This window comes from Pituophis catenifer, unplaced genomic scaffold, assembly GCF_029215685.1.
Source record: "Pituophis catenifer annectens isolate HBS135680 unplaced genomic scaffold, rPitCat1.0.hap2 SCAF_1, whole genome shotgun sequence".
Classification (NCBI taxonomy): domain Eukaryota; kingdom Metazoa; phylum Chordata; class Lepidosauria; order Squamata; family Colubridae; genus Pituophis; species Pituophis catenifer.
In genome coordinates, this window is record NW_027256881.1 from 294,511,984 (window position 1) to 294,579,443 (window position 67,460).

Here is a 67,460-nt window from a genome sequence, read left to right on the forward strand (position 1 = left end):
GCTGTTAAGTCAGTTTTGCCCCATTTTATGACCTTTCTTGCCACAGTTGCTAAGTGAATCACTTCAGTTGTTAAGCTAGTAACATGGTTATTAAGTGAATCTGGCTTCCTCATTGACTTTGCTGGTCAGAAGGTCGCATGACACAGGATACTGTGCAGCCATCACAAATACATGTTGCCAAGCATCTAAATTTTGATCACATAACTATGGGAATGCTGCAATCGTCATAAGGTTAAAAAACAATCGTAAGTCTCTTTTTTCAGTGCTGTTGTAACTTTGAATGGTCACTAAATCAACTGTTGGAAGTCGAAGGCTACCTGTACAAATGTTCCTTAGAGCTGGAACTCTTTTGTCCCCAAAGTAGGCATCCCACAGGACACATGCATCTTCCGTCACATGAAATTCAGTAATGCAATAAGATTCCAAAAGTCCAGGAGTATGGTTAAAATCATGGTAGTACTATCAATTTTCTCTATCCTTTTTTTTTTAAAGAAAGACTTTTTAATATAATTTACTCCCTGGCACTCCTTTGCCTGTGGACTCCAATGAACTGAACAGTGGCAGACTATCCTAAAAGAAGTTGTCCATCTCTGGGCAATCTCTTTGGAGTACATAGAAGTTACATTCTTACAGCCCTAATCCCATATCTATTTATATATATGTCACTCACATTTCCTACTTCATACTCTCCCTAGTACATGTATGCGTGTACACACATTCACATAAAATCACACATATAAAATACCAAGATCCCTGCCTAACAGACCCAACTGATCTTCTGGGAGTTTCATAGTTCAATGAGAAGAGAGGGGAAAAACAGATATACAGTATCTCTCCCAGCCAAAGCTAACATGGCCATGGCAGCACATTGAGCAGTGATGCAAGGAGGGGGCGTTTGCCCTGCAAACTTCTCAGGCAATTGGAAGTGGGCAGACCCCGGTTCCTGACTGCAGCATCTTTAGACTTAAAGGACCTTAGACAGTCTGCATGATAATGCATGAGTAAGTTTGTATTGGGAGAAGAGGAAAGCACCAATTCCAAACTACTAAACCCAGCTTTAGGTTGATTGAGAGACTGGTTGGGGATAAAATGGAGATTACATTAGGAGGATATGTTTCTTAGAGATGATTAGAAGTATGTCTTATTAAGCAAGACTAAGCAAGAAGTGAGAATATGCCCAAAGCTGGGCACATTCTTTTTTTGAAACAAGAGTAATGATTGTTTATAAATTCACATTTCTTACACTTACCTTGGTTAACTGTAATAGAATCATTATTACAGGTTTGTGATGCATTGCAATTATCTGCCAAACTTGTTTACCTTGATAATGGTCAGAATACTGTGCATTTCATAAATCATGCGTGGATAAATTAAAAATGCATAAAGGTACAATATATTCTTTTGAGAATATATTGAGAAACTTATTTCATCCTTTTATAAGTAAAGATTATAGATATAGATTCTGTTTCTTTTTCTTTTTTTAATTGATATCCCCTTTTTCTTCAGTAGTATAAGGCAATGATACTCTCCAGCTGTGTGGACTTCAACTCCCGGAATCCTTCTTATCAGCAGAACTACTGCTAAGCATTCCAGGAGTTAAAAGTCCAAAAATCTATGTTGTTCTAATCAGTATCATGTGAAAAAACAATCTGTGTGACACTATAGATATTTTTTTTATATACTGAAATTACAATTTCCTTCCAGAATCATTAACCATTACTCACCTGGGAGTGCTAAGAGTCTTTGAAGTGCCAAACGGTAGCTTATCCATCCATGTCAATTCTCTTTCTAGGTCAGTACTATCTTTACTGAGTGGCAATAGTACTGTTCCAGGATTTCAAGCAGAAATCTTCCTCACCATTGCATAGAAATATTAATTGCTGAGCCTGGAGCTCTTTACATGTGAACATACACACACACACACCAGGCAAAGCTCCCCTTTTTAAATCTCTTGGCAGGTTTCCTTTTCAGAGTAAGAAATTGTTTGAAATGACTCTCTTCAGGGGCCTTTAAAGGTTCCTCTGGATAACTCTCCACTCGTTTCTAGCACAAACTACCCCTGCTGTTTTTAAGCAGACCCTGCCAATTTTATACAAAGCGCTACTGCTGCTGCTGCTGCTGCTGCTATTATGACCTTTCAAAGACATTGCAGCTGAAGTGAATTATAGAATAGTGCACTGGGGGTTCAGCATTCAATGGGAGTAAAGCTAGTTAAACAGATGTCTTCAGCTGTAGGAAAATGCTATGACTTGTCTGCCTTGCTGGATTCTAGCCTTCATTTCCTTTTTAGTCCAAGACCTTCCTCCCATATATGAAAACTTTTGTAATATAAGCTTTAGCATATTTAATTTGTAAAAACTCCATTGATTCTAGTAAAACCTACTAAGAATTTGCTTACAGAAAATAAAGACAATATAAAAATGTCAAGCCAACAGGGCTATGTTTCCATAGATTGTTAAGAGTTATTGCTTATTTCTGGACTGGGAGGCCCTGCTCGTAATTACTCATAACTTTGTCAATTTCCACTTAGATTACTGCCACATATTCTACAAGCGCTGCCCTTGAAGAGTATTTGGAAGCTTCCACTGGTGCAAAATGCCACAGCAGTTGTAGTATTATAGCCAAATATAATTTTAGCCTTCCTGTGGAGATGATTTTCTGATTTGGTCTACCTAGTGGGGCTTACATTAGCCTTTCTAGTCTGATTGTGCTGTCCCTCTTTCTCCTCTTTATACTGTGAATTAAGGAGGCATCTGCTTAAGCCAGTGGTGGGTTTCAAAATTTTTTACTAATGGTTCTGTGGGTGTGGCTTGGCGGACGTGGCATGGCTTGGTGGCAGGGGAAGGCTACTATAAAATCTCCATTCCCACCCCACTCCAGGGGAAGGATACTGCAAAATCCCCATTTCCTCCCAATCAACTGAGACTCGGGAGGCAGAGAATAGATGGTGGAGCCAGTCAGAGATGGTATTTACTGGTTCTCCGAACTACTCAAAATTTCTGCTACCAGTTCTTCAGAACTGGTCAGAACCTGCTGAAACCCACCTCTGGCTTAAGCTGCTCCCAAATGTTATCTCATTGCTCTACATCAGGGGTGTCAAATTTGCATTGTCACAGTGGCGTCACGTGATGTATCAGGACTTTTTTCCTCTTTGCTAAACCGGGCGTTAGCATGGCCAGTGTGTGACGCATCCAGCCCGCGGGCTGCGAGTTTGACAGCCCTGCTCTAGAGTTAAGAAATGTTTCAGGCCATTTTACATTGGTAATGGTTCTTGCATATGTCCGAAAGATGCTTTTTCAAGATGCAACAGGACATTCTTTGTTTTTCCTTGAAGACATTTTGCTTCTCATTCAAGAAGCCATCCAGGTTATGGGACAACCATAACCTGAATAGTTGAGAAACTCCATAGACATTTAGCTATGTTCTTGTATATTTACATCAAGGTCATCTTCCTTGCTCTTTATAAAAAGATACTTAATGGAGTGTGCAAATGATCACATAATTAATTTCATTTGCAAGAGAAGTAATGTAGATTAGAGCTCTACAAGGAAAGGAATATGTCATGTCATGGTATATGACATGATTTTAGAGAAGACCAAGGAACAAGAGAAATTATAGCTAATGACTGTTGTACAGTCAAGAAAGGGAAGAAATATCAACAAAAGACTAGTACAAACAGAAGAGAATATACATAGCTAGGTTGAACTGTGGAGCCCTTCATTGTTTGTTGGAGACATTTCTGACTAGGTAACATCATCACTACAATAAATGTGGGGTTTGTTTTCTGTTTATATACAGTAGCTTACCTTACCATTGCTGGTGGGGCTGTGATTTTCTCCTTGGTAGTTCCTTGATTAGAATAGTTTTCTGCTTGATTGTTTGTCTGGTGTTAATCCCTGCTTATCTATATGTTGGTTGCTGGACAGGATTTGTTTTGTTTTGTTTTGTTTTGTTTCCTTCTTGACTTTTTATTGTTTCTTCTGAATGGTAGGTATATGTGGTTTATCTCTATGTTTTTATAGATGTCTGTGTGCCAAGTTTCCAGAAATTCCTAGCATTTTAAAATTTAGCTTGCCCATAGTTTCCTAGTTAACTGTCTCCAGGTCAGCAAAGGGTGAAATGAGGCTACTCTCTCTACCTATTCAACCAGTATGCTGAACATATATTGTAAGAAACTGGATTGGAGCAAAATCTTCATTTAGTTTTCTAAACAAAGAACTGATCTTCGCTCCTCCACATCCAGAAATAAGCAAAAAAAATCTCACTGCAATTGCATTTGGCATTGGGTAGGGATTAGGGCATCTTATAACAATAGCACTTAGACTTATATACCACTTCATAGTGCTTTACACTCTCTAAGCAGTTTACAGAGTCAGTATATTGCCCTTTCCCAAGTAAAACAGACAAGAAAACAAAGTGAACTAATTCTACTTTTTTTGTAAGGCTACATTAACAGAATCTTGCACATGTGAGAGGCGAGATATGCACACTTCTCACCTTCACTTTAAACTACTTGATCAATTAGGGTGGGCCCTTACTAAATTTGTTTCACCATTAAGTAACTGTGGGCTCCTGTCAGACCCTTCTTATCTGATTGATTCCTAGGCAATATCTCTTCCCATTTTTCCCTAAGGTCATTCATAAATTCCATTATTATTTAGCTCCTAATTCTGAGCTAGAGGTACAGAACCAGATTGTAAAACTCTGGATGACTACAAAATAGCAAAGGAGAATGCAATTAGTGACCATCCACAATGCAGTCCAGTTTATAGCAATATTGTCAATATGATGGATAGAGCCGTGGTCTCATATCAGTTGTCAGTTTGGGCTTGTGAAATGTTTAGATAATGTTTAAAATTATTTTTCCTTTGGCATTTTGTATGATCTTGGATAGGAAAAGAAACTAGTAAAGCTAATAAATGATTTATTTTTTAATAAATCAAAAAAAATTATTTAAAAAATAAAATAAAAAAGCTACTGTTCTGACCTAGGCTTCCCCAAAAAGCACGAAGCAGAATCCTGGTCCCAACAAAACCCCTTTTATGAAAGGAATGTGAATTCCTCTTATTCCCATTCAGCAAAGGCCTGGCAACCAGTCTTTCAAAGGTGAATTTATGACCACAGACCTTATCTAGCTTGGAAAGCTGCCATGTAAATATTTTCCAAACGCAGTGCTGTGCAAGGAAAGACTTGGCACAGAGTCTCTGAGATTCATGGACAGATCTTCACACTCCTGCACCAAATGAATGAATGAATTGTTTCCTGCAAAAGCCCCTTTCGCTCCTCTTTTATTTCCTATGGGAGGAGCCATTCATCATCCACCTGTGACCTTACTCCCAAGTCGACCCTTGTTCTTTAGCTGTTCCCTTCATCTGGCAACTCTGCACATGTGCACACTGGGAACAGGCTCCAGCTATTCGTCTGCCTATGTCTGACTCCGAAGGCAACTGATAACTGGCATACGGCCCTGGTCCCCTCTCTGTCTCCAATGTAGAGCCCTCATCAGAGCCGTCCCCAGACTCCAGGACTGCCCATGTTCCTCCCTAACCTCCTCACTGTCTGAATCTGCTACCAGCTCCGCTGGCCGCTGATGAGCCGCAACAGGTACGGACTTGTGAAGATGACAACAAAAAAGCTAGATGGTATCATGATAGATATTAAAAATGGACCCTACTTGTAGCCTGTCATTATTCAAAGCTTTAACTGTAAGCATACAGTACTGCCCAAAGGTCACCCACACAAATGCTAGGTCAGTTTCTGTGATGTGAAGAGTAAGACAAGCGTCCACCTTACTACTAATTTTTACCCTTCCCAATTAATCTTCCTGGCATTATACTAATAGAATCTTATATGATAGCGTTTCATTAAAGAGGGATATCCAATTCTTCATCGTCATCAGGAAAAATGTGGCTTTGTCCATGTGGCTCACGTGAACACCTACACTCTGACTTGTTTGCCTTTCGATTGTTAGTAATTTCCACTTTTCAGCAGTTTGTAGAACAGAATGTTTTAGACTCATGTACTTAAAGAGTTGAGGAAGTCCAGCACAAAGATTTCAAATATGTTAAATTTGTAAGGGGTTAAGTTGAATAGGATTTATTTCCAGAACATGTGTCACATGCCATTGCAGAAGGCAGTAATGGTGAAACTTTTCAGCACCGAGTGCCGAAAAGGGAATCAGCGCTCCATCTGGCCCACAACCCGGAAGAGGAGCTGCCCAGAGCACATGCGCATGCCCGAAAATGAACTTTTGGTTCATTTTGCACACCACCCAGCTAGTCTTCTGGGTTTTTGGCACGCATGCATGTGTGACGATCAGTTGGCTGGCACGTATGCTCACATAGGAAAACGGAAGACCAGCTCTTTCAGTTTCCAGCACTGCCACACGCATGAAAGCCAGCTGATCATTGTGCTTGCATGTATGCCAGAAACACGGAAGAGGAACAGGCGACTCTGCGCGTGCCAGGCAACATGGCTCCACGTGCCACTTCGGGCACACATGCCATAGGTTTGCCATCACGGGCATAAGGAATTCTGGACTTTATATATACAGTTATTGAAGTGGACAAAATTTTTGAATTTTATATTTCATATAGATTACCTCCTTTTCCATTCTGAGTCTAGGAACAGGATTTGGCTGTTTGATGTCTCAATTTAATCAAGACATTTAAAACATTACTGTACAGCAGGGAGAAGTTGGGTTATAAAACCAGTTTTGATTAGAATAGCTAACATTCAGAGGAAACTTTGAAGCTTTTAGATGGGAAATTAGAGATGGTGTTAGAAAGCGATAGGAGTTTGTAAAATGTAAAACTCTTTGAAGTTATCCTTTCTGTGAAATTTGTTCTCTGCTCAGTGCGTTATGTAGTACAGTATATAGATACTAAAGGATTTTATAAACTTTTCTAAGTTTAGAATTTTCTAAGCTCTCATTCTTTAGACTATCGAAAGTTCTTTTTTAGATTGTTCTTGTCATTTGTTTCAGTTATATTCTATTGGTGATAAATTATTTATAAAGTCTCTCAAGTCAAGTTTCTAAAAGAGTACATGGGTATGTCAATGGTATTCCTTTGGTGACAATGTGAAAGTGATTTACCACAGATGCTTCTAGATTGTTTCTTCTCAACTTTCCAGATTATTTCAGTTTTGTGATATGCTGGTCCATTTCGATGCTTTCTTCTCCAAAGCAGCTCAAAATTTTTAAGTATATGGAAATAAAAGTCTAGTATCGAAAAAGAAAAAGAACCTATGCCACTTTTTCAAACAGTAATGTGCAGAAAATACAATACAAATACTATAATCCTATGCATATTCTTACCAAATTACTGCTCATAATATAAATGAATAATTAAAATACTTTTTAAGAACTAGTTGTTTCTCCTGTATTGGATAGTGAATTGAGCTATAGCTAAGACAAATCAATCTTCATCTCTGACAATATGTTGTTTTCTTTACAATAAAAACCCAATTTGCTATATTAAGGTTATTTTGCCACTTTTTAAAAGAATCTCCTGTTCATTCAAAATCTGTTTCCTACAGAGTTCATTTCTAGCAAAGTTCATGCTTCTGGGATTTTTTTCCAGGTCCGTTTTTGTCTAACTTCATATTTCTTCTCTCTCACTTTCACACTTTTATCTTTTTCATCCAACCTTTCCTCAAGTCCTTATTGTGTTTGAATCTCTTTCTGCCCCTTTTCAAATAATCTCTGGGCTCTCTCTCTCTCTCTCTATGATTTATGGGATTCATGGACACAACTAGGACACAACTTTTGGGGAGTACAAACCTATTGGCATGGTTTCTCCCAGAACTCAAACAACCCCCACCCTACTGGTATTTCAAAGGGCCTAAAGACCTGGCTCTTCTCCCATGTCTTTGTTAAAGACAACTGATGTCCCGTTCTTTCTTTTTTGATTCCCTCTCAGTTTTATTTTCCATTGCTGTTTTTTTGTCTTGTGCTATTTTTATTTTCTAACATTTTCTTCTTCCGTAATTTTTTTAAACAATTGTAACTACAGATAGGCCTTGACTTACAACAGTTCATTTAGTGACCGTTCAAAGTTACAATGGAACTGAAAAAAAGTGACTTATGACTGGGTTTTTTTACCTATGGCTGCGTGATCAAAATTCAGGCACTTGGCAACTGATTCATATTTATGATGGTCGCAGTGTCCTGGAGTCATTTGATCGCCTTTTGCAACCTTCTGATAAGCAAAGTCAATGGTGAAGCCAATTGACTTAACAACCGTGTTACTACCTTAACAATTATAGTGATTCATTTAACAACTGTGGCAAGGAAGGTTGAAAAATGGGGCAAAGTTCACCTAACAAATGTCTCACATAGCAACATAAATGCTGGGCTCAATGGTGGTTGTAAGTTGAGGACTACCTATATATTATAGTTGATTGTTACAGACTGGAACTGCATTTTGCACTTTCAAGAGGAAAGCAACTATTTTGTCACTTTCAGAGGAAGAAATGGCAGACTGAAGAAAGCTCCAAAAAAAATCCAAACCAAAGACTATAGCAGAATGAAGAGCCAGAAAGTAAACCAGCTCTTTAAAACTTCTACAGACAAGAAGAGGACTTGAGATCACCCACAAGTGCTTCAGACAGCTACTCCTCACAGGGAGGTTTACAGTTCTGGGAGGCAAAGGAATAACCATCTTGCTCATACTGCAGTCAGTATTTTTGAAAGTATACATACCTCCTTTTCTAATATCTTTCAGAAATTGCTTGTTAACTGTTTCAGCTATTAAAAACCTTTGGATTAGTAAGTTTGACAGTACTAGGTGAGTTTGCTTCAAACCTTACTGAAAGTTTAAAAACTTTTTAAAATATTTTTTTTTAATAAACAGCAGAAAGGTGATTAAAACTCTGATTTTTAAAAAGTTAGAAATGGCTAAGTATCAAGATAAATTTGAAATAAGATTTTGAAATTAATTATAAAAAATCCTCCCCATGGGAAAATGTTTTTGATTTTTTAAAAATATTTAAAAATATTTTTTAATAATTGGACACTAGAAGCAGAAAAAGATTACATATAAAGGAGAGGAATAACCTTGCTTCACAATTGCAGAATGAAGCAGAACATTCCAACATTGAGCATATTAAAAGATATTTTTGAAAAATTGTCAATTAATTTTAATAGTCTGAACAGAGACATCTGTATCTATGGAGACATTGTTTTTAAAATGTGTTATGGACGAGAAACAGATTTTACTTGACAAGATTGAAGATTCTGAATTAAAAGTGGATTTACAAATGATAGTCCACAAGAACAACATGGAAAGATACCAATATTATACTGGACACACAAAAGAAACCAGCTGAGTTTTTAATAATTAAAAAGGATATTCAAACAATAAAACCAAGAGAATGGTCTGGATAATATTGTTATATTGGATTTACAAAAAAGCCTTTTAAAAATTTTGAAGAATCTCATGAGAAGAGACAAAGAAACATGAAATCAAATTCTATGACATTATTTGAATGGAATAAAGATTTTAAATTGTTAGAAGTAAATGACTATAATTTGATTAAGATTAAAATTGTTATTTCTGGTCATCCTTAATAGATTTTTGCTGACACTGGGACTGAAATAACAATACTTTATGGATGATAGGATTTGGGGAGATTATTGTATTTTAAGAAGGTGTGATAATTTACTAAGATTATACTTGTGAAGGTGGGGAATCACTTTTCTTTCAATAAATTTTATCCTTTGTGTGAATAGAGTTCACTTTTTGAGTAAAGAAAGAATTATGTCACGGGGGGGGGGGGGCATCAGGATTTTAGAGATGCTTAGCAGGGGTGGGTTCTACTTACCTCTGTTACCAGTTTGCAACGGGAGCACGCGCAAAAGCTTCTGCACATGCGCAGATGTCATGATGACGTCTGGGCGAGTGGATGGAGCCTCCTGCCGCCGTTACTACCAGTTCACAAGAACTGGACCAAACTGGGAACAACCCACCAGATGCTTAGGTGGGGCATGGACAAAAAAAGGTTGGTAACCACTGCTCTAAAAGGATGCAGATTACCAGCTGTCTGCAAGGAATATAAATCCTTCCATTCCCCAAGAGCTGAAGAAGCTTCTTGAAGCAAAACGTCTTCAAAAGAAAAAGCAAGAAAGTCCTGAAAAAGTACCTTTGGAACTTTGTGTGATTTTTAAATTTTTAATTAATCATTCAATTATATTTGTAAATCCATTATTTCCATCTCTTTCTTATAGGTTATACACTTTAAGTCCACCTTAAAGTCTATTTCAATTATCCTTAAAGGGACTTGTTCCTCTTCCATTATGACTTTTGGGTCCAATACTGTTAAAAGTAGAAGGCTCACATGAAGTATTCGTTCCGTTATATACTGCTTTAGTAAGACCACACTTGGAATACTGCATGCAATTTTGATCAAGATACAAATGAAAGCAACAAGGTTCAAAGGAAAGCAACAAAGGTCTGGAGACCAGACAGTATGGTGGACTACTAAAGGAACTAGGTATGTCTAGCCTAATAAAGAGAAGGACTAAGGGTTACATGATAGCAGTCTCCAATATTTAAGGGGCTGTCAGAGAAATGAGGGGGTTGACCTATTTTCTAAAGGACCTGAGGATAGGACAAGAAGAAACCAGCAGAAGCTTATTTACATGAAATAAGAATTTTCCTGATAATAAGCAAAATTAACCAATGGAACAGCTTGCTTTCCGAAATTAAGAGTCTCCATCGCTGGATATTTTCAAGAAAAGATTAGACAATCATTTGGGATGGTATAAGGATTCCTGTCTTGTGAAGGGAGTTGGACTAGAAGATCGCCAAGATTCCTTCCAGCCCTATTAATTCTATGGTTTCCTTTAAAGAGTTATAATCTGGTACCAATACCACTTGTCAAACTCAGTACACCACCACATGGGACTTATTTAAAACCTCTAATTGTAGGACTTTAAAACTATGTTGAACATATTCCCATTTTTATAAGTGAGCCTGATGATTTTAGCAAGAGACTAATACAGATGATAGTAATTTTGTCAAGAAAACACAATTCCACACTACCATGTCACAGAAACAAATGACTAGAAGTAGGTCTTTGTGTCCCTCACTTTTCCTTAGAACTGCGTCAAATATTTGGTAATCACCATTAAAGCCAACTCTGGATTTGCTATCTTCACAACAGGTTGGGGTTCACTGGGCACCTTTATTGAGACTCTGCAAGGCAAGATTTTTAAACCATGGTATTAACTGGTAATTCTATAGAGAATACTGTAAATGACAAAGAGTAATTTAAAGGGACGATTTTAATGAGATTATATAATTTGCATAGCGCTAGGGTTTCCAGTGTGGTGCTTAGCCTGTCAGTGTGCCCAGACATTTTCCGTTGTGTCTGTCAGACTCCTTTCTCAGACTTAGAAATTTATTCCAATAATGTCTTTTAGCACTGCAAGATTTCTTAGGAAATGAAATCCTAGCTGTCCACAATTAAATGCTATTTTTGGAAATGTGCACATTTAGTCAAAGATAGAAAATTAAACATGTTTAAAAATGGAGCATCATATAGAAGGCAGGAGTGGGTCAAGTGGATAGCAAGTTTTTGAATTGATAAATTGATTGGCAATTGATTATGCTAACCCATGACAGTCATTCTATAAAACAGTAATACTCCCAAGCAATGACTTTGTGAAAATACCATTCAATGCACCCTCAAAACCTTGGGAACTCTCTGATGTTGAGTATTCAATATACTTAAACCATCTAAATAGTTATTCTGATAATCCTGCCAAATCAATATAACCAATACCAATATAAGAAACTGGGGAGAGAAATGTAAAGGCAAGAACTTGTCTAAAGTTCAAAATTGAGATCTGAACATCCCAATTCAAAATTGGTTCTTTCAGCTGCCATGTTATGGTATCTGGTCTACCCAGTTTTTCTTTAAATTTCTATAGCATTGTCCATTTCTAAAAGAAGTTTACCTATGTGTTCTTCTAAAATTAAGGACACACATTAGGTATTAATGCTGTTTTCATATTTTTTTATCTCTGGAAAATAACAAAAATCACCTTAAAAATTTTAATCTTATAGTCCAAAATACAAATCTGAAAAATGCTATAAAAACTATGAGAACTCCTTACTGCTGCATATTTTAAATCAGGTCCATTCCAAACTTCATATTTTGGTGATGCAATTTAAATATTCACAAAAGTTTGAAAACTGTCAACATTGGGTTCAGAATACAGACATGATTACACTCATACTCATAGTCTTTTAAACTGAAGTCAGTAATAAAATATGTTCCTTAGGAAATAAACATATATATATTTTAGTTAGAAGTTATAGTAGCAGCATTAAAGTGCTGTCATAAAATTCCAAATGACATGCATGAAATAAATATTTTATATGCAGATAAGGAATGAATCCAGTACTTTCTTATATTTCATACTGTTATATATATATACAATCGTAAGTTTTGATGTTTTTCTCCAAGTACAAAGAAAAAGCTTTCCATTTATTGTTAAAGCAAAACAGAGAGCTACACCACAGTTTTAAACAATTCAGATAGCAACTCAAGCACCTGAGTAAGTTTTATAAGAACGTTTTATGAGTATATCCACATTTATACATGAATCTAAACACATTCTTACAAAATGTTCTACTAGAAATATACCCAGATGGACGTAAGTATACAATAGCAAAAGCTTCAAGCTCCAGTTAATAAGGTAATTTTTGATTAAAAAATAGAAGGCAAAATGTACCTACATTAGGAAAAGCTTTTACAGTATAATACTAAGACAGTCACAAAGTTAAGAAAATACTGATATCAAAGGTACAAACAATCACAGTATTAATAGATAAAATATACAAGGGAATCTTATACATAAATAAAATGGATTTGCATCTCCATGTGTTCCCAGTTGCTGCCACAATCATCAATTGGCGCTCATTTTGCCATCTGTAGGATTCCTTAAATTGTAAATAATCAGTTTTCTTAGCAGTTTGATCTTCATTTCTAACTGGCTTCTTTCTGAGATTCTTCACTGCATAATTTCAAAATAATGCAAGATGGCCATTATATGTTGAGGCATGAAAACATAGCCAGTGTAAAGGGCCATTCCAATAATAGACACCAACATGGAATCTGAATGAAAGTAAAGGAAAGCATAAAAGGCTACAAAAATGGATTACCAACATCTCAAATGATATAGTAAAAATGTTTAACATTCTTATTCATTTACCAAAATCCTATGAAGTTAAATTATTTTTAAATGGTACAACTATCAAAAATAGTCTTTGATTAGTCTGACTCAACAAATAACTGCTCAACTTCTCACTGCAGATCTTCAAGGTAAGAGCTTTTGCAACTTTGACAGAAAGGAAAAGTGATTAATAATCAGACATTTGTAAGAGTAAAAACCAGTTCTCAGAAGCAAACTTAGCACATTTATTACCTCAGATCACTGCTTAAATTCAGGCTCAGCGTAATTTCTTCACTAACAGCAACCTAGCAATAGACTGATAGGAATATATGGATGCAGAGACCGCATAAACTGATGTGGATTATAGAGTGTGTTTAAACAACAGTAGTAATCAGGACATACTATATCAAATTTCAGAAGAGAGGCAATTCAACCACTCCTCCTCTTTTTCTCTTTCAGGAAGATTTCTGTAAGAAGGGGAGAAAAGCAAGTCTTTTCTTGTATGAAATCCTTGAAACATTTTGACCGAGTCTCTGAAGAGGGAGTGGATATTGCTTCTCAACAGGACAAATCAAGCTGAACAATTGTCAGTTCTGACCAACAAAAGTAATTCTGAAGACTAGGAGGTGGGATCCAATTCCAATTTTCTATCAATAGTACAGTTTTCCTTAACGTAATTGCAAAAGATCCACATCTCCTCTCCCTCAAAATCTGTTCTGAAAGCTTAGGGAAGAAATACTGCAGCTGTAAAATATTTTTCTGTTTACGCAGTGCTCAGCACATTTGTAACAAAAGACACAATGTCAGTATCACTTACAGAACAGTACAAACAGTATGCTATGAGAAACTGAGCTAGCAGTATTACATAAAAAATACAATTAGCAAATAAAAGGAATTACACCACTGATTTGAGGGAATTATGATAGCAAGATATACATGTCACAAGATACGTTTCAAACAAGACTATCTTGCAGTATCAACAGTAACTTAGATGGAAACAAAAGAGCATTGTTGAAGCCCAATCCACTCAACTAAATTTGGATTTAGTTTCTCTGCAATATTTGCTCACTTTCTCCATGGGAGATCATAGAAAATAAGAGAAAGGATCATTTGCAAGAACTAAGAATTCTATACAGGGGTCCTGAATGAACAAATTACTTATTTAGCAACACAGATATTAAATATTAGCAGGTGGCAAGCACGACTTTAAAGAGGCATTATTGTTCTGAAAGGAGGAATTGTTTCTATGTTAATTCCAAGGCTAAGAACAGAGTAATACATGGAGGAGATAAAATACAATCTTTTAAAATAAAAAATGATTATACTGGATTTTTTCAGCACATATAATCATATATATTAATGTAAATCATTATTACCATACTAATTTAGAAACAAAAATTTGATCTGCATTAAAAAATGTAAGTTTAATGGGTAGGGAACAAAGAACTTTTATGAATTACATCTACTGTGATTTACTAAAAAGCACAATTTATTATTGAATAACCCACTTTTCCTACAGCAGCTGAAGGTGGCATACATAGCGCTTCCTCTTACAACATTTCCAACACCCTGAAAAATATTCTGTGAAGTCTGCATCTTCGACTTATGACAATTGATCCCAAAATTTCTATTCTAAGACAATTGGTGAGTTGTGCCCCATTTTACGACCTTTCTTGCCACAGATGTTAAGTGAATCACTGCAGTTAAATTAGTAATACAGTTGTTAAGAATCTGTCTTCCCCACTGACGTGTCAGAAGGTTGCAAAAGGTGTTTGCTTAACCTGGCACATTACAACCATCATAAATATGAACCAGTTGGCAAGTGTCCAAATTTTGATCACATAATCATTGGGCTGCTGCAATGGTCACGAGAAAAATGGTCATGTCACTTTTTTCAATGCTGTTGTAACTTCGAACGATCACTTAATGAATGGTTGTAAGTTGTGCACTACCTGTAGACTGTGTGACTGACCAGACACAAAGTGGACTTCCACAGCTAAATAACTACATGAATTGAATTCTCCCGTCCTATTCAACTGTTAACCACTATACCAACTGGCTGTTACTGCAGAGTTTATAGAAAAGCTTTGGTTATTCCATCAATTGCAAAACATTGAAGTGTATATTATCTAACTTCTGCCTTTAAAGATTTTGGTCAAATAATTAAAATGTTATTAACACAATTGTTCTGGAGCATTTGCTAACCATTAGGCAGTAAAAGAAAACTAGTGGTAAATTAAGGAGTGTTCTGAGAGCTGGCAAGAAAATCAAGGAATTCTGAAAGATGTAACAGATGCCATAAACTGCTCCTTCATGACAAATACAAAGGACTGCATTGGTAACTGAAATATGTAGCATGTTTTTAGAACCTAAAAAAGGATGATAGGTTGAAATTGCCACAAAAGCATGTAATTAAGACCTAAGTTTGGAATAAGGTTTTTAAAAAATGAATCTTGATTGAATTAGTTTACTGATATCAGAACTGGATATATCTATCTCCCCAACAATCCTGTGGGTAGTATAGACAGAAAACTACCAACTGATTGTCAAGCAGTGAGAATATCTCCTTTAACACATAATATATCCTCCATAGTTAAGAAAAGTGGGAAAATTTGGCTTCAATTTCCACTCCCTTTTAACTGCCAACTGCTAAGTGCCTAAATGGAGGAAATTGAACAGTGCAAATCCGGACATTGTCTTTAGAAGTAAAATACTAGGCACTAATAACAGCAAATATCTTTTCAAGATGGGGTAGGAAAATAAAAACGATAGGTTAAAATATGTCTGAAAGCACATTAAGCTTAGCCACAACCTTCTTCCCAATAAGGCACAGGATTAAGATGACAGCCCTGAAATACAATCAGACATTATTTTCCATCTCTGAGCTTTTTTCGGCTTCCACCAAACCACAGCACAAACATTTCTATTTTCGCACGCAGCCTGAGCAAGGCGTTCTTAGTTGCGTTGTTGTTAAAAAGTAGCACGTTAACCAAAAGCCTTTGAGGTCAAACAAAGTACAAGGCAAGTATTCAGGTAGCAGCAACGCCTTAAAAACGAGCAAAGGCTGGAAATAGACCAATTAACGGAGGCAGTTGATTTATGTGCCACTGGTCTTCTGCTTTCTATGGAGAACTTCCACTCCATAGAAACCTCTCCAAAAGCCAGTGGCGCACATATAGAGCACCTTCCTCGCCTCCGGCCTAAGGGGTTACCCAGCTAAAGCAAGTTCTCAAGGCCCCCCACTGCCACCCATTCCCATCCGCCCGAGTCCAAACCGGCCACGGCAACCTGCGTTCGGTTTAACGGGAACTTTCCCGACGGAGCCAGGAATCTCTCGGCCTGGGACGACAATAAAAAGAGCGAGTAAAGGATACTGAACACCGTCCGCTCCCAGGGCTCCAGCATGTAAAGAGCCGTCACCAGCAGATACTGGTAATAAAGCCACGACATTCGCTTCCAGGCCGAGCTGAACGCCATTTCCCCGGCAGGGTCTCGGTACGTAAGAGCGCGCTAGCGAAACGCACCGCCGAGCTGAGGTCGAGAGGGAAAGGCGCTTGTGACGCCCAGCTTCTCCGCGGATTGGCTGAGCCGCTTCCCGACAGCCCATTTTTGTTCTTTGCCCGGCCGAGCCACGCCTAGAGGCGGGAATCCATGCGCCAAGTTTCGCAATAGGGGGAAACGACGCACTTTCTCAGCCGGCCCGGGGAAAACGCGATCCTGCTTGCTGTCTTTGAGGCGGCGCAGAGGGTTTTTTTTTCCCCCGGAGGCCTGTCTTTGAGGCAGCTTGAGAAGGAGGGAGTCCAGTTCATAGTCATGTTGGGTGCTTTTATCCTCAAAGAAAAGAAAAAAAGTTTCCCTACCACAAAACAGACCTCATTGTTATATTGAAACTACTTTTTATTTGCCTTTCAACATAAATGTGTTTTTTCCCCACCTTTTGTGCTCACCCACAACTCTGGGGCAGGTGAACCTAAGAACTCCCCAGGGCCAGCTTCCTGACTATTTTACTACCATATTCGCTTCCTGAACGGGGAACAGTTTATTTCAGTGTTTCTCAATCTTGGCAACTTGAACATATGTGGACTTCAATTCCCAGAATTCCCCAGCAAGCTAGGCTTAGGTGGGGAATTCTGGGTATTGAAGTCCACCTGTCTTTAAATTGTCAAGGTTGAAAAATGCTGGATAATTTAAAGTTAAATCGATTTAAGGGTCGCTTCCCGTTTAAGCATTCTTTCCTCCTGTCATTTGGAGCTTAAGTATGGAAGCCGGCTGGGTGGCTTTGGGCTAGTTTCTCTCCGCCCAACTCATTTCTCAGGGTTGTGAGGAAACTATTGAGAGAGTATTAGGTATGTTCCTGTCTTGAATTATTTTTTTTAGAAACAACAAAGGAATTAAGAAACACTAGTGGAAAATTAGGTGGGGCTAATATGAAAGGTGGGGCAGCAAGAGAGAGCTTTATTAATTCTGAATTCTTCATTATGCAACAAACATTTGTCTACGTTTTCAAAAACATGTTTTTAGCTGTTAGTATTTTTATTCAAAACATGTAAAAATGGGGGAGGGGCAAATAATTAACTGCTACAAGAAAAAATCTTCAATTTAAGGGTACACCCTTGAGATAACATCAAAAAAAAAGTTTTATTATAATTGCTGCAGTGCAAAGTATGAATGGGATAACTTCATTTTTCTCAAATCCTCACTATTTGATACCATCCTTCAATCTTTTTCACATTTTCTTTATTATATAAAAATACAAAAGAAAATAGGAAAATAAGGGAGGGAAAGGGAAAGGGGAAAGTGTAGGGCAAAGGGAAAAAAGAAAAAGCATTGATCCAACTCCCTTTGGTGCAGTAGAATAAGATACCGTCTTTCCCCAAAAATAAGACTGTGTCTTATATTTTTTTGAACCCTGAAATAAGCGCTTGGCCTTATTGCCATGCGCTCAAAAGCCCGATTGGGCTTATTATCAGGGGATGCCTTATTTTGGGGGAACAGGGTAATAGCATCAAACCTCAACTTTTTACTTTTATATAAATAATATTAACTAGCCATTTCTATAACAACAAGCCTATCTAATAGATAAAACCCAAAATCAAAGTTTCAATTTTTTTCACATCAAGCACAAAATCCAGAAGTGGGTTACAAGTAGAAACAAAAATAATTGCATTTTTTTCTTTGATCAAAGCAATCAATTTGGCCATCTCTGCTAACTCCATCTATTTTTGCAACCATTGTAGGAATCGAAGTGTCCTTCCATTTTTGTGCTTAAAGTAATCTTGCTGCTGTTAACATATATAACATCAAAGTTCTAAAAAATTTTCCAAGTCTTTCCACTAAACCCAGAAGAAAAGTTTCTGGTTTTATCTTTATGTTCACTTTGAGAATCTTCTGTATTAAGATGTGAATCCTACTCCAATATTTATTTTCTTTATCAGATGTCCACCATAAGTGATAAAAGGTTCCTTCTTAACATTTTCATTTCCTTTTTTTTTTTTTTTGAATTTGATTTTTATTATAACATATAGTGATACATTCAATACATTTTCGGTTCATTGGTGCAAATATACATATATACATCTACATACATTATTACTTGTCTTTTATTTGATATTGTTTCTTAAAGCTAAATTTAATTTCAAAACACTTAAAGATAATAGTGCTCAAATCTCTAAGACTAGATGTAATACTGTTCATTTCTCCATGGATTTTGTTTATTAATACTTAATCTCTGTACTCTATTTCCTTATTTCTTTTACCCATCCATTGATATCATATGTCCCACACGCTATAAAATTCCGAATCCTCTCTATCATTAATTTCTGAAGTCAGTTTATTCATTTCGGCGCACTCCAGTATTTTGCCAATAACATGTTCTTGAGGTGGTATTTGTTTTTCTTTCCAATACTGGGCAAAGGAAATTCTAGCAGCTGTCAGAATATGTATAATTAAATACTTTTTCTTTTTTGCATATTCAATTTTCAAAATTCCCAGGAGAAAGGCTTTTGGTTCAAAATCAAATTTTTCTTTTATTATTTCTCTAATCCACATCCATATCATCCTCCAGAATTTTTGTGCCTGATTACAAGTCCACCAGCAGTGATAGAAAGTACCCTGCTGATGGTCACATTTCCAACATTTAGGGCTCGAATTGGGGTAGATCTTCGCTATCCTAGCTGGGGCCATATGCCATCTGTAAAACAGCTTGTATTGGTTTTCCTTGTAAGCCGTCGCCTTTGTCATTTTAAGATATTGAATCCCATTCGTTCAGATTTATATTCTGTCCTATATTTTTGGCCCATGCTAACATTGGTTCTTTAACTACTTCCTCTGCCATATCGTACTCCAATAAGTAATTATATAATTTAGCTAGAATTTTGTCATCCGTACCCATCCATATCTTGTCAAATCCATTTATGCTCGTCTCAATGCCAAATTCCTCCTTATCTTTTTTATATCTGGATTTAACATTTTCATTTCCAACATTCATTTGAAAAATCTTTATTTCAAGAATTAATGATGAGAGTGAACAAAAAAGAAAAGGGCAGGAAATAAGGAAAGAACAAGCTAAAAGTGCAGAAAATAAAATACATATATAAAGAAATTACTTCCAATTTTCATTTACATCAGTTAAAATATAAGTAAAAATGTAAATCAAGCTTTTTCTCTGTGGTTGCAGTATTGCTTACATTTTTTCTATAATTTATTTTTTCTAATCATCAAAAACAATTTTTTTGTTTCACACAAGTCAATCAACATTAAACTTAGCAATGTCTTATTTGTAATTAAAGCTTCTAATTAAAAATTTGGCCTTCTCAGCACGTTCCATATTCACCATCCATTTTTTCATTGTGGGTAAAGCCTTAAAGCTTCTATTGTGGTTAAAGATATTGAGGCAGGAATCTCAAGATGAACAAAGTTTATCATTAGCATATGAAAAGAACACAGCTAGAGACGAAGAGCCTAACTAATTAAATGCAGCCCTAAAATGTAGGGTTTTAGTGAGCATGGATTATGTGGCTTGCTTACGTGTATCCATAAAAATTGCTTTTCTCTATTCCAAGTCTGTCTAAGAGTACACCAAGCTGTTGCTGTGGTCTGCCGGCGGCCTGCAGAGCTGGCAGCAGAGTCGGACAGTGAGGAGGTTGGGGAGGAATATGGGCCAGTCCTGGAGTCTGGGCAAGGCTCAGATGAGGGCTCTGCGTCGGAGGCAGAGAGGGGGCCATGGCCATTGGGTAGTTATGTGCTGCCTCTGGAGCCTCCGGTATCTGACATCAGCGAGGCAGAAGAACAGTGTGAGCTTGTTCCCAGTGCATGCATGCGTAGAGCTGCCAGAAGGCAAGAACAATTAAGAAAAAGACGGGTGACTCAGGAGTAAGGCTTGGAGATGATTGGCCCCTCCCATAAGACATAAAAGAGGGGCAAACGGGCATGAGCCTTTGCAGGAAGCAATTAGTTCATATATTTGGTTCAAGCTCTGATAAATCCTGTTTGACTCTGTGCTACATTTGGCCTTGCAAAACTAATTGGCAATTAGGTCTCTGGCAGCATTTCAAGGGAGATAAAGATGGGTGTTTATCAACATTACCCTGAATGACTGTGTCAACTCGAGTAGACCTCTGTCGGAATCTGCTGACTGTGAGTCATTAAGGACTATGAATGACCATAATTCACAGCCGTCTCAATCAAAGTTTTTTTTGGGACTAAAATTGTGATTTATGCTTTCTCAAGAATCGTAGGTCAGAACAGCTGTTTCTCAATAGCCTTGATTTGGATTTGGATCTCAAGTGCATCCCTTTACTTCTGCACAGAAATAAACTGTTTGGAATTCCATTTTTCTCCACCCTGCATGAAGTTGCTGGTATCCTTAAGATTTATATTGACTGTTTCCCTATGACTATCATTAAGTGTTGTACCTTATGATTCTTGATGAATGTATCTTTTCTTTTATGTACACCAAGAACGTATGCACCAAGACAAATTCCTTGTGTGTCCAATCACACTTGGCCAATAAAGAATGCTATGCTATGCTATGCTATGCTATGCTATGCTATGCTATTCTAATTCTATTCTTATTCCTATTCCTATTCCTATTCCTATTCCTATTCCTATTCCTATTCCTATTCCTATTCCTATTCTATTCATTGGCCTATTGCACCACCTAATACAAAACCAGTGTTGAATGGGCCAACACCTTTCTCCCTCTCTTTCCCTTCCCAGCAGGCAGGTTTGTGACTGCCAGGAAGCTTGCAAGGAACATTGAAAAGGGGGAACCACATGACTGCAGCAATGTAATGGCAGTGCTGAAGTAGTCACTCCTTTCCAAAATTTGATTCCCTCAATAGTAATGGGTCTTAGTATTCTGTAAATTAGCCCATTTGAGGTACCTTGGTTAAAATAATTTTGTGCTACGATGAACCATTTTGCCCAGTTAAAGGTTAGAGTTGAGAATGTTAGTAGTATATAGATTAAATAATTATGTAGGTCTATAATTTCTTGTCAATGTCAAGTCCTGTTCCTTTGGTATTAATGCCACATTTGTGTCTTTCAAAGTCACATGCATCATTCCTCCTTGTAAGATTAAATTCACTGTGTTTTGCAAAAGTTGTAAAAGTTCATCCTCAAAGCAGTTATAATAAGAACCTGGTAAGTCATCTGGTACAGGCAGTTTAATCTTGCTTATAGCATTGAAATACCTCTCCTATTGTTATAGCTGTATTCTTAATATATCTTTGTTTTTCTATAATCTTTGCTAAACTTTTACTTTTTTTTAAGTATTAATGTTTTCTCCAAAGGAATATCATCACGTCCTTTATATAGATTGGAATAATACTGATGAAACACTTTTTCTATTGTCATATTATCCTTTTGAAGTTTCACTTTCATTCTTTTTCTTTTCTTAATTTATATGCTAACCATTTCTCTGGTGTATTTACACCAGTTACAGTTTTTTCTTTAAGCCCCAAATCCATAAATTGTTACTCTTTTTTTTTTTTCTTTAAACAAAAGTACCATATAAGGTTTACAGTTTTTTTTTTTTAAAGTCTTTAGTACTTTTGAGGAAGAAATATTCCTGTTGATACATGCTGATTTGAGAAAGCCAAAGAAAATTAAAAAGAATGCAAAATGTCCTTTATTGACTATAGAAAGACATATGACTGGCTATTATAGCTGCTTTCCTCCTGTGTTGCATTCCTCTGTAAACCAGTTTAAGTCCAAAGCTATTTTTCTGTTTTTTTCCTCTCCACCCCCCATGCAAAGCACTATTGCCTGGCACTGCACTATTGCCAAAAATAAGTTGGCAAAGGCCAAATATAAGGAAAGTGGGACAGTTTTATCTGAAAACCAGTTAGTCCAGGAATATTATCGGGAATATCAGTGGTTTGCAGAAAAGGTTAAAAAAGTCCTATGTAGAAGGTGTCTAAGCAGCTGGACATGTTTAAAACTAACCTAGAATTTCCGTGTAAACACAAATCCATAAAAATCCTGAATCCACTTCCAGGATATGTGTGCAACAACTCGTGTTGATCTAGTAGCTTCTGGTAAAGAAATCTGGTCAGAAATGTTGGCTGTCAGAGACTTTCACTATGAGCTAGGCATCTGACAATCTGATTGGCTCTCAAGCACAGAAACAGAGGATTGATAATATTGGATGAACTCCATCAACAAGTGATCAAATGAAGAGGAAAATGACCTCAACATTCCATCTCCTTTAATAAAAGATTACAGACAGCACATAATTCAGGAATTATATGACGTAATAGGCAGGAAAACGTACACTGGATTATTCATAATTAAAGAGAATTAATCTTGGACTGTTAAATGTTGAAAGTATGTTTTTTATAAATCAGCCATTAAATAAAGTATGAACATTGACTGATATCTCTTTACCTCAGAACTGTTTTGATTCTACTTAACAGAACGAAACTGTTCAACTTCTGTACATAAATTAAAAGTTCCCTTGTTTTATCTTTACAGAGAAGAACACAGATAGCATAATCTCCATTTCAGATTAGTCAAGCAGTGTTTTTAAAAATATAAAAGGGGCCTTAGATTAAATCATCTTTCACTTTGAAATTTTAGTATAATCTTGAAGGATGTAAAATAGTGCACCTTAGCAATGGCTTGCCAAGACATTGAAAAAATGAAAGACTTCATCCTTATCTAATGCAGCCACTTCTGTTGAACATTCGGTACATTTTACTGGGTGATATATCTCTTCTTCCTGGCTTTCTGAGCCAGTTATTGATTCATTACTCTGCTTAATTTTCTTGTGTCCTCTCTTCGTCTTCTTTTTCAGTGGGTATTTGTATTTCAAAATTTCTTCTTTGACAACTGTACAGTTCATCACAAACATTGCTCTGTATTGAGTTCTGTATAATTCATGCCTAAAAAGAACAGCAGGGGAGAAGGAAAAACATAGTGACCTTGACTGATTAAATATTTCTAAATTGATAACCCTTTAAATATTGAATGCAACCTGAGGCACTCTGTGCTCGTTATTGACCCACACATGGGCACACTTAACAATCATCACAACCTCCAGCTGTAACCTGCAGGCTCTATTACAGCTATAACTCAAGGACTATCTGTATAGCTCATATTACCATTTTATTCTGAACTTCAAAAATAATGAATCTCCCTTCTCTACACTGTATGTGTTATTTGTTTTAAATTTGTAACTTTAAGGCAGGGAAGAGATTTGCTATATCGATGTGAGCCATCTTAGATAACAATTGCCTGCTATTACTCAATCTATTGTAAACAGCATCAGTGAACTGGCAGAAGTATATTCACCAATGAAACTGATTTTTCCTCTAGTGTGCTGTAAAAGGTGGGAGACTCCACCACAGCAGACTCGGGGCAGGCTGCATATGAAGAATGTAAACTTTCATCACACAACAGATATCGGTCTGAATAGGTTTATGCATCTAAATGTACTAGTAAAGAAATTATTCCTCTCCATATTTTCACTACTGACAAACTAACGATGAAAAACTATGTACAGGTTGACTTAGAACCATTCATTTAATGACTGTTCAAAGTTACGACAACACTGGAAAAAGTGACTTATTTTCCTACTTACGACCATTGCAGCATCCCCTTGGTCATGTGATAAAAATCTGTTTTAATGACAGTTGCACTGTCCCGAGATCAGGTGATCACCATTTGTAACCTTCCCAGTTGACTTTTGATAAGCAAAGTCAATGGGAGAAGCCAGATTTGCTTAACAACTGCAGTGATCATCTTAACTGTAACAAAAAAAGGTTGTAAAATGGGACACAACTTACTTAACTGTCTTGCTTAGCAACAGAAATTTGGGATTCAATTGTGGTTGTAAATCGAGAACTATCTATACTAAGTCCCTATTTATTTATTTTTTGAGGACATGCAAGGTAAATACCTCTGGAAACTGAATTGAAAATTAAACTATTAACTTAACCACAAAAACAAATAGTTTATATTATGCAGAGTTCAATAATTACCTTTGACAATCAAGGCATAATGTTGTCATACAAGCAGGACAGTTCAAAATAGCATCACTGTTGGGAATGGCAGGAAGCTTTTCTTGTTGTTGTGATCGAACATTTCTTATATTATGATAACTACAGCAAGAGAGCAAAAAAGTAAAGAAACATCACTATTAGTGTAGCAAGCTTTACTGAAACGATGCATACCAAAAACCCAGAAATGGTGGATGATATTTCAATGCTCAGCGTTTAGTCCTAACTACATAAATATCACATCCAAAATGAAATGGCTTCACCCTCCACCACCACCCTTTTGATACAGGTTTTACACAAATTCTTATTTCTCTCCAGATTACCCATATTATTCATATTTAATGCAAGCAGAAGCAAATTGACATGAGAAACCCAACAGGACAATCCCACATCACTCCAGAACACAAAAAGATGTCACCCTGAAGGTGTTTATTGTCATCAGACCCATACTGGCAGAACTAGAGATCTCTTATATAATTATTGGATAGGCAAGGAGAAAGTTGGTATTTACACAATCTCGGCCTCCAAAAAACTCCAGTTCTTATTTAACTGAATGTACTTAGATATATTTAGATCTGACTCTAAGTATAAAATTATTTGAGTCTTTACATGTTCTCTAGTGCATGTATTTCAGTGCAATTTTATCATATGTACATTTGTATATACTAGAAAATCCAGCAATGCAAATGAAATGTCTTCCTGCCTTAAACTAGCTCAAAATATGATTCCAACTGGCACATCTTTCCCCAACTGAATGTGCAGAAAGGAATTACCAGAATCTAAGATTCATTTGATGTACCAATAATTAAACACAAAATTACAACAATGGCAGGAAATCAGAAATATGTAAGACTCTTATCATAATTTATTCCAAAATAATAAATAAATAAATAAATCTGCCAACAGCAGGAGGGTGGATTTGGTGACAATGATGAGTGCACTACGGGGAGACTTGAAAGAATAGGTTAGAGATAGAATAAAATAAAGAATATCTATATGGTCACTAGGAGTTTAAAACGACTTGATGGCACACAAGCAAATCTAAACATCCTTAAGTAAAATTAAGACTTCACACTAAGAAAAAAAAAGGTAGGTAATGAAATTTGCAGTGACATAAAATATTGACAGGAATAAAAGATTCTATCATATAGTCTTAGAAGTCTCAATAATTAATCTTCATCTTAGGGATTCAGAAAGAAAGGTGGTGTTAAGGCAATAAGATGATCTGTGGACCGCATAAACTGTGGTGAAAATGCAATTTATTTAATTATTTATTTACTAACTATATCAATTTAAATTCCACCATATTCAGGAAAGTTTAGGTGATGTCTAAATTTAAAGGTTGAGTGCAGAACTTTAAAGCTCTTGAGTTCTTAATATAAACCACCTTTTAGTCACAGAGTAAAGTTTCAGAGTAAAGTTTCACCATTCTTCTTACCTCCTTCTTATCGCATCTACCCATTCCTGATCTCTATTGTCTTCTTCTGGATCATAAAATAACTCATCATTAGTTGGAATTCGTCGTTGATGATGTTTTCTTTTTTTTCTGGTTTCTGTAGAAGCTGTCATGTTTGAAACAGATTATATTTGTAGTCATGACACAAAATATGTAACTCAAAAACAGAAGCTCCTGTTGAATTAACATTCCCTGGGTGGGTATCTATGAAAAATATTCCAAACAGGTATTTCCTAAATGTGATAGTTTAAATTTGGTCTTACCCAGTCTGATATCTCCATATGTGATAGTCACATATGTATATGTTTGGTGGTTCGGGCGCATGCACATTCACGCACATGCGTGCACGCTTTGGGCACTCGGTCTGGAAAAGGTTAGCCATCACTGGACTAAAATCAATGCCATTTTCCAATGGCTTGTATGTGTGTATTGGAGGGGGAAGGAGGAAATACACATTCAATTTTTGTGCAGCTCAAATTCATAGACTAAAGATAATACTGTAATCCTTAAGTAAAAATAAACACATTAGTGACCCTACTCACAAACACAAAAAAATCACCTGCATTCACCGTTTCTTTTTGGATAGTGAAATGGGCAATGTATAAATTTAATTAATAACATCCATCCATGATGTCATCCAGAGAATTGTATACTAAATTTGCATGGAGATGTATATGCGTTGATTTCATTTCATTTCAATTTTTTAAAATTAGCAAACAAATTATAACTAGCACTTCAGATTTTGCGATTTAGTCTGTATTTGGAAGACAAAGGAATTTTACTGTTTATGTTTTTAGACAGGCTATAAAATTATTGGTTATTTACCTGCTGCATCTTCATCATCTGAATCGGAATCAAAATAAATGTCATCATAATACTTAGAAGTGGAGACAGTTCCAGACTGCCCAGCAATAGAAGCATCACCTAAGTCACAAAAAACATACAATTATGAGATCACTCTACATATGCAAATGTGACCTATCCTCCTAGTAATACACTGAAATTCCGTGCAACTGTAATTGCTTTTGTGTTTATATTCTTTATATGTAAGATCAACTGTACTCAACCCAATTAGCATTCTGCTTTCACAGTAATCAACTAAATACCTACAGGAGCCTACAAGCAGAACATGGGTCCAAACACCCTGTCTGTCTCAGCAACTGGTACCAATTTCTAATCCAGGAGGTAATATATGATCAGTGTAGCACTACAAATATAGATGGTCTTATTCTTCATAAGTTGTTCTAATTCTCCTTTAAACCCATGCCCTCAGATAGCCATTCCCAGATGTTCATTAATAATAGTTACTTTTTAAGCAATAGCTTAGCAAATGATGTATTAATTTTTATTCCGACATCTCTCAAAAAAACCCAGATATCACCAGCCTGACAACAATGCTGTGAGTGATTATACTGGAAGAATATGCTTGTTCAAACTACCTAGGATGCAATCCTATACAAAATGCACTCAGAAGTAAATCCCAGGGTAGGATTGCATTGTCAGTTAATTATACAAAAGAGAAACTATTTAATTCAATGTCAATATCCTGGCGTCTCATTACAATGATTCTGTGATTGCACAAATTAAACTGATTTCTCAGTGAATATGAGAAACCCTGTATCTTCTGGACTTAAAATCTTAAATAGGCACGAATTTGCCTCAAACGCTTGGAGTGCCTTGACACAAAAATATCACACACAGCAAATTATCTTTCAATCTCCAAAGTATAGCTGCCTGAATGGGATTTCTGTTGTTTAAAATTTTAAATGTAGCTGTATTATTAAAAATATATGTAAAATAGAAATTGATATTAGCAACTTTATTAACATTCTCTACATTTATTGATAGAAAATGTGAAGAGACTGGATATGAAAATATAACCTTGAGTGCTGTTGCCCTGTTCACATTTTGTAATTGCATAGAATTAAAAAAAACAAGCACTTTGATTTATTTTGGTTATTTTTGTAGACAATAGGACTCAGGATTACATTTCCATTATCCAGTCTCTTCATATTCCTCAATAATTAGAGCTGAGTATCCCCTCATGGTTACAGCAAATAGGTGAAATTAGTTGAACTGAGCTGATTTCTCAAAACTAATCAGGGTTGAACAGTCCTGGAAAGCCAATTCATATTTTTAAATTTTGGAAAAATGTTTACCTGGGAGTTGTGACTTCCACTGGCCTTCCATATTTTTCATGGTGCTGCTAAGTTCAGCTTCCATTTCCTTCTGGAATTCATCATCACTAGAAGATTCACTTTCTCCTGTGAGACACTCCCGTATCAGTTTACGCTTCTGGTCTGGGGTGCCATATAAAAGCACATCCACTTCATCTTCAGAACTACACAGTGGTGTAGATGACGAGATTAGAGATCGTTATTTCAAGATGAATATCACACACATGGTCCTTGTTTAACATTACTTAAAGAAGGTATTTCTAAGTAGCTTTTTTAATTAGCAGCTGGCTAGAAACATCAGCTAACAAGAAAAAAAAGTGAGTTTAAGGGTTAGGGTTAGGGTTGAGAGACAATTATTTGAAGAACATTTATGAAAAGTAACTAAGTAAATTTATGTCTGCCCTTTCACAACAGAATTATATTTCAATCTATATATCACTAAAACTCTCAATGGCATGAACTTTAATTGGGCAAAACTGGGTATAATACAGCAACAATTTTTAAACCAAGGTATCTCAAATGGGATAACTTTCAGAATGTGTCCAAAATCCAAGACTGATTATTTATGAGGTTATGAAAATTGGGAAAGATATCCCTGCTTCAATGCTACTGGATGCTCCTTTGGTGACATGATCTTCATTTTTAATGTTTCATGCCAGTTTTCCAGACACTCCCATTCCCACCCCCCCAGCATCAGCCATTTACCTGCCTGCTGGGAAGAGGTAAGAACGGAGGGAGGGACGAACTGAAAGAAGGAAGATTTCAAATGCTCCCTGCCAAGCAGCAGGAAGTCCAAAGTTGCTCCTGCTCCCACTGCTTTATTGCCCACCCTGGTCATTCTGTTTCTCTGTTCGGGTAAGGGAATATTTCTGAAACAATGACCCAAATGAGCACGGATTGTCTAGTATGGGATAATACTCAAATACACTACAAAGTAGCATACCACTGTGCAAAACAGCTTGTTGATTTCTTAGTTAAAAATAAGGAAGAGCGATTCTCAAAATCAAAATTTACAAAGCCGTTTAAGATATTAACTGCGGGAAGAAAAACGTGAAGATCTCAAGGATTTTTTGTTTGTTTGTTTTTGCAAAATATAGAAAGCGGCAGGTTGCAATACACAGCAGCTTCACCTGATCTCAGAAAAGTAACCAATGATCTCTCCACAGTAAATAATGAAAAGGGAAGAGAGGCCTTTCCTGGTTTCTCCTTCTCCGTAACATCCCAACCCCACAAAGACGTAAGGAAACGCAAAGATATTGCCGTCTGCCTTCCCAAACCCAAAAGACCTGCTCTGCGCTGGGTCCTCGTCGCTGGGCTCCTCGATCACGTAAGGATCATCTTCTTCCCGCAGAGAACTCATGCCGGCTTCTTCCTTGTAGTAAACAATCCTGGTCTATTCCTTCCCCCAACTAGGACAAAACGCCTTTCTCGTCACTTCCTGTTTCCGCTAAGCCGGGGGAGGGGGTTGGTGCCACCGATTTCTGATTCCGTATAGAAATCCGGAAAACATTTAGTTCCGGTTTCAAACTTCATGCGCCCGTATCTGCATCTCTGCGTCTCTGTCTGCTCAGTCATCCAGGTCGTGGTTATCCCAAAGGTAGTTTTTCAAGAGGCAATTGGATTTTCTGGGTTTTTTTTTTTTTGAAGACGTTTCGCTTCTCATCCAGGAAGTTTCTTCAGCTCTGACTGGATGGTGGGGAATGGAAGAATTTATATTCCTTGCACGGCTTCAAAGAAAAAACAAAGTCCAGTTGCCTCTTGAAAAAAACACTTTTGGGACAATTTGATCTTTGAAAAACACCAAGAAAAGGAAAAAGCAGCCAATTAAAGCGACGGAAGTTTTCCAAAAAGCCCAATCTGCTTTAGCTCGAAAGGCAAAAAAGAAAAAAAACTCTCCACGCTCGCAGAAGGGAAAGGCTCTCCCCTATTAAAATCTGGAGTGATCAGACTGACTGACTGATCACTGGGAATGGGGAAACTTCCCATTCCTATCACCCACCTCCTCCCACTTACGCCTGTATGCCTGTAACTTGTTGATGTATCCTTACAATTTAGTTTTCTAGAATGATTCGATTGCTTATTTGTACCCTATGACTATCATTAAGTGTTGTACCTTATGATTGACGAATTTATCTTTTCTTTATGTACACAGAGCACACGCACCAAAGACAAATCCCTTGTGTGTCCAATAAAGAATTCTATTCTATTCTATTCTATTCTGGAAAAAGTGTTCTGGATTCATAAGAACCCAGGGAGGAGTTTTTCCTAGTCGCCTGATATGAGTTTGCTTATTAAGACTTAGAATTCTGAATATGGATGTTGGTAGGTTTTTTTCTAACTCTTTAGGTACGGAGTAATCAATCATTTTAATTTTAAATTATATTGTATGCATTTTCCTTAATAAATGTCACTTTCAAAATATTCTAGCCTTTTACCAGTAAAATGCTGTAACATATAACAGCACATAAAGATGCAGTTCATATATCATCCCATAACAATGTTTCTCAAGTTCAGTATTTGAGATTTTGTGAACTCCCAGATTTCCCATCATTTTCTGATTATTTAATTGGATATAACAGGGTGCTGGATAGCAATAAAGACATATATATCGCTTCAGTGCTTTACAGCCCTCTCTAAACAGTTTATAGAGTCAGCATATTGCCCCGAACAATCTGGATTTTCATTTTACTGACCTCAGAAGGATGGAAGACTAAGTCGATCTTGAGTCAGTGAGACTAGAACTGCCAGCAGCCAACAGAAGTAGCCTGCAGTACTGCATTCTAACCACTGCGCCACCAGTGAGTTTTCTACATGCTGGATGTTAGGAGCCAAGAAAATCAAACTCCTGTTTTCAAGATAGGCTTGTTCTTGCAAACCTCCATTAACTGATAACCTCTGGTGCACAATGGGAAATGAGCAATTTTTCTTGGCTTTATTAAGCCTCAGTACTTTTAAAGATCATACAGCATGGGAAATTTTGTATCGCAACTACAAAGAGTTTAGCAACACAGAGTACTGTTAATTCTAAAATACATGCACAATAGACTTCAAAGTCTAGATTTAGAAATACTGTTTAAAATGATAATCTCATTCACATGTCCTCTTCTTTTCCCCTCCAGTCATTCCTATAAATAGTACTTCTGAAGTTTGATGGATTTTCCTTTTCTTCTTTTTGAAGAGAGAGGGAGGAAAAGCTCTTTTTCAGTCACCCTACTAGTTCCAATTCCTCAAAGATACATGAAAGATTTGACTAGACCATTAGTTCCTTCAGTATCCTATTCATACTGATTTAGAGCTTCCAAAGACTTTTTTTATCACATTTCTATTAATATTTAGCTCAATCATTCTCTTCAGTTTCTTACTGGCAAATAATGCTGTTGGAGAAGATTGAACCAAAATAGGAGTTGAGTAACTCTGCCTTTTCTGTTACTAGTTAACTTCTAAGCAAATTCCTCTTATAAAGGATTTCCTATGAGTCAGCAGTGTGATGAAATTCCAAAGAAGGCAATGCAATTTTACATGTGTCAACAGAAATTTCCAAATCTGGGAAATAATGATTCAAAGTGGTTCATAGAGTAGTAATGAACTATTCTATATTGTGATCAGATCTTACCTTAAATAGTGTCCAATTCTGGACACTACACTTTAAAAAAATTAAAAAATTGAAACAGGTTGAGGAAGACAACATGTTCAATGGACCAGAAATTATGCCATACGAAGAGAGTGAAAGAACTGGGAAATATTTAACCTTAAAAACAACTGAGGGAAGAAATGAAGGATATCAAGATCTGTGTTTTTTCATTCCAAGGTCTAAAATACAGAATAAGCGATTGTAGAAAGGCAAATTCTAATTGAACGTTAGAAAAAATTCTAACAAAACAGATTGACTGAGAAATTAATTACCCAGTAATTAGAGCCCAGTTGATGGGCTCTGTTTCGTTGAGTATATTCAAGTGGCAACTAAAAGCTGTTTGTGTGGAACACTTTAATTTGGATTCCTCCTCTGAGCAGGAGACTGGACTTGAGGCCCCAAATTGCCTTTTCCAACCCTGTATTCTATATGATCCACTAAACATGTGTCTCAATGTATATATAGTAGTATGGAATCAAGTATTTATTTAAAAACAAACATAATTAAAAAGTATAAAGTGGAGACAATTGTCAGATCACCAGGCTTAACAATTACAATGATACAATGACTTGTGATTTTAGAAAAATTCAATGATTGCGCTGTTTATTTTACAGTAATTGGGATTAGTCTACAAGTTAAGGCAAATATACTAATGCATTTGCTTTTTTTCTGAAGTTGTATTATAAAGATTACATAAAGTTTGCTCCAAAATTTCTAGGAAATGTTATTTGAAAAAGTTAAGATGCTTGATAACAATATGTGAAATAACCAATACAATGCTTTACAGTAACATTATCCAAACACCTAGTGGCAATATTTAATTGTTTTGAAACCATATGTTTCAAATCAGCTTCAGACATTACAAAGGTAGTAAAATAAGAGTGGCAGCAATATTTAACACTAGCTTTAAACAAAAACATAATTCTATTGGCTACTCTCACAAAAGAAAGACTCAGAACATTTGGTTTCTTAGACAATAAGAGTGTACAGTGATTAAATTAACGTGACTGTATGTAGCAAATATATTGTTGCTTCATATAATTTGGAATTATTCTGATACGCTTATGTGGGTTTTTTTGGAAAAAAGGAACATGTTTGTGTATCCTTTGTCACCAAATTCACCAAGTTGTAAATATTAACTCATTATCCTTTGCCACCAAATTCACCAAGTTGTAAATATTAACTCAAAGTCGTAAACTCCAGTGGAAGGCAGCCCTTATTAACAGGATGACAGATTCTAGTTTATGTATCACCATTAAGCACTGCCAGACAACTCTGCAACAGCTGTAAATTGCCCTGTAGTAATGAAAAAAAAACAGAGGTCACTGTTAATTTGTGATTTCCTCCTATCTCAAACTAGTAATATTATTAAAGATGTATATCATTATAAGTGAACTGACAAGACAGTATTTTATATAATCCAGTTTCAGTACAAATCATGCTGGGATTTAGTAGTTTCATAAACTGCTCTTACAGCTGTTACACATTGCTAACGCTGGCATGTTCAGCTAAAGTGCAAGTGGAAGCAATTTGATATTCATTTTTTAAATTGCAAATATTCTGTTAATGTCTCAAATTGGTACTGAAAGCAATGACAATATATAATAAAACATAAATTCAATACTTAAAACTCAATTTACCAATTAAAATGTAAAGATTAAGATATACAAAACTAAAAACAAATTTACTGCCGTCATTTTCTGAGTACTCCAATGATTTCAACACATTATTTGATTAGTGTCTGCCAGAATCCCAGAATTCTCAGCAATTGTCATATTGTTTTTCAGGAATTGTGATAATTAAAACCCACACAGCAGAAGAATACCCAGGCTGGGGAAGTCTGAGTGTAGTTATTTTTACTTATTAGGCTTATACGCTAGTAAGTTCAATCAAAGTTGACGCTCAGTTTTCAAAGATTGTTTTAAGAAAAGAAACATTAAGCTTAAGTAACTTTACAGATATAAAACAGACAAAAAGACTGAATTAGAATTTAAGAAAAGTTTTAAATGGATTAAGGGACCAAATAAACTGGGATATTAGGACTTTTGCTAAAGTCCTGTTGAAAAAATTAATAAACAAAACATTTCCATGGGAATGCATACTGTTTATTCTACCAGAAAGATCATTGGTGGAAAGTTGAAAACAAAACAGTAATGAAACCTGAAATTTCATGAATATAAAAATGGACCATTAGACGGAATTAAAGTTTCAGGCAAGAAAAAGAAAAGTGAAATCTGCAAAATGAGAAATAAAGTTATGACATTTGACACATTTTTAAGAACTGGGAAAGAAATTTATAACCAATCTGACAGCAATTATCGCTGTACCTGAAAATGTATTTTTCAGATGATTATAAAGAAGAAAGAAATATGTGGCAGACAAAACTATGGAAGAATATATGGATAGACAGGATGAAGAGGAGATACAAATATTAGTTCATAGAGAAATATGAACTAATATGGGGGGGAGAGAAATTGAAGGTTATAAGACAGATATCATAGAATGAAAACACACATGACACAAAGATTTAAAAGGTGACAAAATGATAAAGAAGGAACTGGGCAAGGATTTATTTTTTTATTTACAAAAGGGATTTAAGGAAAAAAAATATAATAAACTAAAATAACCTGCTAAACAAAATAGTTTATCTAAGAGACATAACTTTATCTCTTACTCCTTTTCACTAAAACATCTATCCAACATCTATCCATCACTGCTGCTATGAAAGCCACATCCCCATCTTTCCTTTTTTTTTTTAAATTAAAAAAAAGATACTTCTAGTTAATGAGTTGGAAAATGGAAAAAGCACACAAACTTGCAACTTATTATGGATGCAAATCAGTGGAGGGTTGCCCCCGGTTCAGACCGGTTCTATAGAACCAGTAGTAAAACTGGCGGGAGGCTCCGCCCACCGATGTTGACGTCATCAGAATGCTTCTGCGCATGCGCAGAAGAGCGCACATGCACGTGAGCAAAGCAAGCGTGTGGCCCCATTGCGAACTGGTAGTAAAGGTAGGTAGAACCCATCCCTGATGCAAATATAACGGATGCCAGAGCTTCCATTAATTTCAACAACACTCACTGCTTCAATTATTAAAATTGATTCAGAAATAAATATTCTGTATTAGAGGTAACCCTGAAATGTTAATTCAAATTGAGATTGCTCATCCTTTGTCTTACAAAAGGCTACAATCTATGTATCACACGTATTTAATTTCCATCTCAATTTTTAAATTAAGACATATTGTGTATTCTTTTGGCTTTTAAAGTACACAATATTTAAATTACAAGAAAAAAGAAAACAATGACCTTAGCATGTTTCAGTTCCAATTCCGCCAGTTCTACTAGATTCTTCCGGAATGCAGCAACTCTTCTAGTTTTAAAATCTATAAGTTCTGTGGGAAATGAAAAGATTTGGCATTTCAGTCATAAAAATGTAACATTTAAGAGAATTCTGCTTAGATCCAAACACAAAGTTAAATCCAGCAGCTCTTTTATAAACTTGATTTATGAAGTCTAATAGCATTAAATCTAGCCAAGTGATTTTACATAATTAAAACATGAAGTCATCACTGTTTTGTGTAACAGATAAAAAATTTTTTAACAGTATTACAATCCATAATCTTCATCATATTTGGATAGTCTAGGATAAAAACTTACTTTTATTTTAACTGGTTTACATTTTCTAGCTACAATTGCCTATCAGTCTTCTATTGAGAAGGAACTCAGATGTTAACAGTGAGTTTCTGGCAGGTAATCTGGTTAAACATTCAGTGACCCTAACTTGATTTAATTACCATTCTAAGCGCTTTAATTTTGTTAAACCTATCAATCAGCATTACCATTTCTGATTACAAGGACAATTTAGCAAATGTATTCTATATAAAGGCATTTTCTTATAGGAATAAATACGAACTAATGAACAATACTTATTTTTCAGGTATTAAATACATTAAAAAAAATTTCCATATCTTACAGAATCTTAAATGTTAACAAAGTATAAGCTTTTGTGGATTTCATGATACCATTTCATGATATGCTGCTACTAGTACCTACAGAAGTATTGGATGGCAGGGGGACTGAGAGTGAAGGGAAATGTAAACAATATTAGAAGTAAATCAAATGCAATAGAGATATTTCATTATTATCGCTCCTTACCACTGTCCATATAGCCTGCATTTCGTTTCCTCTGAACCCTTAGAAATTCACGACTCCTCAAAATGTAAATACACATACTCAGTCCTCGACTTAAATTGATCACTTACTGACCATTCAAAGCCATGGCAGACCCTTCCCCCAAAAACTATTTAGACCTAGTTCCAAAGTTCGGCTACCCCCCAGGTCACATGACTGCATGTTGGTGCTTGGAAACCAGCCCACATTTACAGGCATTTGCAGTATTCTATAGTTACATGACCACGATTTATTTTGCCAGAAACTGGTATTTACTTTCAGTTTACTTAACCATTGGGTTCACTTAACAACCGCTGTATTTGCTACACGACCACATTTGCTTAATGACCACCACAAAAAAGGTTATAAAATCAGGTCAGTCACGTGATGACCCACTTTATGATCATCCTGACTTACAACAATAATTGTCAGGCACAATATGGCCGTAAGTCAAGGACTACCTATATATTCTTGTATTTCAGAAGATTGAAAAATCTGATGGAGTGTACTGTAGTCCACAATACATTATACCATAATTAACTTGTTAGCCTTAAGGTGCCAGAGGACTTACTCTTCTGGAAATTAATGCATTATAAAATTTGACAATTTCCAAGACTATTTCAGTACCTTGTTTTGCTGATTCAGATATTTTTTCAAATTTATGACAGCAAAGCTGCTGAGTATTTTCAGCTTGCAGTACATCTTTGTTCTTTGCTCTTGCTTTGTCCAGTGCCTTGTTAGCATTTTCATAATCTACCAATGACCTTGATCTCCTATACAAAAGGTCCTGTAATAAATAAAAAAGGAATAAAATCCAATTCTGTGTATTAACTTTGGAAAGAATACTTTAAAGGTTGATCCAATGTTACTCCAAATAGTATTTTTACTCTATTATTAAGATAGTCACTTTACAAAACTATTTTTTTTTCCTATCATAAAAATGAAAGCTCATTTCTTTAAGGGGAACTATATCAGAAAACAAGTAACTACAAGTAACCAACTGAATCAATCATCCTGTCTTTTTAAAAAAGTAACTATAGCGCAAGAATACTTCTGTTTCCATTATGCTTGTTTCATTTCCCCATCCTCACACACATCCAAACTGAAAGGACCATATGTTATGAGTTTTTAGCAAATATGGCTTAGTACAAACTAGTGAATGGGAGCATCTAAACACTATTTTAGCACATCAAATATTAGTTCTATTGAATTCTACTTTCTGAATATTTTCAGGCTGTTATTCTATTACAACATCAAATTTACAAGATACTTTTCCAACCAGAAATTTAGTTCACCTTTGCAGCTTGTGATTCTCTTAGGTAGTATTTTAGAAGATCTGAGAGTTTAAGATCCTCATCAGCAGATACGCGGGCCTCTACTTTCTAAACAAGAAAAGCAAATCAGAAATATTTTAGGCACTACATACCATCTCCATTTATAATGTCCCAATTACATGCTCCTACTTTATTATTAAAAGCAGACATTTACAGAAAGCTATTGTCTACATCTTAAAATGCCTGGTCATCGCAACTCAAATACTATATAGTAGAGCTAAAGGAGGTTCAGAAGAGGCAACTAAGATGAGCAAGGAGTTTCCCTATGAGGAAGATTGTGATATTTTGGACTTTTTAATCACTCGATTTCATTGAGGGCCGCACCCGGGTTGTGTTTGACCTTGGGGGCCGGAGTGGGTGTGGCCAGCTTGTGTCGGGGGCACCTGTGGCCCAAGCGCTCTGCCAGAGAAAACAGGCTCCCGAGCTTCAGTTTTCGGCCGCAATGGCCTCCTGCAGTCCTCTGCCAGCAAAAATGGAGCTCAGGGGGGCTGTGGTCCCGAGTTCCATTTTCAATGGCAGAGGGCTGCAGGAGGCAGTCCCGTATGAAAACGGAGCCTAGAAGGGCTATATGTGGCCCTCCCGAGCTCAGTTTTTGCTGGCAGCGGCACCGCTGTTTCCAAGTTGGCCCCATGGGTCAGATCTAAGCACCCCACAGGCCGTATCTGCCCCATGGGCTGCATCTGGCCCACAGGCCTTGAGTTTGACACCCCTGGTCTAAAGAGTTGAATAAAAGGAGACATGATTGAGATGTATAACATTATGCATGGTGAGGATAAAGTGGACAAGCTATTTCCTAAAATACTGACAGTGGTGATCCCATGGATGTTCCTCTGATCAAACAGAAAGTAGGTAGTACTTTGTAGAAGTTTGTGGTCTTTATTTTATTCATATTTCTGTTGTTACAGTCTGTTTTTGTTGGTTAATTAAGTAATGTTTTACAAGTTTGGACAGGAGGTATTTCTGGAAGCATAAGTAACACTGAATAATAGTAAGATGTCACAGGAACCCAAACCAGAGAAAAATATCAAAATCTGAAGAACCCGTGAGTTAACCAAATTGAAATTTTGCAATCTTTCATAATACATACCCTTGTTTTATCAAACAATTCAGAAACTTTCAGGAAAAATCTGTAAATGAAAAGTAAATATAGTAAATAGTTTTTTGATCATAATGTTGTTTATAATTTATGGTGGATATCATTCCATATCAATAATTGCCTGATGAACAACATTATCAACTATAAATAGAAACTACTGAATCATGTTAACTTTCAATAGTTATCAAAGTAATTTCCTTAATGTTTATAAGAGTTATCCCTTTCCTAAATCTTCAAGATGGCATACACCAGGGCTTCCGATCTGGCTTCCATCGCCACCAGACGGTCCTCTGAGACCGCCAGCCCCGTTGCCTGTAAAGAGCCGCCTTTACATCTGAAAGGCAGCTCGAAAAACTCCATTTCCTGAAGGAAATGTGAGACAGAGCAGGCGAGGGCAGGTAGAGCCCTCTGCGAAGTCCCCAGAGTTCTTTTTTTACTCTTGGGGACGAGCAGGTTGTGGCTCCCTATTTCCGCTCGCTGCTGCTCCGGGCTTCGGGAGAACTCTGCCTTTTTGCAGAGCTAGGCGCTGGAACTGGACCAATTAACGAAATTAACAGATGGACTAATTAAAAAGGACGAGATTTGGACTTGGGACCCTAAATCGCAAGTATTTTTAATGATTTTACAAGCGTTTCAGAGTGAAGGGAAAAAAAAGTTTAAAATGGCGACTGCTGAGGCTTGAGAAGAAGAAAGCCGAAAGTGAAAGTCCTTCCATAACAAGCTACAAAGTAGCGGAATAAACAGTGCTTGCTAGAATCTGGAAGAAAAATATCTATTTTAAGTTTCTTTTTTCTTGGAGATTTGTACTTAATCTTGCTTGGGGAAAAGTTTTCTTTCTTTAAAAAGAGTTTGTGTGGCAGGATGGCGTTAAAACTAATAAAGCCTGACAAACAAGCAGTGAGGGGGGTGTTCCCCCATTTACAATTATGTGAACAAGTTCTGAGCTTACAGACTCAGCAGAATGGCTTTAATTTAAAAGAATTTGTCCAGGAGGAAATGGCAAGATATCACGAGACTGTGAACCAGAAACTTGAAAAATTTAGGCAAGAAATTTAAAAAATGATACAACTAAAGTATGATAATTTGCAACGAAAGATTGTAACAGTGACTAATGCTTTTTCAGAAATTGTTATAAAGATGGATACAAATATCAAGTTATTCGAGTCTAAAATGGAAGAAGTTCATGATAAGATTAATAATTTGGACAATAAAATACAAATAATTGAAAATGATTTGACAAATATTCAAGACAATAGTTTAGAAGTAAAGTCTAAAAAGAAAGCTGCTCACGAGACTTACAATGCAGAAGATATAAAGCAAGGGATTGAAAAAGAAATTACAATGATGAAATACAGGCTCACGGAATTTGCGGTTAGAATGAGAGGGTTACAGGAAAATAATAGAGATGATTTAAGAAAAATATCTGCTCAAGTTCTGGCCAGGATTTTAAAGGTTCATCCTGAGGAGGTATCTTGTAAGATTGACAAGGCTTATAGAGTAAATTCTTGGATTGCAAAGCAAAGGCAATTGCCTAGAGATGTGGTGATTTATTTTACTGATAAAGGAATAAGAAATGATATTGTGCAAAAGTCTTTTAACTCCACTCTAGAAATGAATGGAATGAAGATCTGGATATATAAAGAGCTGCCGCCTAAGATTCTAAAAGATAGAAAGAAATTTGGATTTTTTGTGACTGAGCTAAAGAAACAAAATATCTCATTCAGGTGGGACGTTCCAGTTGGTATAATATTGAGATATCAAGGAGAAAGATATCAGCTAAATACTGTTGAAAAAGCGGAAGAATTTTACTACAAGGTTCTCCAAAAGCAAATCAACAAGAGATAGAAATTCAAGATAAGCAAAAGGAGGTGGAAGTAATGGAAAAACAACAAGTTACAGAGGTCCCCATAGATGAGCCGCTTCTGGATTCTCCTTCAGAGGTCTCAGCTGGACTATTTATAAATACAAGAGAGGCGGCTCTGGATTCTAAAGTGATGACTTATCAAGTTACAGACCAGCATGGAAATCAATCAGTTGATATAAAACTCATAGAACCAGAATGGAGATTTAAGCCACAAAAGCAAAACCAACAAGATCAAGTTATAGATCAGCATGAAAACCAAACAATTGATATACAATTTATAGAAAGGAAATCAGGATGGAGATCTAACCCACAAAAAGTCAAGAAAAGAAGAAGCAGGTCACACAAAAATAAAAACTTTTAAACCAAACAACAGTGTAATGCCAGTTATTTAAGAGATGATTGAATATATGAAAAGATAGTTGAGGCGAAGTATTGGTTTATATTATCCTGAGGAGAGTGACAGACTTCTGTAGTGCTGTACTTTTGGGATGTGAAAAGGGCCTTAAACTGAAATGATTGGAACTATCTTTTTTTTTTTTTGGACTCTTTGATAAATATACTACGTTTATGCTGAGCTACAAGGCGAGAGAGTTATGGAATTGGGACACGCAGATGATCTGGCTGTTACCCTATTACGGTGGTTGGAATTAATAATTTGGATAAAAGACACCTCTATAGACACTATATGGAATACAAATATAAAGTCACTCGGGTGGTTGTTTTTTTTTTTTTTTTTATGAAGATATTTGCTATTGATGGGGGCAGATGGTAATTGAAGATACCGAACATACTGTTGGAATTAGGATGTGATGTTACCCTAACATGGGTGATGGAGTTTACAATACAGCTGAAAGACATTACAGAAGATATTATATGGATTACAAGCTTCAAGTCTTTTTTAAGAGGATTTTATTTACATAAGGGAATATTTTTTAGTGGTGTGGGCAGAAGAATAAAGATATTATGAATTATTAAGTATGGTAGTCTTGTAGGAAAGTGGGTGGAGACAGGTTAGTTTATTGATTGTTTAGTTTAAGAAAAGGGATATTATGTTTAGATATGAATATATGTAAAAGATTTGAGTTAAGAGATATAACGATGGGGGTGAAGGAAATGGGTAGACTATGAATTGAATAAATGTTAAATTAGGATTTATTATATAGTTTTATAGCGGAAGGTTGCTTTGAAATGTTATATTAATATACATAAAAGATTTGATTTAAGAGATATATGTATGGGGGGGTAGAAAAAGGGTAGATTATGAGCAGAAATCGCTAAACTGGGAGATATAATAATATTATGCTAAATTAGGAGTTATTATATAATGTTATAGTAGAATGTCATTTTGAAATGTATAGTATAAGGGAGATATGATAATATTATTAGAAAGAAAGGGTCAGTATATGGGGATGGAGTAAGGGGACGGTAAAGTAATATATAATCTGTTATGAATTTGGGTTTTATTATGAAGAAGCCACAGGGGGAGGGGAGGGGGAGGGGGGGGTTAGGGAGGAGTGGGGGAAAAAAAGGGGGAAAAAATTTGTATTTGAAAAACTTTTTCAATAAAAAAAAAAAAGATGGCATACACCAGGGGTATCAAGCTGGATTCCTTTGAGGGCTGGATCAGCATTGTAGTTCTCTTCTGCAGGCCGGTCTGGGGTGGGGGGTGGGGGGGTGGGGAAACGGGACGGATCCCTCCTGAAGCACCCTGCCCGAGGATGGGTGGCTGTGGCTGCCAGAGGCACCACGGGCCATTCCTTTGCTATTTCCAGGCTGGCCCACAGGCTGGATTTAAGCACCCCAGGGGCTGGATGCGGCCAGCAGGCCTTGAGTTTGACACCCCTGGCATACACTGTTATCTGCCCCAATTTTTCTTTAATATAGCTCTAAATAATAGGCAGAAACTACCTAATATGACTCAATGTCATCCAGTGGACTTTATAATTTGAAGAACGTGGTCCCTCTAAGCCTGCTGGAATATCCAGATCATCTTTGAGACACTTCAAATGGGCAACAATGTGCCATCTAGACCGAAGTGTTTTTCATCCTACCATGCACACAACTCATGTTCAGTGTATTCTTTAGAATGGAATCAAGAATACTGACATCAAACAATGTAAGCATGGCCTGCAGATCTTTTACTGTTTGCTCTGAGGTTCTTTTCAATCTCCTAAAGTATCATATATCTTCGGATGACTTATGGTTGTTACTTCATGAGCATTAAAAATCTTTTTCTGGAGTTCCTCAAAAAGCTTTTACTTGGGGGCAGAATTCATTTCTGTAAACCTTTCTGAAGAACAGACTCTTAAGATTATAACCATGTAAATCAGACAAGGCTATGTACAATTTTTAAATAACTAAACAAAGAAATATTTTTTTTAATGGAACCTCACATCTCACTGGACCACCTGGCTCAGTTTACTGTATTAAGATTACTTTATACATACTTTTTCCAATAAAAAGAGTGAATATTCCCTCAAGCTGTTCAACACAAACATGAGACAGCATTTTGGGTGATATCTGTTTAATCAGGATTACAAACAGTTCTAAAAGTTCACAACTGCAATTTTAGCTTGGAAAAGAAAGCAATAAATTGGATGAACAGATTTTTTTTTTTTTTTAAAAAGGAAAGCTTAAATGTTGGAATCATGATATTCTTTTATAGCATTCTGGAATGAAGTTCAAGATTTGAGCAGTCCCTACTCTATTGGTGTTTTGAAGAGCTTGAAGACCTGTCTCTTTGCCCAGGCCTCTGGGTGTGCATGACTGAAGCTCCCCTTTTTTATTTTACCTTTTACCTAACAAACCATCTGTGTTTGCTACCTCTGTCATCATCTTTGATCCATTTTGCTTTGTTATTTTGTTTTAAAGTTTTTAACAATTTGTAAACCACTCAGTCACTAGGAATTGAGCTGCATGTAAAATTAATAAATTAGTAACAGCAATGGTGGCGACTGAAGATAGCAGAACTGAAAACTGAGAAAGCAAACTTTCTAGTCTAAGGAAATAAAAAATGAAGATCAAATTGGCAGAAGAGAGAAGAAAGTAGTACTGTGGTTCAATCAGCTTCATGCAGGAAGCAAAGACCCAATATGTGAAGGACTGAGAAATAATTCTGATCACAGAACATTGGGCATTCTCAAATATCCTATAAACAGCAAAACAAAAGCAGAGCAGAGAAAGACTACAGTACAGAATCTATTGCTAAATCATATTGTGTGGTTGGAATAGGATCCAAAGAAACCTAGCCTAAAAAAAACAAACCAAGAGCTTATTATCTGGAGATGTCTCTCAAGCATTTGCAATGGCAACAAAGGACATTTAATCTAAATTGAGTTAAGCGGTCCCTATTATTTCAAAAATCTATCCTTAATAAACATAATTTATTTTATAAGATTTTTCAATTTATCCCTTTACCTACCACATATGTACATAAATTCTTTAATGTACAGAAGTAGCACTTTGTAAAGGTAACATTCTCTAAATGTAAGATCTACTTAGAAAATCTGTTAATAACTATGGCAGGGATTTTCATAAAGCTAAGTCCAAAGTTGAGAGAAAAATAGCTGAAATTATTACATGATATGCACATCAATTTAAAAACATTCAAAATTATGTGCTATAATTTTTTAAAGTTATGTATCTTTTAAAAGAGACTTACTTGCATATATCTGTGGAGTCCTGTGTTCCCAATGTATATAATGAAGAACCAATTCTATTGTAGTCGTCTGCAACATCTGAATAAGAAAAATACATGGCATTAAATTCATTTTATATTGTTAGATTTTCTACTTTGAGCATATTTGTACATGAAGTGCATCCACAATTTTGAGAGCAGCCATGTGATTCATATTCCCAAGAATTCTATCTTCTTTAAAGTCACACCTGTCTTAAATCTCAAAACTTATTTGGAAGATATAACAAAAGCTCAGGCAATATCTATTTAGCATCAGAAAATTCTGCAAACACAGATAAAAAAGAATAAGACACAGTTTGTCACTTCCATATTTGGTCTTAGTCCTAATCAATCAAATATTGTACCTATTTTTCCAAAATACCATTTATCCTTGTCATATATTCCAGATTTATCCCATCAAATGGAATCTACAAACTAACAGTATTTTACAATTTAATGGTATTTATCCTAATGCCCCCAAAATACTTTCTAGGTATTAGCAGGCAACTTACTTTTGTGGGATCGTGTCATTTTATCAGACTTGAGAGAGGAATCCTTGACACGATTGTGATATTCTACAAGGAATGTTCTTTCATGTTCAAAAAAATCATCTACATCCTGTATGCCAAGACATATCAGAAGTAAAGAGTAATTTGAAGAGAAGCAGTTTATTTTTTACTGAACAAATGCCTCAAGATAAACTAAATTCAATTGTAGAGACAGCAGTTACATATCCATAATTACAGTGATGCTTAGTAAATTCCAAATTTTAACACTCAAAAAACCCCAATAATTCTACTAGAGTAGCATTTCAACATACTGATATAAAATATTTCTAGATCATTTCTTTTTCTAAAGCCCAGATAAATAAAATAACACCAGACATAACAATTCTGGTGAAATGGGATTGCCATGTTCTAAATTGTACTCCAGCATAACCATTGACAGCCTGAAATTTTCAGCCCATCTGAAGAACACCAAGTTGGGAAAAACAGCCAAATCCACCAAGCTATATAATGTATAAGTATAGAAAGGAAAATTATTCATATTTATATAAATATGAAAATATTGTTCTCCTTTTCTGTGTTTCTTCCAGTTTCACATCTAAAAAGGTAGAGAGCAAGAATCCATTTTGTCTTATAGGAGTCATGCACCAATAGAATGGTATAAATAGAATACTTCTGAATGACAAAGTTTGGAAATGTACCCACTAGCATAGAAGGTTAGAGGAAATAGTGGAGCACAACTTTTAATGTATTAGTATTTTGTGACCGAACATACCACTTGTGTAAGATTGCCCATACTGTATCTTTAAAATTCTAAGTATTTCCAATGACCTGTCAAAGTTAGAGATCCTTAAACTGAGAATGCCATTTAGCCCACATAATTTAAGTTGCAGGTATAAAATGAGAAAATTATGAAATTATGATTACTTTGGCAAGCATTTTAAGATTAGATGGATAGATCTGATATGGAAAAATGCTACGTATTTATGCCTCATCTCTGCAGGAGTCGAAGGGAGTAAACAGACCACAAGAATCATCCTATAATTTCTATATCCAGAAGGACAGAAAGCAAGTTTCAATTCCTTCAGGAAAGCTAAAAAGATCAAGTGCTGCAAGAGTCCCAAACAAGGTACCCCAGAAATTCTTAACACTAGATAGATGGAAAACCAATGGTATGTTGAAAAGAGCTACACTTTGTATACAAGAGTTTTCTGTAAATTACTTGAGATATATTCGTCTTGCAAATTATTTAAATTCATATCTTTGAACAATACTCAGAAATGATGCAATGGATTTAAAAAGATCACCTTTACTCCTGAAACAATGACACCATCAGCAGACTTAACCATGTTTTTAAAGAAGTCTTCAAGTTTCTCTTTCTTATTTTTTCCCCGTACACTCAACTGAAATAAGACAAATGCATAATGTAAGTTTACTTTTTTCAATTCAGAGATGTTATTAACTCAAAGCAGTTCTCACTAAAGATAAACTATTAGAATGTTGTATCATTTTCATTTCCACCTTTGTACAGTAAAATTTCATTCACTACCCAGTTAGAGTGGATTTTAATGTGCTTACTTTCTTATTTATTAGATGCATTTCTAATGTATCAAATTTCTTCCAGGATTTCAAGGTAATTTAACTGGATAGCTCCCTTCATTTTACCACATCACAACTTGTGAGTAGGCTGGGCTGGTAAGAGTGACAGGCTCAAAGTAAATCAATGAGTTAGTTACATGACTGAGGCTGGACTTAATATCCCCAATTCATCACATTAACCAAACACAGCACTGATTTTTTTTCAATATTTGTAGATCTATTGTAATTTTCTACTGTATTGCATTTATTTCAGGTTTTATAGTGCCAATAGTTTGTTCTAATTCTTGTAATTTGCTAGGAGTAAAAACTGGGTATTTAAAAATTATTATTAATGCTACATCCAAGTAAATAGCAATAGCAATAGCACTTAGACATATATATCGTTTCACAGTGCTTTACAGCCCTCTCTAAGTGGTTTACAGAGTCAGCATATTGCCCCCAACAATCTGGGTCCTCATATTACCAGCCTCAGAAGGATGGAAGGCTGAGTCAACCTTGAGCCTGGTGAGATTCGATCCGCCAACCTGCTGGCAGCCAGTGATCAGCAGAAGTAGTCTGCAGTACTGCATTCTAACCACTGTGCCACCATGGCTCAATAGGACATTTCAGTAGATGACTAGGTCAGAAAACTAACATGGTTTTTAAGAAAAGAGCCTTGGTAGTACAGTGGTCTAAGGCACCCTGTTATTAAGCTGGTTATTAAGACCAGCTGCCTGCAATTACTGCAGGTTCGAATCTCGCCAAGGCTCAAGGTTGACTCAGCCTTCCATCCTTTCTAAGGTAGGTAAATTGAGGACCCAGTTGTGGGGGCAATAAGCTGACTTTGTATAAATATACAAAAAGGATGAAGGCTATTGCTGAGCACATTGTAAGCCGCCCTGAGTCTCCGGAGAAGGGCGGCATATAAATCAAATTTAAAAAAAAAAAAAGAAGTTCATGTTAAATACTTTACTTGTATATTTGAATTGCATTTTATTTTTAGAAAGCAGGTATTCTTTTAGATAGCTGAAATATGTCAAAGAAAAAGATGTATTATATAAAACATTTTACTTTTTAAAATGCATGACTGCTTTTTAAAAACTTATCATCATTACTGATGGACTATGGCCAATTTACTGTAGTCTCCTCCAAAATGAGCATCCAACCACCTATTTGTGGATTCCTAGGTTTCTGTAGCAATCATGGAAGGTTAATCAAACATTTTACTGCTCCATAGATAAAAAGATGTTTCTGGAAATCCCAGTATCAGAGTACAAAAGCATTCTCTATGACTGTTTATCAACAACTGAGAAACAGCATCTCTCTTATATTGACTAGCAATCATTAATCTATGTAATCCTATTTTTAGAAATAGCTATCACCATATTCAATAACAAAAAGCTTCACATTTTGAATATACATTGGTAGAGAGGCACTTTAGCCTGAAATAATTGCTAATCAATGTTACTGGATGATCCCAAATTCTAGAATTTGGGAAAGATAGATTTTATTAACATTCTCTTGATTGTGCATGTTAAACCTCTAGGAAGTCCTGCTTTAGAATACTAATGCATATAAAATGCTTCGGTCCTATCATTTGGCTGTTGTTTCTTGTAAATATTCATTAATACAACATCCTTTGAAATAACTTCAATAGAAATGTTCATTTCAAATGTGATTTCTCAGCAGATTATTAGAGAGAAGTATAGTACTACCCATCTATAGTCAAATCTTGTTATTCATAGTAGTTGTGTTCTATAAAGTTGCCAAAACACTGAATTAGTGAATAGTCATCCTCAGCTGGGGACATGCAGATTTTTCCCAGTCTCTGCATGTTCACAAATAATGTGAAAATAGTGTGAGTATTGGTTGTGTGGGGGAGGGGGGGTATTTTGGTTTTATTTTATGGAATCCCAAATAATGATCAATTATATTTCAATTTTTTCATACCACCACCCAAAAAGGCATTTTCTGTTTTGTCATTTCCACAATTACAACTCAAAATCCTTTTTTTACCTGGAAAATACAGAGTTAGAAATTCCCCTCCCTAATGAATCCCATTTATGCCAGCTTTCACTTCCTATTTTATTACCAGTCCTCCCAATCTGAGAAACCATTTTTGATCTCATTTTAACCTTGAATTAACATGAAAAAAAGAAAGACTGCTACACATTTTAAATTTAAATGGGTTTTAAATTTAATGAATTTAAATGGGTGTATGTGTGTTTTAAATTGAGGGCCAAATTTTATATATCTGATTTTAATTGGTTTTAAATTTTATAAATTCATGTGTTTTAATATGGCTGTACACCGCCCTGAGTCCCTTGGGAGAAAGGCAGTATAGAAATTTAATAAAACTAAAACATTTCCAATTTTACTGTTAACAATTTTTCTACTTCCTCGGGGAGCTAGTCTCCTTGCTACCTTTTACTGGAAGAGCTGTCAATGTTTTATATCTCTTCATCTTTTGCATTTTAACTTCTTTGATTCCTAAGAGAATGGTTCCTGTTACCCTTACCAAAGTTTGATCTCTGTATGGAACATACCCAATAATTTTTAGAACTGCCATATCCTCTGCTTTTTTTTAAAGAAAAATCTATTAAATGGGACAAGAAGTTTACTGCAGAGATCATGCTGTTCCTTCTTTGTGAAGACTTTTTTGTATTTTTAGATGCTAATTTTAGCCATCATGTTCACATATTTTAAAAAGAATTTATTTCTATACCTTATATTGAATTTTATTTAACAAAAAGCACCTAAATCTTAATATAGTGCTCTACAATTGCTCAATATTATGAATATATTGTTTTCTGGATAAGCACAGATGTTTTTTTGTGATGTATTTCAGTACTCACATCCTGATTATATTCCAAAAAGACATGGAAATTTAAGTCCTTTCTCAAAATGGGATGAGCTGCTACACGGCATAAGAAGACTTCATGCATAGCTACTGTCTTTTTGAAGATTGCCAAGTATTCTCTAAATATAAAAAACAATATTATTTTGTAAAAGTGTTTCTGCATAAAAAACAATAGATTTCAAAACAAAATGCAGCAGTTAGTTGGATTTAATTAAAAGAATTTTTTTAAAAAATTAATCAAACTAAAGAGGAATTTCAAACAGACTAATAGAAAGACCACAAATTCTTTGTAGGGAACTAAAGGAAAGTTTTCTTCTCCTAAGCTCTCGCTATTCCCTAACAGCTGAGAGTTAAAATTCAGAATATCCAAATATCCAACTATTTTGCTGACAGAAGGTATTACTCAGAATGAGGTGATTTTTCCTCTTTCCAGGACCTCCACAACTTTCCCCTATAAGAGATACATTAATCACCAAATATCACTTTCTTCCTTATTCTGATAATGGTGGAAGCTGGTTTGATATCCCACAAATTACCTTAATAAATGTAAGTACTTACTGTCATAATCATGTATTTTCAAGTATACAGAAATTAAAAACGCATATACATTTCATTTTGCCTGTTATATACAAAATAGGCACTGATCTTTTAGAAGGAATTTGCATTCTCAGTCCATTATAGGTAGTTCTTGAATTTCAATCAGTCAAACCTTCCATTATTTTAATACAAGCAAGATATTAATTCAGCAATCAAAGACAAGTATGCCAATATGCCTGACACTTCTAGAAAGACTTGGAGTTGGAAATATAAAAAAAAACTATACACATACGCTTCTAATTCTTGCTTCATCTTCGTAAATTCTTCCTTAGTCATGGATCCTTCTCCTTCACCAAGCTTCTGCAATTTTTCTCTTGAAGCATCAAAGTCAGGCCTCGGTGGCGCTGGTGGTATCTGTCACATGAGTTGATCAGGTTTATTTTTAAATCTTATACAGTGAAAACTCTTTGGATAAGCATACCGTAAACTATGTAAGAACATTAACACAAACCTCTTTCTTTATACTGTCCGTTGCATTAAGACAAAAATCAATCTTACTTCAACTTCATTAACAATTTATTTATGCATTCTGATTTAGCATTGTTTTAAAATATTTAAGTATTATCTTTCAATAATAGTTCAAGATAACATGTTTCCTATTCCAATTATAATGCTTATGAGGTTCATGATATTATGAAAAAGGCATATTTTAAAATATATGCTGCATCTGTCATAAATCAGCATGGGTCATTTTAAATCAGAAATTCTTTCAAGCAGTTTAAATAATAGCATCCAAAAATTAAGTATGATTATTGGAAAGTTTAGATTCAAGTATCTTTTTAAAAAGTCACTGAGATTTAAACCATAGCCATTCAGTGGCTAACTGGCAATATATAAAACTACAAATGTAGCTAACAATTTGTAATTAATAGTACTTTTTTCTTCATAGTGATGTCACTGAAAAAGCACTATAAAATATGTAACATTATTCTTCCACTACATCCACCGTGCAGTGGTGAAAAACTGATCAAATACTACTCAGGAATATGTGTCATCTTCCTCATTTGGCTTTATTAGTTATCAGGCCTTCCTTATTGCAACAGATGTACTTTTATTCTGGGAAAATAATTTTCAAGAAGTAAAGCCTCTAATATTCCTTAAGGCAAACTTTCTTAGCAATATACCCTCAGATCAATCACCCTTAACTATTTGCCTTATTGACCAGAAATTACAGTAGTGTAATTTATTCTTTTGGGAATAAACAAAGACAAAGTAAATCTGCCTACTACAGCTAAATCAACAGGAAATACTGTTAAAGGAAATATTTAGCTGCAGAAGTAAAAATAAATCGGTACAATTGAGTTTATATTCCACTTAAAGAATTTACAGATGTGCTGCTAAAAGTTAAAATATTCTTATTGTTAATTAACAATTTATTTTTTAAAAATTGTTTCTTACAATTTAAATAATTTAAATAATTAAGCACAATTCTCTAAGACTAGAAATCACTTCTATTAATAGTGCATTCAAAAAACATGCTACTTTTCCTTCATATTAAATCAACTGCCATTTTATTACAGGGAATACATTTCATATTTCTACTTTTGCAGTAATTTATTATGTTGATATCCTGCATACTTCCACTTCAAAAAAGTCCATAGCCTAATAATCAGTTATGCCTTTTTTGAAGAGCAGTATTTCAGAATCTCTAAATATCTCCTCCCTTAACTGCAGCAATAAAAGTAATTGATGTTTCATTACATACAGCTTGTTGTTCTTATCACTTGTAAATCAGATGTAAAATATTAAGATATGGAAAGATCCTGGGTTAAGCAGCAAAAAGGCTGATGCAACAAGTGGGAAATTAAAGTAAGAACTACATCCTGAAATTCTTTCAAACATCTCATTTCATTTTCAGAAGAATAAATTTTTATGAAACATTCTGTGGTGTTTCACAGAAACGTTCAACAGGAAGTACGGGAGCATTTGCTACTGTCAGATCCTTTTCTTACAGTTTTTTTTTGGGGGGGGGGAAACTTACAATGTAGCCTGCATAATCTTCATTCTCAACAAAGGAATCATGAAGCCAGATAAACTCTTCATGTTGTCTGACAACTGAAAATTCATTTTGTTTGAAGTTTGGTAAAGAACTCTACAAAACAAAATAGAATGAACAACATAGTAAGTACTTTACCTCATGTTAATACAAAAACAACACAGATATCTCTTCAGAGTAAATTACAGTATTATACCTCAACCACAACAGATTCAGAAAGCAAAAAATAATTAAGCAACTATAAAGGGGGGGGGGAGATATGGAAATCCAGCAGCAGGTTTGATATTCACTCCCCTGCCCATAGTACAGTAAATCTTTGTTCATGTATATTACATATTTTCACAGAGGAAAAGTGTATTATCAACCTAATCATGCATTAAGACATTTTAAATTTTAGTTAAATCCTACTGAAAGCAACAAGATTGACATCAAAATATTATACAGTAAAAGTCCTTTTTGGGGATCTCAATGCAACAGACTTCACGTGAAATTAACCACATTATATTACAAATTACATTACATCATACCAATGACAAAATATGCCTAATGTTATTGAGTACCTTATATACATACCAATAACCATCATCTGAAATATAAGAATGTCTCAATTTACTGGACTTTTGGTTATGCTGGATATAACCAAAACCTCTCCCATAACTGCTTCATTAAAATGAGATCTCACTACATTTAATCTTTACACAGTAAGCTTTATTTACCTCTTTAAAAATCAATTATAGTATAAATAAAAGCAATGTCAAGGATTACCTTTGTATGAACAGTGAATTTGACTTTGTCCCTTTCACTAAGAGCATCTGAAATGTCCACTTGCAAAGCAGCATCAGTTTGCAGATCTACAGTAACAGCTCTAAGCTAAAAAGAGAAAATTAATTACTAAGGGACATAAAAGCTTATTAGAATGTACTGGATTTTGATTGTACTTTAGCTTAGAAACAACCACATTAGACACTATAAAACACTACAAACTAGAGGGAATGACAGCAGTCAGTAACACAAATCAGCATAAATTTTACTTGTAAATATATGCTAATTTATGTTACTGCCATCATTCTCTCTGATATAAAATTTGAATTTCATTAATGTTTTAAACCATTTATAATTAATTCAAAAATTACTTGCTGATTTGGAAATGATTCAGCATTTCCTTGATACTGACTATAGCAGAATTTAGGAACCTTTTTCAGCTTAATGGCTGAATTAGCATCAGGGAAGCATACTGATTGGTACATGACAGCAATAGATTTCTCCCATTATATGCAACTAAATGTTGAAAAATGAAATACACTAATATACATCAGAGTCGAAGTAACAAGCAATTCAAATATTAATTATGCTAAAATTACAATTGTTTACATGAATACAAGTATTTTTGCTAGAGATCTAAAGAATATTTGCATACATATCAGGCAGAATTCCTTTTAAAGGACAGCACTCATACTTAAAATAATAACTCTTGTAAGTTAAGTTAAATATTGTATGTTTGTTTTAAAGATTTGCAGCATATTATTAGGTGCCATGAGATTTTAAATACTAGAATATTAAACCAAAAGAGATACAAATGGGAACAGATCTCTTAACTTTAATTTTTAATTCTTCCTTTGTAACTTCATTCCTACCTTGGAATGAAATAATTCACTAATGCATAATTTCCCAACACATATTTTTTGACAGAGAAAGTTCGTTCGCTCCCTTACAAAAGAAAGATGTATTGTTTTTCTAAAAAACTAAAATGCAAGCAGTGCATGGGTGTCAACAGACTCTTTAATCTCCCAATTAACACGTCAGAGATTCTGGCACCAATTCTCAGAAAGAACTTGTTGCCTTCAATAACAGAAGTTGCTGCTTCTAGCATGTGTAGTGCATGATGTTTGAAATAGTCTTGGTTCACATGCGAGATCCACAATCTGCAATGACCACAGGATAATTCTATTACCTCCTAATTGCCACCAGTTTTCAACAGCTCCTGCTCTTACTACTGCTACTCTTTCTATCCTTCCCCTCAAGAGGAAGCATAGATTCAAAGATTAACCGTACAGTAAAGTATAGGGCTACATTCACATTTAGTATTAAAACAATTAAGATAAATGTAATACTTACATTTTAAAAGAATTTAAATCACAAATTTAAAACACCTGATTTAATTATGAATTATCAGACATATTGTTCAAGGGAAATATTTTTCTTAAATAAAATTGACTTACTGGCAGCAATGTAAATTTCCTATATTTCTATCACTTCTATTTGACACCAAATTAAGAGTGTAACTTAAGCTTCCACTAAAAAACTCTAGAATTAGAACTCAGCTTCTTTTTCCATTTTTCCATTCAAACTTTTACAAGTAAAAATTCTAAACTCCTGTAATTTTTAAATAACACATGAAACTTTGCACTGCATATGTATGCAAATATATTTATTATTTTGTCCAAGCTTTTAGAAAAACACTAAGATTTTTTTTCCTTCAAAAACAATGCTACTGCATTAATCAGGCTTGATGTTTTATACCAGTGTTTCCCAAATTAGCCAAAACTGAGTAAAAGTTATTTTTGAGTAGCCATTACCCATCACAAGACATTTAAACTTAAAGTTGACTTAAAGATTACAACTTTAAAGATAGTAAAATACATTTTAAAATCTCCCTAAGTATTCATATTAAGATAAAAATTAATTACAATGCTAATTTGTTGAAATGACACGAGGATTATTCAATGATATTGTTTTATAATACAGGTAGTTTTCAGGGTATAACCATTCAGCAACTATTTGAGGTTATATAAGAGTGCTAAAGGAAGGAAATTACAACTCGTCCTTGAAGTTTGATAAAACTCTCATAAGCAGTTTTAAGTAATGAAGGAAAAAGTTTGGGAAAGCAGTTTTACATTATGTGAAACAGTTTTCGGATCAAGCAGCCATGTTTTATCTATTATTCTCATTATGTATCAATATTTACCTTATAACATTCCAATAAAGCATTTCACAAGGGTGTTTTTTTTTTTTTTGTCAGCTGGAGTGATAGCAACCTAATATTTACTTGGTACTATCCATTCTTTTAAAAAAATACTGCTTAGGATCAGTTGGCAAGAAACAGAAACCACTCTCAATAGTAGCACTCTGTCTTCAAGAGTATTTAATCAATCGTTCAGATATTGAATATTTTATAACAATAGCACTAGAATAGCAATATGAAAGCCATTTTGAAAAATATATCAATGCACATAGAGGAAAAAGATTACAGTACTCAACTCTTGCACTTATTTTCTACTGACAAAAGAAAAAAACCCAGGAAGTTAGACAAACAAAATGATGTCTCTTTAAACTACCAAGAGTTGGGATCAGGTTCTCAAGATGGTATCAAATATAATATACAGTAGTACTGTAAATCAGTCAAGTATTTCTATCATTATTTGTAAAACTAACAATTCTTTAATTCACAGAGCTCTAGTTACATGCTTCTAGCAACAAGATTAAAGATAAATAATCTATGCCAGCCTTCCTCAATATGGTATTCTTCATGTATGATAGACTTCAGTTTCCAGAATTTACAGCCAATGATTGGCGAGTAGGAATATTCTTAACAGTTCTGAAGGGCATGCAAATTGAAGTAGGTTGGCTCCAGCCTTCATCGCATGATTTCACTATGAAACGCCTTCTAATATATTCAGAATTTTCCATCAAATTGCTGTTCAGGACAAACTGATCTTAAAGCATTTTTGCCATGGCACCATTGCCCTTTTTCATAATGATAATTAACTATAATTGTGTCCCCAACTCTCTTGAACACAAAGCTATGTTAAAAAGTACAGCCCTATGGGTTAATCCAAATATATAGTTAATTCAGCAGTTTACCCCAACCAGATAAGGCACTATTGCTTATATTATGCAAGAATTAGTCTTGAGAAAAATGTACAGACAATATGATTTATGTTGTTAAGTACAATCCTATGCACAATTACACAATTTTACTGAATTCAGATTGTCTTGCTATGAGATACATATGCATGGGATTGCAGCCTCATCCATCTATTGGTTCAAACCATTCTAAAATAGTCCAATCACATCTAAGCATATAGAAAATAGATTACTATTTATATTATAAATATATCTAATTGGAAAAACTTTTGTATTTCAGAGCCAACTACACAATTTTAGTGAAACATATATTTTAAACCACATATTAAATTATGTAAATATTTACATCCCTGTTTAGAAATCACATAAACATCACTGCTATGCCTTTGCAAATAAAAACTCTAATATTATCTCTGTAATAGAGAACTTGAGATCAATCCACAATCTTCTCCAAAGCATAATATTACCTTAATTGTTCCAAGCTTAAGAGAAAACAGAACTGGAGAAAATAACCAAGTAGACAATGTGGTGTTTCTGTTCCATAGGTGTGTTCACTTTTGAATTTCTAGTATTACTTTTTCAATCAGAATTAAATTTAAATCCATCATTTGAAATCTACATAGTATTACCATAAAAGGTATGCCCTAATTCACATTGAAAAAACCCAGTCAAATACAATTTTGTTCTTCAAGATCTCATTTCAAAATTATAATTTAGGACAGACTATCATTTTCATGTAGTACTTGCACAATTGGGAATCAGGAACCCAGGCTAATTTACTGCCAAACAACTGCAAACCACTAGCATATCTAACTTCTGCATTTTTGAAAAACAGAATTTTATAGCAAATGGGGGAATTAAGAATTATGATGGTAAAGAGTTCATTTTTGCCTAGTTGATTATTTTAAAGCAAAAATTCAGCTTAACTAGTTGATAGCCTAGATCTATACTTGATATTTCTTTCTATAATTTTCTCTTCAAAGTTTCTAAAATATTTGACTATTACTGTCTCTATGACTCTTGCAATGAACACCACACAATATATCCTTATAACTTTCTAAGTCAAAGAAATAATACTTAGAATGGTAGCTACAGAAGAGGAGTCCAACCAAGGTATGGCTCCCAAATTATAATTAAATAGTCCAACTGGCCTGGAGAAACAATAACTTTCATCTAACATAATTTGCAGGATTATTGCAAGGATAAAATGAGAAAGAAAAGAACTCACTATGCATTAATATTTCAAAGTGCCCCTTGGGAAATTAAGGAGCTACGCTAAGGACTAAAGCTAAACTATTATTTAAACTAAAAACCAGGGTACACATATGGCTAAACCAAAATCAAACAAATCACATTATGTTTTAGTCTAATGTATGAAGTAAACCACCAGGTTAAGTATCTTTTGCTTTAGCACGTTATGGGAAGACGTTTACTATAGTCTTTTAACCGTGGTCTGCGATTTCTGGTAAATTACACCACTTTATTTCACGAAACTGACCAAAAACCAATGAAATCGCGATTAACTCTTGGAATTGGAAGACGCATTTACACTCTCGCAGCAAACCATATTCCGAAAAGGAAAGGAGCATTCCGGTTGCCCTTGAGGTAATTACAGCCTTTCTCGATGGTTATTCGTTAACAGTGGTTATAAATTTTTAGCCCGACTTTACAAACCTTAAAAGAAAAAGCTCTCAGAACTGGCACAAGCATCCAGGGATTACTTGACAAATCAAAAGTGGGCCCAGAGCACCGACCGCGGCCCTTTCCTGGTTCCGCCAGACGAGGCTGCCCAGGAAAAGGCCCACTCCCGCCGCCGTCCCTCCCCCCTCCCCCCCCACACAAACTCGGCTGCCCAGCTCCTCCGCCTACCAGCCCTGAGGAGAGTAGGGTCGCGAGGACACCCCCCCCCTCGACGACCCACCCGCCCCCCCCCCACGGCTAAATGAAACTGCCCGCTTCCAGCTGGGGGCAACCTCCTCCCCTCTCCCCCCTCCCCCTTCTGCAAAGGCAGCACTTACTCCTCGGTCCTCCTCGGAAAGGAAATCTGGGCCGTCGTCCGAGCCTTCCTGTTCCCGAGCAAAGGCGGTGGCGGAGCACGAGGTGTCCAGAGGCATCCCCGAGAAGGAAAGGAAAGGAGAGAGGAGAAAGCGACAGAGAGGTTAGCGGCGAGCCGGCCAAGCCCTCCCTTGCCCACAGCTCCCCGAGCACCTACCATCATGGCTGCTCTCCCAGCCCTTCCCTTCGGCCTCGCGAGCGCCGGCTTAACCCACCAGTCCGACCCGCCCAGAGCGAAGGGGCGGGATTAAGGCGGCTCCCAGAAGAGGGCGAGGGCGGGGCCTCCGGGCGAACGTTACAGCTGCGGCGCCTTTCCTGAGTGCGGGGTTTCCTTCCCTCAGGAACGGCGTGAGGAAAGCTCGTTCGTTTAGCTGAGGGGGCGTCGCGCTTTATGAATCAGCGGCGTTTGCGGGCTTGTCCTTTGCAGGAGTTGAACTACAGATTTCTGGGAGTGGTTGCACCAAACGAGAACCCCGGGGGGAGCCGCCCCCCTACCTCACGAGAGGAAATGGCCGTTTCCTTCCGAAAAGGGGCTGTGGTCTTTCAAAGAGCTCGGGACTCTGAATCCCACTCGAGTTTTACGTGGTGTACTGGATGTGCTGCTGAGGGCTCGGGAGGGCAGAGGAGGCGACAAGGGATGAGTTGGGGGGGGGCCGCGGGGAAACATTGCCGCAGCTAGTTCGTTCCGACGCCGCTGCTGCATTCCCCTTAACGGTTATTTCAAGGCAATGCGCTTTTCAGAGACATATTACCACTCGAACCCAAATCATGTGTTCCAATCATGTGTTTCAATCGAAGCAGAATCCTTGAAAATTGCTATAATCCAATTATTGGGCTCGCTTCAAAGAAAATAGCTAAAGGGGGAGAGGTTGGTGAAGAGTAGATAGGTTCGTTGCAGGATTGTAGTTTTACTCAATCCACTATAGTATGCTGAGGATAGAGTACAGCAGTGGTGGGTTGCCCCCCGGTTCGCACCGGTTCTATAGAACTAGTAGTAAAGCCGGCGGGAGGCTCTGGCCACCGACCCCAATATCATCAGAACACTTCTGTGCATGTGCAGAAGCTTCTGCGCATGGCCCCATTGCGAACCGAACCAGTAATAAGTAGAACCCACCCCTGGAGTACAGGTAGTCCTTGACTTTCAACCTTTCATTCACTGACTGTTCAAAGTTACAACAGTACTGAAAAATGTGATTTATGACCATTTTTCACACGGCGGTTGCAGAATCCCCAGGGTCACATGATCAAAATTCAATGCTTGGCAAGTGGTTCATATTTATGTCCAGTGTGGTGTCCCAAGATCATGCGATCACCTTCTGCAGCCTTCTGACAAAGTCAATGGGCAATCCAGATTAACAACTGTGGCAAGAAAAGTCGTAAAATGGGACAAACTCACTTAACAAATCTTAGCAACTTAAATTTTGGGCTCCATTGTGGTCAAAACTGGAGGAGTAGCTCTATAGCAAGGGTGTCTAAACTCGCACCGTCACATTGTCGTCATGTAATGTATCCCAACTTTTCCTCTTTGCTAAACCGGGGTGTCCATGGCCAGCACATGACGCATCTGGCCCACAGGCTGCAAGTTTGACACTCCTCTATAATAAAGAAATATACCTTTTTTTTCAGACAGATGTTTCCCAATGTACACGTATTTGTACAGCCCCTCCCACAGTTTTTTGTCTAGGTTCAAAGCAAGTTTGGCATCAGTAAGCAGTGTCTTTAGACAGATGTTATGATCCTTGCACATTCTCCTACCTTGTGCCAGCTCTGATTTCTGCCTGCCTTTAGACTAAGCTTTTTCCCCTATATTATACAATGAATGACCAACTGTTGATTGGTCACAATATAAATCTCCACAATGTCCCAGATTAGCACCATATCAGGAGTGTAGAGGAAACTGCTTCAGCGTTCCAGGATATAACCAGGTTCTCCCAGGATCACTTTTGCTGTTGCTGACTGATCTATTTTTCTCTCTTTTATGTTAGCCTCCTCAGAACTCCATCCTATATGAGAAGAGGCCTTTCAAATGTAGAGCCTGTTACTGTAATTGCAGTACTATTTAGGATGTCTTGTTGCATTAAGTTCTCATTTATTTTACCATTCTTTTAGAGTTAGACCATAACTCTCCATAAAGCTCCCAGTGCATTAAAACAATAAAAGCTATTGCATACAACAACAATAAGGAAAGCACATACCAGCATCCAATAAAGATAAGAATTAAAAGCCCTAAGAGACAGTTCAGCCTTCACTGTCTTCTTAAATGATAGGTCAGGGGGCACAATAAGGATTTGTAATGTAAGGAATTCTAAAAAGATGGAAAATAATGCCATTTATAAAAATCTTATTACTGAGCTATTTTATGTATATATGCTACATCAAGCCTTTTGTTTTTCTTGTTTTATATCTAATTTAAAACAAAATGAAAGGCTTCATATATGTATATGTGAATAAATTGATACCATAATTCAGAAAATATTAGCTACCATTCCTTTGGCTAATGTCTGTACCTTATACAGAGAGCACCAACTTCAAGTCATATTGTCTGTTTAGGGTTTCTGCTTCTTCCTTAGTAAAGAGGAACATATACAGAGTCTGCAGAAGAATAGTTGAGTATCTTCATTTTGGGAATATATAATCTACAGATTAAGAATAGCAACAATATCCAGAACCTTGCAGAAAATACTCCAATGTATAACATACAAAACTATTTATATTAGTTTTGTATTATCAACAGCTATATGGTAGCCCTTCAGGTTCAAAGAAGACCCTCTGTTGTACAGTTCTATTGTGGACACAGAAGTGGCTCTGTAGCTCAAGTCTGTAAGCACAGTCTTAATGCACGGGGGCCATTGTGAACCCTGGAAATCCATTGTGGTAACTGGGTGTTATTTTGTGATGCCACTCTTATCAGTTTTTGGCAGCCCCTATCTTCAAAGCCAGTGGGAGGTTCACAATAGAAGGCTCACCAGCATGTTTTGTCAGCAGCTACAACTTCTAGCTCCCTTGGCTGGATATCATAGTGGCATAGGATTTCTGTCACAATGTCTTTGTAGCTCTTGCATAGCTGACCTTGAGATCTCTTCCAAACTCCAGTACACTATAGACTAGAACAAATGGTGAGGCATACAGCAGTCATCCATTCTGATGATGATTCCATCCATCTCATCTGGGATCTGATAATCAATATCTCAATGCTGATGGACTCCACACAATCCAAGACCTCAGGTTGGACACATAGTCTTGCCGATGAATGGCAAGGATGGAGCAGAGAACACTTGTGAGATATTTCTCCAGTTCTTTAATGTGCCTTCAGTACAAAGTCCAGGACACATATCTATATACCGGTAGGAGGGAAGGGATAACCACAGCTCTGGGGACTTTTAACTTTGTGAAGATACAGATGTGTTGATTGAGCACTGTACTATACAGCCACACAGCCAGCTCAGTGTCTAGCTGACCATGCTGATCCTGGAGTCAATTTCTTTGTCCAAGTACCCATTGCTTGAGATGATGCTTCCTAAGTATTTGATTCTGTTTATATTTGTCAGATGTCATCAACAATGATTTTTGGTCTATAGACTTAGTATTTGGTATGGGCTGGTAAAATTCTTCAATTTTGGTCAGGTTGAAGAGCATAGCAGCTTCGGAGAATTTGTTCAGCATCACCAGTAGATTGCTGTCTTTGTGCATCAGAAGTGCACAGTCATCAGCAAAGATGGTTCTTTGAATGACTTTGTCCATGCATTCAAGCAGTGAAGGTCATAAAGAGAGCTGTCCAACTGGTACCTGATGTACACTCCCTCTTCCAGGTCCTGGAAAGCAAATTATGACATGCAAGTGAAGAATAGAATAGGGGCTAACACACAATCCTTTTTTACCCCATTGGAAATGGCAAATGCAGCTGATTTATTACTTTTGTGAGCCTCCCTATTTACAGTGTCAAATGCCTTTGTTAGGTTAATGAAGACAGAATAAAGAGGCTTGTTCTCAATGCACTTCTGGACAAATATCATGTGTGCAGTGCTCCATTCTGACCAAAAGTCACTGGGAGGTTTCTTTCTGAGACAAGTCTGTTAAGGAGAATGCAGGCAAAGATCCTGCCTGCAGTGGACAGCAGTGAGATACCTCTGTAGTCTTGATTTGCTTCCACTATTTTTATAGAGACCTGCAAAGAGGAAAGGTATCACAGAAGTCATCATGCATCTCCTTCGTGGACCAAATGTTTTCTAGATCTCAGCAGGAATGCCACCCTGCCCTGTTGTTTCATTTCAGCTCACCTGCAAGATCACTTTCTTGATATCAGTAGAGAGAGGCAGTCTAAGTCATCCAAGAGTGGCAGCTGAGGAATCTTCTGTAAGATATGATCAATTGTGATGACCTAGTTGGAAAGCTGGAAAAGTGTTCAGCCCAACACTAACACATTGTAAGCCGCCCTGAGTTTCTGGAGAAGGGCGGCACATAAATCAAATTTTTAAAAAAACCAGTTTTTCAGTCCTTCCTGGTCTTTCATCAGGTTTGATACATCAGATTACAGGTAGGAGGAGCATCCTGATTTAGAAGGACTATAAACTGACTTTAAGGTGCGGAAGAACTCTCTGGTGGCATGCAAATCTGCATAACATTAAACCTACTCAGCCTTTTTCTGCCACCATTCATCTTGAATTTCTCACAGTTTCATTTGTACTTTGGATTGCAGGTGCTTTAACTTGTCTTTCTTTGAGACAGATGATGGATCATTGTGCCAGTCTCAATAAGGCCTTGTTCTTGGCCTGGAGGGCTGCTGAAATGGTTGGGATTTTCATCAAACCGGTCTTGATGTGCCTAGGTTTTCAGTCCAAGTACTGTACAGTTATTGCAGTCCACATGATGAAGTTTTTAAACTGCATCCACTTTTCAGAACAGATTCCTACAAAGAGTACATTGCCAAAAAGTTTTTTATTAAGTACATCGTGGAAGCATTAGACTTGGTTTTGATCATGTAGTCTGCTGATGTTGAATGACTTTCTGACAACCCTTGGTTGTTACAATGTAAAGGGACTCAGTGTAGGCCGAAGAGTGATCAGACCAGTCTGTGCTCTGTTTAGCACTTAGCACCTTGTTTGCCTTAGAATGATGGTGACATCTTTAAGATCACACTGATATACTATGACATAGTTAAATGTTAGTGTTTGGATCGGAGATGCATCCAGGTAGTTTTGTACTGTACTTGTTTGCAAGTCTGAACATAGTGTTAGTGATGCATAGGTTATACTTGGCACATTTGCTCAGAAGCAGCAGGCTGCTTTGTTTTTTCCCCTACCCAGGGCCGGATTTTCCTATAGGCTAACTAGGCTTCAGCCTAGGGCCTCAAGATCAAGAGGGGCCTACATTCAAATTGTTAGCAAAATTAAAATTACACTTTCACTATAGGTGAAAGGGCCTCATAAGTGGAATAGCCTAGGGCCTCTTTTCATCTAAATCCGGCCCTGCCCCTACCCCGTGTCTCCCAAGGACTCTGTTCCAATTGTCACTGTCTATCTCCTCCCTACTGTTGAAGTTGCTCAGAATAGAAGTTTGTCGCTGACAGGGGTTATTCAGATCATTTGGTCCAGATCCTTGTGGAAAACTTCTTTGTCTTGTCTGAACTTGCAGGAGTTGGAGCATAGGCATTGACAGTGGTGATAAACCAAGACTTGCTGAGATGCAAGTGGAACTTCATGATCCATTTATTTATTCCAGTGGGTAGAGTAGGGATGTTCTTCGGTGGAGCAGTTTTGATTTCAAAATCTACTTCTTAGGTTTTGTGGTTTCTCTTTCCAACAAAACCATATAGCCACTCACTGCTTCCTCTAATGAACCTTCATCTACCAGCCTGGCGTCACTGAATGCAGCAATGTCAATGTCATAACAGCAAAGTTCAGCTGTTACAAGTGCTGTTGGTTTTTCAGGCACTGACACCCTGTTTCTATCTAGCTGTTTCTATCTAGCTATCTATTCCCTTCTATCTGTAGGGACATTCCAGACTCCAAAAATTAGTTCTGTTTGATTCTTGATTCTTGACAGTTAAGAAGATGATTTGTATCCACAACTGCCACTGGTCATCTCTACCTGTTGCTTTGCCACTCCCCCCTTACTGCAGGTCTCAGTGAATTAAGTTTGAATGGGAAAGGTTTGCAGACGAGTTGTAGATGAAGATGAGTCACACAACAGAAATCTGTGTGTGATGGAGTTTTATGTAGAATGGCCATTGTACAGGATAGTCCCACTGTCTCGGCAGAAGAAACCTTAATCCAGTGGCACAGAGAATGATTATAGCTGGAGACCTCTCCTGACGCAGTGGATGACAAGGATGTCTGTCTTGTGCTCTTAGCACTTCCTAACAGCTGCTGGGCTTGCCTTCTCTAGAAACAGTACAAAAAAAATGAAGCTTGAACAATTGATCTCAGGTAGTTAGCAAAATAACACTTAAGGTTTTAGAAGATAGTAAATGTAGCAATAGCACTTACTTAGAGAGAGGGCTTAGAGTGGGCTATAAAGCACTATGAAGTGATATATATCACTTCACAATGTTTTACAGCCTTCTCTAAGCGGTTTACAGAGTCAATATATTGCCCCCAACAATCTGGATCCTCATTTTACCGACCTCGGAAGGATGGAAGGCTGAGTCAACCATGAGCCTGGTGAGATTCGAACTGCCAAATTGCAGGCAGCTGGCAGTCAGCACAAGAAGCCTGCAGTGCTGCATTCTAACCACTGCACCACCGCGGCTCTTGTAGTATTACTTTTGCATCTCCTAGGACTGTGATGGCAAACTTATGGCACATATGCCACAGGTGGCACGCAGAGCCTTCTCTGCGGGGATGCCAGCCGCTGCCCCAGCCCAGCTCCACCCCGCATGCATGTGCACCTCCCACTGGCCAGCTGGTCTTCAGGTCTGCTGTGCATGCATGGGGGTGGGGCGCGGGGGGGACGTGCGTGGGCATGCATGGGGGGCAGGGGCGCATGTGTGGGGGTGGAGGCTTTCCAGGCCCAAAACAGGGCACGAGGGGTCTCGTGCGGCACCCCCACACCCCATTTTGGCTTCCAGGTTGGTGTAGGAGGCTTTCCAGGCCCAAAGTGGCTTTCGGGTTGGTGCTTCCCTGTTTTGGGCCTGGAAAGCCTCCTGCACCAACCTGGAAGTCAAAACGGTATGGGGAGCGCATGCACTGGCAACATGCATGCATGCATGGAGAACACGCACACATTGCATTTTGGGGGTTCTGGCATACATGCGCGCATTTGCACGCATGCACGCTTTGGGCACTCGGCACCAAAAAAGTTAACCATCACTGTCCTATGAGCAGCATAGATTCAAGGGAAAGAGCTATATTGTGGGCTGATAATTAGGCCTGCTTTACAGTACAACAAAATAAACATGAATGACACCTTTTATGATACAAGTAGGGTGTATCATTGAATATCCTGTGGGGTTTTTTTTTAAAAAAAGGTGGCTTACAGTGATTATTTCAATATATATATTATGCAACAATATTTTATTACTGTATACAATACATGATATAATTAAAAAAGATCTAAAAGAATAGGAACATCAATAAAGCAAATTACATAGAAAAATAATCTTAAAAATCCAAATCCAAAAATCCAGTATTTTATTGGCTATGTTCATATGAGATTCTTACCTGTATTATTTAATAATATATTATAGGATTGTACAACACATTACAAAAGCTGTTGTTTGCATAACAGAATAAATAAAAAATGTGGTTGATTAATTTGTAACAAAGCGGGGGTGGCGAGGAGGCAATAAACTAATTTCCTCAAAAGTTCAATGACTTCGAACAAAACTTTAATTACATTTCCTGAAATTTGATAGCAGCAAAATGTGTCCAATTCTGTTCAGAATTAGAAAGAACTGAAACAATTCCCTTTAAAAGGGCTGCTTGTATTTATTAAACTGAAATCATGTAAATTTAATCCTTTTATGGGGTGGCATCTGCAAATAAAATGTGATTCTTCCATAAAGTTTTTTAAAAAAGCTAAAGCCTTTGTTGATTTCTTTCTCCCTTTATTATCAAGAGGAAAATATGCAAAGATTCACATTTTCTGCAGCAAGTCTCTGATTACAATTCAGGTTAAAGGAGATAGCTTGAGGAAATTATGACTTTTTCCAGGGAATTCTGGAACAAATTTTGTTTTTGCTGCATGTATCAGTTACATGGTACACAGTCTCAGCATTTTGGAGTTTGATTCTCTAATTAGCTAACAGGAAATATCTCATTTCCAAGGTAGTTCTGAATATAAGCCAAAATGTTTGTCAGGCTACAGAGCAAAAAAGAATTTATTGTTACAACTTTCATGGAATAATGCTTTTAAACCACATTCCTAATTGATAATTGAAATGGAGTATGAAAATATCTGCATGATGGAGGATTTTAATGGTATTGTAGATGAAAAACTGGACTATAAAACAAGTAGAACAACAAGACATAGTAGAAAGATATTGCCGAGGACTTTCTTTAAAATGACAGAGGAAATAAACTTGAAAGACATTTGGAGGGAGAGAAATGGGAAAAATAGACAATATACTTTCTACTCTGACAGACATTTATCTTGGTCCAGACTGGACATGATATGGGCAACAATGGAATTGACTTTAAATATTGAACAAGTGAATATAGATACGAATACATGGGCGGATCACAATCCAGTGATTGCTATTTGGAAAGAGCGAAAAGGCAGATCTAGATGGACATTGAACAATACAATATTAAAAGAGAAAGATTTTACACAGAAAATGAAACGAGAATTGGACTTTTTTTTTCAAGGAGAATAAGAAAGAAACATTGATACAAAACCGTTGGGATACAATGAAAGCCTTTGCCAGAGGATTAATTATTGATTATACACGGAAAAGAAATGTGAAGAAAAGACAAACACTTAAAATTTTGAGAGATGATCATAAAAGACTTGAAAAAGAACTCCAGAAAGATCAATATAAGAAAGATGTAAAAATTAAAATGAATACTATAAAGCACAAAATGGATCTACTGGAGAAGGAAGAATTAGCGCAAAAAATAAGAATTGTTAAACAGAATTATTTTGAAAATGCAAATAAACCTGGCAGGTGGTTAGCTTATAAATTGAAAAAAGGAAGAGAATCAAAGAAAATAACGCAATTAATTGATCAAGGACAAAGCAGATCTGGAAATAAAGAGATGGGGGAAATAATACAGGAATACTATACACAACTATACAAGAAAGATGCGATAGAAGAGGATAAAGTGGCAAGATACTTACAAAAAACTAAATTACCAAAAATTCCCAAAGAGGTTGAGCTATTGGATGGAAATATAACGATGATGGAGCTAACAGAGGCAATTAAGAAACAAAAGAATGGAAAGGCACCAGGCCCAGATGGACTGCCAGCCGAATATTACAAAACTTTACAAGATTCACTATTGATCTCAATGCTGGAGGTTATGAATGAAGTAATGATAAAAAAAGAAATACCCAAGACATGGACTGAGGCATACATTACTTTGATTCACAAGGAAGAGACAGACCCACAACAAATCAAAAACTATAGGCTAAACGCAGATTATAAAATCTTTGCTATAATATTGGCAGAAAGACTTAAGAGATACTTGAATAATTTTATACATTCCGATCAAAATGGATTCTTACCTAAAAGATAAATCCGAGACAATATAAGAATAATTTTGGACACTTTAGAATATTATGAAGTGCACCCTGAAAAGCAGATGGCCTTGATATTCTTAGATGCACAAAAAGCCTTCGACAATGTCAATTGGCGGTTTATGATGTTACAGATGGAGGAGATGGGCTTTGGGAAAAAAATTCTTCAGGCAATTGAAGCTATATACTCAAAACAAAAGGCTAAGGTAATGATAAATGGAGAATTGTCTGAACATAT

At 36.3% G+C, this 67,460-nt stretch overlaps 4 protein-coding genes across 5 annotated transcripts; 1 reads left to right on the top strand and 3 right to left on the bottom strand.

Moving 5' to 3' along the window:
* Positions 1-12,369: 12,369 nt before the first annotated feature.
* On the bottom strand, positions 12,370-16,749 carry SPTSSA (serine palmitoyltransferase small subunit A). Its single transcript, XM_070931375.1, has 2 exons — positions 16,558-16,749; positions 12,370-13,125 (listed from the first exon to the last, which is right to left on the bottom strand). Exons 1-2 carry the CDS (start codon positions 16,658-16,660, stop codon positions 13,022-13,024), a joined length of 207 nt encoding a protein of 68 aa, XP_070787476.1. The 5' UTR covers positions 16,661-16,749; the 3' UTR covers positions 12,370-13,021.
* Positions 16,750-18,961: 2,212 nt separating this feature from the next.
* On the bottom strand, positions 18,962-29,732 carry EAPP (E2F associated phosphoprotein). The gene is made up of 6 exons (XM_070940438.1): positions 29,604-29,732; positions 28,300-28,481; positions 26,966-27,064; positions 26,123-26,246; positions 24,667-24,786; positions 18,962-23,568 (listed from the first exon to the last, which is right to left on the bottom strand). Exons 1-6 carry the CDS (start codon positions 29,675-29,677, stop codon positions 23,295-23,297), a joined length of 873 nt encoding a protein of 290 aa, XP_070796539.1. The 5' UTR covers positions 29,678-29,732; the 3' UTR covers positions 18,962-23,294.
* Positions 22,434-22,873, top strand: SNF8 (SNF8 subunit of ESCRT-II). Its single transcript, XM_070935870.1, is given in 4 exon segments — positions 22,434-22,532; positions 22,595-22,674; positions 22,676-22,779; positions 22,782-22,873. Coding segments are annotated over 4 exon segments (375 nt in total).
* Positions 29,733-32,418: 2,686 nt separating the features above from the next.
* Positions 32,419-57,752, bottom strand: SNX6 (sorting nexin 6). Of its 2 annotated transcripts, XM_070931377.1 has the most exons (14): positions 57,705-57,752; positions 57,511-57,558; positions 52,394-52,498; positions 51,614-51,724; positions 49,865-49,986; positions 49,031-49,154; positions 45,905-46,000; positions 44,604-44,709; positions 44,077-44,152; positions 38,543-38,582; positions 37,417-37,503; positions 36,749-36,908; positions 35,258-35,343; positions 32,419-33,244 (listed from the first exon to the last, which is right to left on the bottom strand). In XM_070931377.1, exons 1-14 carry the CDS (start codon positions 57,708-57,710, stop codon positions 33,191-33,193), a joined length of 1,221 nt encoding a protein of 406 aa, XP_070787478.1. In that variant the 5' UTR covers positions 57,711-57,752; the 3' UTR covers positions 32,419-33,190. The 2 variants fall into 2 exon arrangements, with proteins under 2 accessions (XP_070787478.1, XP_070787477.1); XM_070931376.1 differs by lacking the exon at positions 57,705-57,752 and having other exon boundaries at positions 57,511-57,672.
* Between the last annotated feature and the right edge of the window lie 9,708 nt (positions 57,753-67,460).

What these genes read in the sequence shown, in the direction of transcription:
- SPTSSA (XM_070931375.1), bottom strand. Translation starts at nt 16,660, where the DNA reads ATGGCGTTCAGCTCGGCCTGGAAGCGAATGTCGTGGCTTTATTACCAG. An exon ending in CTGGGAGCGGACGGTGTTCA is followed by an intron (nt 13,126 to 16,557) that starts GTATCCTTTACT and finishes ACTTTCATTCAG; the next exon opens with ATTCCATGTTGGTGTCTATT.
- EAPP (XM_070940438.1), bottom strand. Translation starts at nt 29,677, where the DNA reads ATGAGTTCTCTGCGGGAAGAAGATGATCCTTACGTGATCGAGGAGCCC. An exon ending in GAGGACCCAGCGCAGAGCAG is followed by an intron (nt 28,482 to 29,603) that starts GTCTTTTGGGTT and finishes ACCACTGTGTAG; the next exon opens with TTCTGAAGATGAAGTGGATG. An exon ending in TTATGCCTTGATTGTCAAAG is followed by an intron (nt 23,569 to 24,666) that starts GTAATTATTGAA and finishes TGTTCTTTTTAG; the next exon opens with GCATGAATTATACAGAACTC.
- SNX6 (XM_070931376.1), bottom strand. Translation starts at nt 57,606, where the DNA reads ATGCCTCTGGACACCTCGTGCTCCGCCACCGCCTTTGCTCGGGAACAG. An exon ending in AATTCACTGTTCATACAAAG is followed by an intron (nt 51,725 to 52,393) that starts GTAATCCTTGAC and finishes TTTGTTTTGTAG; the next exon opens with AGTTCTTTACCAAACTTCAA. An exon ending in TCATTGTTTCAGGAGTAAAG is followed by an intron (nt 44,710 to 45,904) that starts GTGATCTTTTTA and finishes CTTGGCATACAG; the next exon opens with GATGTAGATGATTTTTTTGA.